The 72089-nt window shown below is 43.6% G+C and overlaps 1 protein-coding gene across 1 annotated transcript; it reads right to left on the minus strand.

The window, feature by feature from the left end:
- Positions 1 to 789: 789 nt before the first annotated feature.
- LOC115363695 (uncharacterized) lies at positions 790 to 20040 on the minus strand. The gene is made up of 6 exons (XM_030057973.1): positions 19902 to 20040; positions 10082 to 10222; positions 9893 to 10039; positions 7557 to 7898; positions 4854 to 5119; positions 790 to 2512 (listed from the first exon to the last, which is right to left on the minus strand). The coding sequence occupies exons 1-6, from the start codon at positions 20038 to 20040 to the stop codon at positions 2261 to 2263; spliced, it is 1287 nt and encodes a 428-aa protein (XP_029913833.1). The 3' UTR covers positions 790 to 2260.
- Positions 20041 to 72089: the final 52049 nt, after the last annotated feature.

The raw sequence follows: 72089 nt of genomic DNA on the forward strand, positions 1-72089 counted from the left end.
AAAAAAAAAAAAAATTGCCTTGTTTTGCTGGGGGAAAACTGGCATCCAGAATTGGCCACTGGTATGTTAGCTGGATAACCTAAAAACAAAAAGGTCCCGGGTTTTGGTGGTGGTTTGTGTCAAATGAGCGCTCTGACTTTGAAATCTCTTTTTCTTCACATCTTTTGTAATAAGCAACACGGTTCCCCGCCAATGTAACAGTCCGTTCCAGCGAAACGATGTGGTTGTGTTTCTGGAGGAGGTATCTGTGTGCGGACATGAGGTTACATGAGGTCAGTTTGCTGAAAGTGAGAGGGGCTCCACGGCGAGTGGATGACAAGAAGAAAGGGAGGAAGGCAGGATGGAAGGAGAGTAGGAAGGTAGAGGAGGAACATTTCATTCGGCGAGTAGATTAAACACCTTCCTCTCCCTTTCCCATTCCATCTGTTTCTTATTTCCATTCGATCATCAGTCCTTTCTGAGAAAAAAAAAACTAGATTTTACATCGATGTAAAAAGAGAAAAAAATTGTGATTCACATTCAACAAGTCCTAACAATGCCACTGATGCACAGATATGATGCACACTTTGCAAGTTTGTTTTTGTTGTTTTGTTGTTTTGTTTTGTTTTTTTGTTTATTTATTTTTTTTTATTTTTTTGTACGGAGACACCGGGTCCAAAAACCCACTGGGTAGTGAAAGAAGGATCTCCCCTTCCATGTTAAGTCTCAAAACAAGCATACGAAGAAGAATCCACTTGAAGAAAATCCAAAAAATGTAAAAACATGAAGAGAAACGCACTAGGCAAAAAATCCAAAAATGTAAAAAAAGACAGTCTATTCATTGAAAAACAAAAAAAGAAAGGGCACTTAAAAATTAACTGGTAGAAAATCAAAGGTCACTTCATTAGTGAGTGACCGTCTCAACTACAATGGAAGGTCCATGCTGTACAGATTTTACACCATAACAGACTAAAAAAAACTACTAATACCACAATCAGGGAGGGAATCTTCCTTTTTCGTCCAATTTCCAAAATGGCTGGTACGTCCACCAGCCACATTCACTGGTTTACCAGCCAAAGAGATTTTTTAATCATCAAGTAGGACATCCAAATGAAGGCTTGGTTACCTGCCAAAACCAAAATTCGTCAGCACGTCGCTGGTGGCTGGTGAAAATTTCCCACTTTTAAAAGGAGTTTTGAGGGACTTTAAAGGATGAAGGGGGTCGATGTACAGCAGGACGGGCAGCACCTGTCCAGCCTCCCCGGAGGAAGGCGGCGCATGCGTGCGTGTGCGTGTTTAGCAGGTCGTGTCGCTCTCCATCGACTGCAACACCGCCCAGAGACCGACCTCAGCTGTGAAGTCAGGTCAGGATGCATTCAAGATCAAGTCCGCCCCCGTTTGGTGCCGCTGGGATCCGATGTATTTGCATTGCTTCCCCCGCTTTGTGCACTTCTGTTGCATATTCTCTTAAGATGCGTCAAGTCTGCTCCAATGTCTAGGACTTCTGCTTGAGTGGTCGTGGAATGGCGATCTGGTCCAGTGGTGTTTTGTATTCTTTGACTCCGTGTTGAGGATCTCATGGGCTGTGGGTAAGGATCAAACCTTTCACTTTTATCCGACTTTGTTCTGGCCTCGTAATCGCACACCTGGTGGGCGCTGTTCTGTCCAGGATCTTCTTCAGTTCCTGTGCTGCTGATTTGTGACGTGTTTGGTTCCTTCTGAGCTCTTGTGTTCGCAGGTGTTTCTACGGTATCTGTGAGTGCTGGACGCCACTCGGACGTAAATGTCTGGTGGACATTATTTAAAATGTTTGACCTCAGCTTCCTGATGCAGGCAGAGGATTTTCAGCGTTGACTTCTGACGTCGCCTTGACGCTGGAACTGCTTCTGGCAGAGGCAAAGAGGGCCAGAGCCTCGACATGCGCTGCCTCCGATCATTTTAAATTATTTGTCATCTCTGGTTCTGATCCTGTTTATTTCTGCTGATCCATCTCTAGAGCTGCCGCCGCACTCTCACCTGTAACCACGTCTGTTTTCATTGGACTGTCTTGCTGAATTCATTTCTTGCTGTTTGGTCCAGTCACATTTCCACTAAAACTCGGTTCAACTCGGTCGATCCACGCGAGGCTCTGACCCGGTCTGCTTCTGTCCCATCCCATCCTGATAATCCCACCTGCCTGTTTTGTCGAATTCAGTTTGTGCTGTTTTTGTTTCCAGTTTTGTCCAGTTGACCCTGTTGCGCCCCATCCCGTCCCGTCCTGTCCTGTCCTGTCCCGTCTGGCTCAGGACCGTTTCCCGGGATGGTGCGTCCGGATGTGAGCTTGGAGTCGTGTCGCCGAGGAAAACCGCTTCCCACACTCCGAACACCAGAGTCCCGGCGACTGGGCGAGCGGCGACGAGGCCTCGGCTGTTGGGGAGGAGGACGTCTCCGTGGCGACGGTGTTGTGCGTGTGCCGGTGGGCCTTCAGCAGCGAGGCTCGGCTGAACCTCCGGCCGCACTCGTCGCACTCCAGCCACACTCTCCTCCTCTTCTTCTGCAGGGGAACAGAGGAACAAAGAGGTGACCTACAGCTTTCTTATCGCTCCTTTAACATCTCTTCCATGGCACTGCTATCAAATGTTTTCTTTGAACTTAAAACGAACATGGCTGCCACTGAAAATTCATTTCATTTATTTATTTTTTTGTACCTCGGCATAAAAGTCTGTGGTCTTTGCTATCCAACACATTTTACATTTACAGTTCCAGGCATTAGCTATTGTAGGATTTAGTTGGCATTAGCTTTGCATGGACTTCTGTCACCTAACACAACAAATTTGTGTTTTTTTCCTCATGGCCTCTGTCTGATCTCTAGCTGATGTTGTGGTTTATAATATAATAGAATTCAAATCCACTGTTTTTCAACTGATACTTGGCTGTGAAAGACAACACTTCCCCAGGGACTATTTTCCCTGGCGGAGGGAGCGTTTCACTCAGCCCCAATTTCAAGTCCTGAAAACCCAACAGTGCTGCTGCTTTTAGGAAAACTAATGTGGAGGACCTTATTTGAGGGATGGAGTACTGGAGTGAAGAAAGTCTGACGTCTCTGAAAGTTCATGTTCATATGGTAGTGGAATGAACGGAGACCAATGGCTGGAGAAAAGGAAGGAGAAATGACATGGCAGTTCTAAAATACCACTGCTCGCTTTGGGAAAAGATTAGCAGAAAACTGAAATTCATACATTTTTTAGTGAGCAGCGCCTTTTTTGTCTTCGTAAACTCTCGAAATTCCAGGTTGATTCTTCCCTGATGCCTATGTTTTATCGTTCTTTTATTGAGTCCGTTATTACATTTTCCTTTATCTGTTGGTTTCAATCCTTGAAGGTTAAAGAGAGAAACATACTTAACAGGGTTGTCAGTGTTAGCAGCAAAATCATTGGGTCTGCGCAACAAACTTTACAAGAGCTCTATAACAAACAACTTACTAAGAAAGCAACCTCCATCCTGTCTGACTGCTCTCATCCTTTACACCAACAGTTCCAGTTTTTTACCATCAGGTTCACTACTCAGACTCCCACTTGCAAAAACGAACAGATATAAGCACTCCTTTGTACCCTCCGCAGTTTCTCTTTTAAAAGCCAGGAGGAAAAGGTAGATGGGTGGAATAGCCTCCCAAATTCGTAATGATGATCTCTCAAATTCAAGTGACCATTTATTTATTCTTTTTTTTTTTTTTTCTATGTCATGCGTGTTTGTATCTTTTGTTGTGTGTGCTCCCTTTGTTGTGGAACTAATTGCCCCATTGGGGACAAATTATTATAAAATTATATATCTTGATATTGATTGATACTGATCCATTTTTTAGATATTACACCTAAACATGCAAAATCAGTGTGACTGTCCTTTAACACATTCCTCTTAAAACCTGTGGAAGACTGATTGGAGTCAGATGTGTATTTCATGTATTTCTTGTTTGTGAAATGCTAGTTTTGCTTGTATGTTCCACACCACACCAAGCTCCTCTGCATACAGCTCTTGTTGAATATTCTGTATAAAGCTGCAAGGCAAGGCAGAACATCTCCTACACAGCGGGAGAGACGACTTTACAGTAAACTTGAACACATCTACAGTAACACCAGCTGTTCCTATTACAGTCATCTGATGCAGAAAGTGACTGCTGACGGGTTTCAGATGGCGTCACTCCGGTCTGATGAAGAGCAGGTGTGGCTGAAACATCACCTCAGTGTATTAAAGCATGTAAACGGAGCCGCGCGGCGTGTCAACTGTGACTTCGCCGATTCTTCCGCGATGAAATGCATCTTTACAGTGGAGCGACGGTTAAATGTAATGTAATGCACACAAAACAAGGGAAGGGCAAAAAAAAAACGTGGCATAACGGAGAGCAAAATCAATCTGTCTGTCGGCTCTGTAACTTCAACCACACGCCCAGTGCAGCAGAGGACTGTGATTGGATGGTGATTACATGCCATTTTAGCTTTTTGCTGCATTGTTTTGTTTGAAATGAAGACTTTACGAGCACAGCTGAGCCGACTTTATTCAATTCTTGTGCGATTTTAGCATTTCAGTCCTTTGAAAGTAAATCCCCACTCGGTGTTTGACAGGATAGAGAATGTGATCACAGTTTTGGTCTTCGTGTTGGACTATTTTCTGCATCTCAATGTGGCACAAATTCCTCTCAGTACCCACCAGATAATGTTACGATCACTATTATGTAATTCTGAATATCAGTCCAGGTAATTTGAGAAAGAAAATGACTCAACTGCATCTCCTTTTCAGTTGCAAAAATACTGTAAATATTCCAAGATCACTGAATGTGGAAACTACAACTTGGCTTCCCTGCCTTCGATAGCACACCCACGCCGACACCGAGCTCTCACCTTCCTCACTCTGTCCTCCTCCTCTTCCTCCCCCTCTTCTCCTTCTTCTTCTTCCTCCGCCTCCTCTTCCTCCTTGGTCGGCAGGTGCGAGGCTCGGGCCTGACCGTGCGCCTCGGCCTCGTCGCGGCGGCCGTTGGTGCCCTCGTTGGCCAAGGCGGCCAGCGTCTCCGAGGCGCTGACGTCCTCGTCGTCGTCCTCCAGCAGCTGAGACGGGAGCGTGAGGAGGCGGTGGAGCATCGAGGCGGAGGAGCGTCGGCCCGCGATTCCTGCAAGAGGAAGAGGAGGGAGAGGGGGGGAATGAGACGGGCGAGATGGCGTGGAAAGGGGCAGGGAAGAGCGTCGCCTGTCATTAGAAAACTATGAAGCATGAAATCAGCGGGGGAAGAGAGGCGGCATTCAAGACAAAATCTGTGGCATCTGTGGCATCAACAAATCCCCAAGAAACTCCCCACTGAGCAGGACAGTGTCCCTCTGAAATATCACCATTTATACGTTTTGAAATTCCCTTTGGATTTTTCCTGTATATTGTGATGCAACCTTCACATTAAACACTGCTCTAAGAGGGAGATGGTTAAAAATACACCATTGTGTCTCTAAGCAGGATAGGCACTGGTGTATTTTTGGACATGCAGCTCTCCAAATATTTTTTTTTTTTTTTTTTACTTTTTGTCACTCACTTAAATGCCAGTGTCGGAATAATTTGTGCCACTTTTTACCCGTTTTTGTGGACCAGCTTTTCTTCTTGGTCGTCATTTCCTTCCCCTGAGCACCAGCAGTTTGGTGGACCACCAGAGGCGTCCTGCTGCCTCCCAGCAACAAATAATGTTCTTCTGATCTTTCTCAATTTTATCACACTACCACAATAATGATCTGAAGATTTCATGTCCAATAACGCCCCAACGCTCCACGCTTCTGCCTCCATCATTGTCATCAAAGGAAGGTTTTCCTGCCATCTTAAGCAGTAAGAGATCTACGGCTCTATAGATCATATTTCTGTCAGCGGCTCTGTCCCGGTACCCTCCTGCCCGTCCGTGAGCTGGCTTGGAAAGCAGCAGGCAGGGCAGGGCGGCAGCAGAGACCCCCACGGGATCCAGAACCGAGCGGGCAGCAACAATGACATGAAAAGATGACACTGATTGAGTCAGACATGGCATGTAAGAGGAGGAGCTGGGCGGCGGAGGCTCTGCAGAGCGGCATGCAGACACAGCAGCTCGGGCAGGACAGGGCGGGCGGTTTGAGCACACCGGTCCAGTTCTGATTAGCCAACTGGCATGCAGGGAATGGGGTCAGCTGACGAGGGCCAGGCTGGAGTCCATGACCTGCCTGACCCAAGGCTCCCTGTTCAGCTGAAACCACGCTGTCCTCTGGCAATATGCTCTGGTGTTCAAGCCGCTGACATGCAGAGCCGAAGGCCCACCAGGCTGAGGCCCCGCCTTCCTCAGTACAGGGGCCCCACAACCCAAAAAATGAGAGGAAAATTAGCAAAAAAATGACCTGAAAATAAGCAAATCATTTTTGCCAAATAGCCAAAATAAATTAAAAATAATGCAATAAAATCTAAAAAAATACAAAACAATTATTAGGTAATTGGCTTACAAAAAAATTACCAGACACTGAGCAAAAAAAATTAGCAGAAAATTACCCAAAAAATAGGTTAAAAATTATCAGCAAATTATATTTATAATCATCCCAATTATATATTTAAGTAGTACAAATTACAAAAAAAAAGTAGTAAACAAAAATCCCAAGAAAATCACCAAATAATTAAATACATATTTTTCCCCCCAAAATGATAGAATAAACCTTTTCAAAATAAAAGCCCTATGAGTGAAACTGCCTACATTAATCTATTTATGGTAAAACACCAGGGCCCCCAGATGTTTTTTTTTTTTGTTTTTGTTTTTTTTTGCCCAAGGTTAGGGTTAGGGTTAGACAGCTGGCAGCTGGATTTCGTCGGGCCGTCTGAGAGCCCATCTCCAGGCCTCATGAGCCTCGTCATCAGCAGCTTCCCAGCAGATCAGACATGTTGGACTGACGGCTCAGGGGCCATCAATGAGACTGAGAGCTTCCCAGCGGTTCTGATATTGTGTGAACGATCTCGTGAGCCAGCTGACCAGAGAGAGCTCGCTGTGGTGAACAGGCCGTCTTCCACATTAAAAGACCTCCAGCCTGATAAAGCCTCATCAGATTCTGAATCCGTGTGATGAAACAGATTCAGAGTGGCACCAGGACCTTCGGGAGCAGCTCACAGCGTGGTGTGTTTAAGGTTCAGGTTAGGATGAGGTGGGCGTTCCCAGAGCTCTGCAGGTCTGTGTGTCCGCCACCGTACCCCTCGCCTTCCTGAGGCTTCCAGTTTACTGCCCCGTCCTGGGATGGAGATTTATTTCCTCTCAGCGGGCCCGGTCTCACCTGTCTCATCTGTCTCACCTGTCTGAGTCAGCGTTTGATCTCTGAAGTGGGCTTTGTGTGTGTCAAGGATGGAATGAGACGTTCACTGACAGGTGAAAGTCATTACCGGTCAGGACAGGTGGAGGAGTGTGTCTGTGTGGAGGGTCAGATCAGCGGCTTGATGAGGTGAGATCTGATTGGTCAGAGTGATCCTTGTGAATCCTTACAGATTCATCACCTCAGGTGGAATGAGAACAGATAACTGCTATAAAAGATTATTAAAATCCTTATCATTATCATTATCATTATCATTACCTGTGGGGCTCAGGGCCTGTGTGGCGGCGGGGCCAACCCCAGCTCCTCCCCCGGCACGCCGCTGGCCCTCGGCGTTGTCGTCATCGTCGGGCGACAGCACCTCCATGTCCTCCAGCGGCGTCCAGCGGGGGTCCTGCTGCGGGGAGGTGGGCGACGGCTCCAGGGCCAGGGAGGCGGCGGACAGAGCGCCGGCCGGCCTCGCCCCCCCCTCCCTGCCGCCGCCGTCGCCGCCGCCGAGCTCTTTGATCTGCCAGACGTCGCTGCACCACTTCTGGCCGAAGACTTTGTCGAGGATGGGAACCCAGTCCTGCGAGACGGAGAGGACCGGAGGCCTGTCCGGGTCTGAGGGAGGACAGGAGACGAGGGAAGGAGGAAGGAGGCCAGAGGAAAGGCATGAAGGGAGTGAAGAGGACAGAGAGGAGGGGAGGAGGGACAAAAGAGAGAAAAATGATTTAGATTTAGTGAAAGTGCATTTAAAATCTTCAGTTACACAAAAAAACTTAAGGGATAATCAATGAAACCAGGATAAGACAATAAAAAAAGAGCAGATGATTTATGTTCTTCACTATAAACGACATGTCACACGTCACTGCTGATGTTGTGGACACCTCCGTACGCAGCAGAAGGTAAAGAAAACAGAGAGGACGGCGGCGAGCGGTGGGCAGAGAGGAAGAGGAAGAGGATGAGGCAGTAAAATCACAATGCAGCCTGCGTCCTGCTGGGCCGGGCCGGGCCGCGTCAACACGCTGGGAAACACACTCAAGACGCGCCTGGAATCCAGGTTTTCCCCGCCTCGGCCCAACAGGAGGCACGGGGGTTAAAAACGAACACGCCGAGAGAAAAACCCTCAAAACAGACCAACGACGGCGGAGGAAAGTCCGGCTTTATTGTCCCATCCTCTGTGAGCTGATGCGTCCCCAACGTGTGTTACAGCCGTCACACGTGTCAGAATGTAGTTAATCTACTGAAGCAGGAACAGCCTCATCTGACCAGAGCTTTTTTTTTTTTTTTTTTTTTTTTGTCCATTTAAATTCACCACATACTTGCATTGGTTCAATCATTCTGTTTGTTTTGGAAAATTGTCTTTTTTTTTTTTTTTTTTTTTTTTAAAAAAAGCTTCCTTAATTCATCACTGCCCAAAACCTCCAGTACATAAAAAAACAGAATATATAATCAATCAATGAGCAGCAGTCACTGAGCAACAGGGGGCGCTGTGCTGCAGGGATTTCTATACCCACTTTAGGTGCTGGTTCTGCAAAAACGTGCACACACCAAGTGGCATGCCTGTGCACGCACACCCACACACCCACACACACACACACTCAAATGGAAAGTGTGTGAAAGTGTGTGAAAGTGTACTGAGTGCAGTGTGTGAGCACATTTTTACCACATTAAACACTTCTCAGTGCTGTTTTCACAACTTCTAGGAGGAGAAACAGGAGCAACTCTGCAGTTTAACCCTTTAAACTCTTTTTTTTTTTTTTTAACTGAAATTTCACTTTAAGTAGCTTCAATGTTGTAAAAAAGTGGAAATAAAAACATTTTTCTGCATGGACTCAATGCTGCATTACATTAAATGGAAATATCTACCTGTCTTATGCATCATTTCATAGACATTTCTTTGTTATTCGGCTGCACATCGAGATCTCCACTGCAATTTCAAATCAGGTTCTGTGGTTTTGAACGGAGCGTGCATTTATAATGACGAATCTACGGAAGAGGTGGGAATATTTCTCCTCATGCACCAAAACAGCATTTTAAGCCTTTACACTGCAAAAACTCAAAATCTTACCAAGATTATTTGTCTTATTCCTCGTCAAAATATCTCATTACACTTAAAATAAGACATGATCACCTCAGAAGTAACTTGTTTCTAGACAATTGTCTCTTGTTTCAAGTGAAAATTTGCTTGAAACAAGTGAAAATTTGCTTGTTTCATTGGAAAAATTTGTTTCTTGTTTCTAGCTAATTTATTATTATTATTTATTTCAAGTGAATTTTCACTTTTTCCACTGGCAAATTTTTCCAATGAAACAAGCAAATTTTCACTTGTTTCAAGTGAATTTTCACTTGAAACAAGTGAAAATTGTCTAAAAACAAGTTACTTCTGAGGTGATCATATCTTATTATAAGTGTAATGAGATATTTTGACTAGAAATAAGACATTTTTGACTTGAAATAAAACAAATAATCTTGGTGAGATTTCGCATTTTTGCAGTGTAAATGCTGATTTCGGGATTCAAAGCAAGATATTCAACTCTTTTTAGACGTTTCCAAAAGGCCGTGAGTGTAAATAATTAAATATAAGTCGTGTTGAGGCTCTTTTCTCCACCCACCGTCTGTCTCGGCCGTCTCCTTGGACTCGGTGATGTCGCCGGGCTCCTCCCTGGCGTCCTCGGAGCCGCTCGGCGACGCAGAGTCGTTCTCCGATCCCCTCCGCCGGCCCCCCGCTCCTCTGCCCTTCTCCCCTCCTCCTCCTCCTCCTCCTCCTCCTCCTCCTCCTCCTCCTCGCTCGGCGCTCCGGCCCAGCCGCTCCTCCAGCAGCTGCTGCTCGCGCTCCATCTTGGTGATCTCCAGCAGCAGGTCGTCGAACGAGGCCTCCACGATCTTGGTGAGCTCGCACAAGGCGAAGTCCAGCACCTGCTGCATCACCGTCTTCAGCTGGCCTGCACGGGACAGAGAGAGAGGGATCATCATCATCATCATCATCATCATCATCATCATCATCATCATCATCATCATCATCATCTGCTCTCGCTGCTGAAGTGTCCCCGAGCAAGACACAGCAAGACCTCTGACCTTCAGGGTTTGTTGCTGTTTTCTACTTAAATGAACGAGAAAAATACACCACCAGAACAGAGAGCTCTCAATAATTTACCTGAATGAATGAATGAATGAATGAATGAATGAATGAATATGTTTATTTCGATCACAGCAGCACAACATATTAAACATAATTAAAGAATTAAAGAGAATGAATATGGCTGGTTGAAAAGGGCTTTCGGCTGAAGCAAAAGCTAATGGCTGCCGAACCTTTTGACCAGGGGAAAAGAAAATCAAAAAATCCGAAAAAAAAAAAAAAAAATCCTAAATAAAGAGGAGGAACGCAGCTCCATCAGTGTTTTTTTTTTTTGTCGTCTTCCTGGTCACAGTGAACCCACGGCAGCAGATTTAAACCACAAACACACATCTGATGCCTTCAGGGAACCCAAATATAAAATGTGCTTTATCACACTTACATTTACTCTATTTATTGAACTTATTACAGCACTGGCTGATTGTTTTTGGCGTAATGCATGACTGATTTTTATTTATTTATTTTTTTAAATCTCACATGTCCCCTGCAGGAGTCCAGCGTGCTCCGTCTGAGAACGTCTGCCGTCGAGCTGGGACCTCGACAGGATCTGCCTCTTCCACCTGTCCGATATTCACCAAGAGCTAAACGCTCACCGCTGCACCTGCCGGCCAGCGGGAAGAGCCAATCAGCTTCCTGCAAACCTGCACCATGTCAAAGGGGGCGGGGTCGGCTATTCTCGTGCGAGGTCTTTCACAAGGATTTCTAAAAGTGGGGTCGGGGGCTTTCACAAGAATTTAGATACAGAAATCTGACATCCATCCAAATATGCCATTTAAATGTATTATTTTAATAATTATACATATAGTTTTCAGGTCATTTTTACAACATGTATTTATTTATTTATTTTTTTTTTTTTTGCTAATTTGCGAATTACTTTCCCCGTGTTTTGGAAAGAAATCAAGTGAATTTGCTCTGGAATTAAAGGCTTAGAGCTTTTTTTTCTTTTTAATCCTGTTGTTTGTCGTTTCATAGGTGAGGGTGAACAGAGTCTGATCTGCCCCCCCTGGTTTGGCCCGTCATAATCCTAACTCTAACCTAAACCTAAACCCTAATCCTAATCCAAAACTACCTAAATGTTTAACACTAATCTGAACCTGTAAGTGTTAAAAAAAAAAAAAAAAACAGGCGGAGACAAGATGTTCCTACTCGGGATGTCGCCATTTTCCTCGCTGCCCTGTCCTTGTGAGAACATCTGATCCCCATAAGTGAAGGAGCACACACACACACACACACACACACACACACACACACACACACACAGACAGCTCACTCCACTCGTAAAGATACAGCTGCTATCTCAGTCATTTCTCCATCCAGCCGTCCACGCCTCCCTCTCTCCCTCTCTCCCTCCTCTCTGTATGAATCCCAGGTCTTTTCCAGGTCTTTCCCTGACCGAGGCCGAGGTCGAGGCCGAGCGTCTCCCTGACCCGGACCGACGCTCCCCGCCGGGTCGCCGACGGTTTTCCAGGTTTATCCTCATAAAGTTTCCTGATATTCCCGGATTTCTAAAGATTCACCAAATCCCCCCGACTTCCCTGGTTTGGAAATGACCAGTGGGACCAGTGCCTCTTTCTCTCTCCCTCTCTCTCTCTCTCTCTCTCTCTCTCTCTCTCTCCCTCTCTCTCTCTCTCTCTCTCTCTCTCTCTCTCTCTCCACAGAAACATGTAATCTCTCTTCATCCTCTGACTAGTTTGGCTCATCAGACTCACAGGATGACCCACTTTCTACTTTTGAACCAGCCAAAAAAAAGCAAACCCTGATTAATTCCCTCTCTCTGTCTCTCTGTCTCTTTCTCTCTCTCTGTCACACACACACGACTACTTACTGATGTGCGTGATGTCACACACACACACACACACACACACACACACACACACACACCTGGGTTCTAGCGAATGCTCTGATTGGCCGACGGGATGCAGAGTTAATGAGGAGCAGCAGCACCTGATGATCTGCTCACCTAGACACCACCTCACACACTCCTCACACACACACACACACACACACACACACACAGCTCACACACTCTCCTCACACTCCTCACACACTCTCCTCACACTCCTCTCACACTCTCCTCACGCTCCTCTCACACACACACAGCTCACACACACACAGTTCATGTTTGGAAACCTTGGGATCGCCACTAGAATTTCAAAATAAAGTTCTCTGGCTTCGAACAAACCTCAGCATGAATTTGTAACGACGAGCATCAAACGTTTCCTGATGAGCTCAAACCACCGGATATTTAAGAAGAAAATGCCCTGATTTTTTTTTTTTTTTTTTTTTTTTTTTTTTACATAAACACATCACCAGTGCAAAAACCTGAAAATTAAAATTAAAAATCAAAAATTGTAATTACTATTAAGTACTCCTTTTTTTTTTTTTTTTAAAGCAACAAAAAGATGAATAAAATTTGGAATTTTTCCAGGAGGGGAGTAAAAGAAGAAATTGTAAAAATTATACAGAAAAAAAACCTCGCCGCGCTTTTAATTCTAATTTCATCTGTGATGTCAAAACAAAGCCGAAGTCCAAAGTGACGTCTTCATCGCCCACACTCTGACCAGCAGCCAGAAAAATACATAAATAATTTTTAAAATTTAATGAACGGAGAAAATAAAGACAATCTGAGAATCACAGTGCAGCGGAATCCGATGATGTTTGGTGTTTTTATTTGAAAAATAACAAATTATTAATTATTATAACATTATTATTATTATAACATTAATTATTGAAATTACAGCTGACTGTTCTGTCAGTTTACACACTGATTAATGGAATAATAATTTACTTTTTTAGATTAGATTTAATTTTATTTAATTTTCAATTTTTTTTTATTATTTTTATTTTATTTTTATTTATATATTTTGCCTCAAATATTTATTATTTATTTATTTATTTATTTTTTATTATTCTATTTATGTATTTATTTATTTATGTAGTTGTTTTGTTTTGTTTTTTCTTTCTTTTTTTGGGATTAGTTAACACCCTGCACGTTGAGTGTGTGACATTACAAATGACCGGTTGCATGCGGCTGTAAATCCAATATAACACACACGCACACACACACACACACACACACACACACACACACACACACACACAAGCACACACACCATCTACCATCTGTCTCTTTCTCACACACACACCATCAGTCTGTCTCTATAAAACCCAAACACTCCGACACAACATCTCTCTTCCACAGGAGCAGACATGCCACACACACACCGACCTTCCCACCTCACACACACACACACACACACACACACACACACACACACACACACACACACACACACACACACACACACTCCATCCCTGCTATATAACATGAGTGCTGCTCCAGCTGCTGTAACGGCTCAGTCACTTAAACGAGAGTCTGCTGCGACGAGCTGCTGTGAGGGGATAAAAAAAAATTTAAAAAAAAAAGAGATAAAAGCTGAAGGAGAGGATCTGGCCGCCGCCCAGCGCGCTGGCAGCTCGCTTCCCGTGTCATCTGGACGCCATGACAGCAGGCGAGCGCCACGCCGAGCGCACCGACCGCGCGTCCTCACTGCCTCTGGGCTCGAGGCTTCGGGCGCTCGGCTCGACCCGCCCGCCTCGGGAGCCCGGGACCAGCTGGGAGACGAAACCCACCGGTGATTTACTTCACTACGGAAGCCCCCTGGGGTCACATGACAGGAAACATAAATCCATGTGCAAATAGGGCCTGGATGAAATCAGATATCGCTCTCCATCGAATATCGATGCTGACGGTTGGTGTGTGTTGAAGAAAAACGCCGCCAAATAACCTCCTGACGTCATCCAGCCTCGTCTCCTGGGCCCAAATCTGTGTTTTTATTCCAGCAAGGAAGGGAAAAAAACAAAAAAAAAAATCCACCAGTGGGATTAGATAATCCCACCTGTTTCCAATGCAGTTTCACCTGTTTCAGGAATTCTGTCTGAGAATAAATGTTAAGACAAGGCAGACGATTTGAGCACCGAGGATGAGACAAAATCACCTGGTGAGATGCAGATTTTTTTTTTTTTTTGCAGTGTATGAAAATGAAACAGGGACTTAAAAAAAAACAGGTAAATCAAAGTTTCAAAAGTTGTAAGCAGGCGTCTGGACGTTTTATTGTAATGTTCACAGAGAAGTTTATGATACTGCTTAAGTTATTTTTATGGAAACGAGTATAAAAGAGGCAGATCAGCCGGTAGGATCAAGAAATTACACCTGATTCAAGAAAAATGGAAATAAATGGGATTATCTCATCTCACTGGCATATTTTTTTTTTTTTTTTTTTTTTTTACGTTGTTGGAAGAAAAACAAGATTTGGACTCTGAAGATGAAACTGGATGGCGTGTTAAAGTGGAGCAGGCGAAACCCAGAGCGGCTACAGAAGTCTTAATAAGTTGAGCAAACAGCCTTTAAAACCAGGACAAGACGTTTTTCCAGAACCTCAGATCAGATCAATATCGACTGAATATCGATTCCAATCTGTACGCCCAGATTAATAAACCCTAACCTCAGATTATCAATCCATGTCCTGCAATTCAGAGTCAGATGTTGCTTTAGCATCACGTCAGGTCAATCTCATTTTTATAGATTTAAAACAAATCTGTGACATTTTACTAGGATTTCAACAAAAACAAAAAATAATAATGATAATCATGCCTATCAAAATAAAAGCTGTGAAAATCCGTGCTGATCGGAACAGATTTTCAGAGGACAGTTTTTCTTTTTTTTTTTCTTTTTTTTGTCATGTATTCATTCACTCAGGTGTTTGAAGAGGATCTTGGGAAATGGAGTCCTGTTGGCCACCTGACAGACAGTTATTAATCATACTACTTTTTTAAATTTCGTTTTTTTTTATATATATATATATAATTACATTGAATTTTTTATGTTCTGCATGTAAAAATGTCTTTTTTTTTTTTTAATGCAATGTGATTTTCCATCCCCATGTTAAACAAAACGATCTCTTGAACATACTGAAGCTAATAAAAATTTAAATATTTACATCTCATGGTTTTGTATGTATTGTGGTTTGGATAGGTTTGAAATAAATGCTGAAATAAATAAATTAAAAAAAAAAAAAAAAGTATCCGGCTGCTGATCTTTTGGTGTTTGAGCAAAATGACCTCATCTCTGGAAAAACAACATAAAAAAAAACAATAATAATTTCTTTGCCAATAGGACCAAACGTCTGTGGACAGCAACAAGTTCAAAGTCATTTTCCTTTTTATGTTTTTCCTTCAACTCTCCATCTTCAGCCTGAGGGCACGGCTGTGGAATCGAAAGCTTTATGAATCTGTGTGAACTGAGAGTCGAGATTTGCAGGTGAATTTATTTTTTCCCAGCCTGTCAGCTCGGTTTATTCCCCCCTCAAATCATCACTTCCAGGATCTCCGCGTTGCAGCCTAAAACAAACGTGCCTCTTTCACTCGCGGCCTCGATAAATCCTGCAGAGCCGCCGAGCCACATTACCAGCAGAACAAGTCTAAATCCGTGCGTTTTGCACCACTTCTAAATTTATTTCCAGCTCCCGCCTCGAGTCCCACCATGTCAGTGAACCGTTTAACCCTTAATTAGCCCAAATCGCACGGCGGGGGCCCCCGGTCGCCGCTTCCTCCCGGTGGCGTCCCGATGGAAACCGGGCGGCGGCGTGTTTTCGGGGCGGCGGGCCGGAGCTTGGGAAGCGGCGCGGGCTGCAGCGCAGTAATGACACGGCTGCTGTCGTGCAAATCACAGGCCTGAGCGACGTGAAAATAAACCAGAGCTTCTTCCCCCGAGCCGGAGATGCCACAGAGTCTGGAGCGTAATTACTGCACACACACTGTTTCTGTTTTCCTGCTGTGTGTGTGTGTGTGTGTGAGGGTGTGTGTGTGTGTGTGTGTGCATTGTGTCTCTCCTGGCAGTGTTTTTATGATGCGTGTCATTCAGCATGGACATGTACAGTAAATCCTCTGCAGGCCTCGGTGACGACTCGCTGCAATTAAGATTTCTTCTTCACCAGGAGAAGAAGACGACGCTTCACATGGTTCAGGGCATTTCCACGCTGTCGGTGCAATGCATTCTGGTCGCTTTTTCGAGAGACACATTGCCGAGTCCTCATTTGCATAAAATCGTCGAGGCTGCTTTATGCAAATGAGCGGCCGTCCAGCGTGACTCGCCGCCTCTGGAAAGTCCCGACAAGCCTCCAAACAAACCGTCGACGTGAGAGCGAGGCAGACGGAGCGGCTGCAGGGTTTTAGTTCTCGCCTCACACACACACACACACACACACATTTTGGTGAACCGTGGTCGTGATGCGCAAGACGGTTTTCCAAAGACAGAAATCCAAAGAAAGTAATTATTAATAACCACAGTCGCATGACACAAGCAGCCAAAGCTTTCTGCTCCACCTGTGAGCCACAAGCAGTGTGTGTTGGTGTATGTGTGTGTGTGTTAGTGTGTGTGTCAGCAGTGACCCTGCCCTCTGCCATCTGGCTTTTCCTGTTTTGCTGAGCTCGGGACTCTTTTTTCCCAGCCAATCAGAGCGCAGCACGACAGCTGATCGAAAGCGCCACATCCAATAGGAAGCTACGAAAATCGCAGGAAAAAAGCGAGAAGAAACACCAAGTGGACACAGCGAGAATGGATCTGGGGGAGGGAGAGGAGGAGGATGAAGGACAGGAAGGTGCTGGTGGAACTTTTTTCCCTAGGATGGTGAAGGAATGTAACGACCATTGCCATCCTAGGAAAGCAAAACACTGCCAGCGGTTTCCTCAGCCACGACGGAGGTGCCAACTTTGACTGACAGCAAAGCAAATAAAGTTCATGCGTCTTGTTTAGGTTCCATCTGTCTCTTCCACGTCTCCGCTCGTCCTCTGCAGCTTCACACGTCAGAGTTTAGTGTTTTAGAGGTTTACTGGTTTTATGAATATGGTTTTGTTTTTTTAACTCTTTGTTTTGTTGAAGCCGGTCGCTGCAATGTGTCGTCAGCGAGCGTGAAAAACATCCTCCACACATTTTGAAAAAACGCCGAGTCAGTTAATGCATCACAGCAAACATGCCGACTTAATTACCCTGTCAAAAAAAAAAAAAAAAAAAATTCTTTGCTTCACTGTCGTGTCACTTTTCCTCGAGCGCAACTGAAGTGGAAGTGACAGCGAGTTCCTCTACGCACGCCAAACTTTCTGCCGCATCAATGATTTTTTTTTTTTTTTTTTTTTTTATTACTCATGGGAGAATTGCTATGAGGCAGCGGTTCTGTTCTGTTTGAGCTACAGTTTGTCACTGAGATGTTTATAGATTTCTAATGACGAGGAAATCAGTTCGATATGGCTCGTGAAATTAAAACAAAAAAAAAAAACAGTGATGAAAACTTGCTGTTAAAAACGGGTCAGAAGTGTTTAACAAGAGCGCGGCTCGATCCCCACAAACCCCAAACCAGCAGAAACAACAACAACCGTCACGCTGACATGAAGAGGAAGAAAGAAAAACGATATCACTTTATGATTCTGCTCGTCTGTAAGCGTTTCATTCACCGCGCTTTATTTCGCTCTTTCTAAGAACCAACGAGCTCACGATTACTTTGTCAGAGGATCGTCTTCTTATGGAAAACTTCAAAACGCTGATTTTTATTTATCTTTTTTAAAATGCTGTTTTGTTTTTTTTTTTGTTAAGGCCGCAAACCTGACACAAAAGGATGAGCAACGCTTCAACAGGATGCAAAAGTGACCAAAGTGCCAAATTAAAAAAAAGCAACAGAGCATGAAAAAGGTGCAAAAGTGGAAAAATAAATCCTAAGGCAACAAATTTTCCAAACTGATAAACACTATAAACTATAAACACTTGTTTTGCATTATGTGGCGTCTGTAAGATTTCTTCCAAGTGCTGTTGTTTTTTTTTTGTTTGTTTGTTTTTTGTCTTTTTTTCTACATTTAAAAATAAATTAAATTCAATTAAATTGAAATAATAGAATAAAATAAAATAAAATAAATAGCAATGTTTCAACAAGGTGCAAAAAGTGTCCAAAAGTGCAAAATTTAAAAAACAAGAGCATGAATAAATAAAAAATATTAAAATAAATAAATAAATAAATAAATAAATTTAATTTATGCAATAAAATAATTAATAATTAAAATATTATTTTATTATTTTATTTTTTTTTTAAAGAAAATCACATTTTCCACCAACTTCACCAGCCTGAGAGTTGTTGGTTTTTTATATACATTAAAAAAAATAATAAAATAAAAAAACTTTATATTTGCTGTTAGATTTTTCTGTCTCACTGCATGAATCTCCACAACAAATAAGCATTTCTCCTCTTCTGTCTGCTGAGCAGAGTTTTGGAAAACGGTGCAGTTTTTTGGTTTTTTGCTCGCCGTCCCGTCCCGAGGCGGTAGCGGCGGCGGTCAGCTGTGACCCAGCGTCAGGCCTGCCTGCTTTCTGCACGCTGAGTTACGGCCGCGCCCCGAGCCGCCGCCTCCTGGTCGCAGCGGTGAGGATTTAGGAGGTGAAAATGCTGCGGGATCAGAGCGCTCAGCTGGACGCGGCGCTCGGCCCCGCAGCTGCTCCCGCTTAACGAAGTGAGGCGACGAGCCGGGATTTCCTGTTTCCGCCGGCCAGGTCACAGGGAGGAACCAGGTTTATTCACACACACAAAAAAAAAAAAAAAAAAAAAAAAAAGAAAAAGGTCAGGAAGCTCACCTGTCTGCCTGGAGGGGCTGCACTTTAATCCAAAAAAAAAAAAAAAAGAAAGAAAAATACGATTTCTAGCCGATTTCTGTTTCTAAGTGAAATTGCATGAGTAAAAAAGATTAACAAAAAAAAAAAAAAAACTCACTTAGACTAAGAAAAATCTTAAGCAAAATATTTTTTCTGTAATTAAAAATATTTAAGATTTTAAAATTTATTTTATTTCTGTGTCTGTATAGTGTATTGCAATTTATCTTGCAAAAATAATGTTTTTTTTTGTTTTTGTTTTTTTTTTTATCTTATTGCCTCTGTCTGGTTCTGTTTTCCTGTCACATCTTTTCCATCTTAAAGAGGCTCATTAAATTCACATTATTCTGAAGCTGCTTATTATGAAGTGAGCCTTTAATTTACATCTAAAAGCTGTCACGTCCTGGTTAATTCATCAAGTCACTTTCAAACTTGATTCCTTTTCTAACTTTAACTTTAACTGTATGTTATTATGACGTACATGTTTTACTGTGCTGCATCTCACAGTCCTGAATTTACCATAAATAATACAGAAATAAAAAATGTGTGTAATCTGGGTTCACACTAGATCTGCATGATTATTTTTCAACTTTTCATCTTCAGATTTCTTCCTCGCTCTGACCCGCAGCCGAAAAAACCCCTCAAAGGATTCATTTTTTAAAGACATGAACGGACAAAAAGAAGCGAGTCTCATGTCAGTGACCACGTGTGGGGGGATTTTCAGCTGATCAGCGACTAAAAAGTGGAGCTAAAACGGACTCAGGTGACCGCTGATTTGTTTCATCGCGAGTTAATATACGTCCGCCCGCGTTCCTGCACACGTCCTCCTCCTCCTGCGTCAGCTCCCATCTGGCTTTCCGACCCGTCCCGTCTCTCTGCAGCTTTTCATCTTCCTGAGGCCTTTCATCTGCCTCTTTGTCTGTCTTCTCTCTGTCCATCTCCATCCCTTCCTCCTCCTCCTCCTCCTCCTCCTCGTCTCTGTCAGATGTCCTTTCTTCATTCATAATTTAACTCGTCTTCCATGTGACAGCCAGACGGACAAGGCTCCATGTGTGCTGACGGGGGTGGGGGGGGCTCCTCTACATACAAACCGCACTGTGTGTTCAAAGCTCCAATCTGACCTCTGATCTGAGTGATTACAGATAAGCGTGGGTGATGAAAATGGGGTGGAATTTCCCCTTATTAAACAAGCCGTGACAGGAACTCTCTGTTAATTTGAGCCTAAAAATCGAGATAGTAAATCGTTTGATATATCGCTGTGAGCGGCGCGCGCGAGGAGCCGCTCGTTAAATCCCGACGAATCCATCAGCGTCTCCGGGCCGCGGGGGGCCGGGACGCCTCGGCTTCCACCGGACGCTTGAGGTTTTCGCAGCCGGCGACATTTTTCAAAATAGAAAAAGGACCTCCAAGCAACAAGCTGGTCATCTGCCAGACAGGCTGCCAGCACAACTTTGCAAAAATTTGTCAGCATTTTGCTCTTGGCCGGTGTTGGCTCCCAGCTCTGTGTGTGTGTGTGTATGTGTGTGTCGGTGCGGCGCTGAGTGTGTGTATTGAAACACCGCAGGCCTTCAGTTTGTCGTGGCGGGCCCGTGCAGTCGGAGGGCGCGGGCAGCCGTCCCAGCAACAAGCAGCTCATCTGTTCAAGCGGCTCCTGGCGACAACGGCGAGGAAACCGCTGCCAAGCACAGCCGCACAACAAGCGAACCTGCAGCGCCACGGGCTTTTATTGTGAAAACGCAGCAGCGTTTCACACATTAAAATAAATGATTTTACTACACGGCTCTGCGGAGTACTCACCTCTGATTGATCAATAGAGGCGATCTGATATTTCTGATCGTTTATAACTGAGCGGCCGCTTCATGCAGGTTTGATCCATCACTTCGAAACCTTGTCCTCTAAAAAAAATATGTTTTTATAAAACCAAACTGCATTCTTAGTTACGTTTAGGGGTAAATGTTTTTTGTCGCAGATTACGCTTCGTTTCTAAAGTGTCACAAATGCGTCTTGTATATTGTGTCGAGCTGCAGGATCTGGAGAAATACTCATGGGGGCGCCAAAGGGTAGCATGGACATTTTATGAGGTGGCAGAGAGAGAGAAAGAAAGAAAGAAATTAATTCACGTTTTGTGCTGATGGTCAAGCAGCACACAGCGTTTGACTCCAGGGCCTCCACCTTGACTCGGTTCTAATTTCTTGAGAGTTGAAAAATAAATCTGATCTTATTCTGGTCGTGTCGGTGGTTTTCTTTCTGTCTCTGCTGAAATCCAGACAGAAAAATTTTATGACACATTCAACTGCACTAAGACATCGGATTTTCAGTCTTGTAAATTTCCGACAAGCGACAGCATTTAATTTTTTTTTTTTTTTCTTTTAGACTGGGGTGGCAAGATCTGATTTTAGGGTGGCAGCTGCCGGCCCAGGCCACCCTGGTAGATCCGCCCCTGAAAGGTACTTGGGCTAAGGTTCAGGAAAGGTTAGGTTGGGCAAAATAAACCCTAAATTAACACAACATCTGCAAAAACACTACCATCGCTTCGGTCAGGAAAAGAGACCGTGAACGCGAGGTCGGAGGTCATAACAATGGTGGATACTAGTTTTGAAGAGAGCCTGTCAGACCTCGTCCACAACTACCGGCACCAGTACCAAACGTTTTCGCCGATGCATAGTGACGAGCGTGCATTGTTTAACAGTTGGTGACGGATCAGAGGAGTTTTGGGATCGATGGAGAGATTTGCCAGAAGAAATGGAAGTCAGTCTGCAAACGGTATGTTCGTGCCAGGCGGAAAATGCTCGAGAAGCGAAGCGCGACAGGGCAGAGGATATCTTTATATTATACATATATATATATATTTATATCTTATCACTCACTTTCTGTGTTTACTTTATCCGGAAATACGTCACCGCCTTCTTCACTTTTCACGACTCACGAAGTGCTGGCCATGCAGCGAGTACACTTCGGCCCTATGAGATTACGATGCATGACCAAGAAACTTAATCCATGAAAAAATCTACAAAATGTAACTGAGACTGCAGTTTATTTGTACGAGAGCGTAGTTTTCAGGAGACAGGGCTCCACTCTGCCGTCCAGTCTGTTCCTTACTGCTGATCGAGCTCGTTCAGGACAGCGACACCTGCTGGAGCCTGACAGTCATCACAACGTGGATCTTGCTTTGTTTGGGGAAGCTGAAACGTCTGATTCACAGGAACTATCAGCAGGAAAGAAAAGAAAACCAAGAGAAAACAGGAAGGAAGATGGTCGACTTTAACGGGCACACTGCAAAAACGCAAAATCTTACCAAGATTATTTGTCTTATTTCAAGTCAAAAATGTCTTATTTCAAGTCAAAATATCTCATTACACTTAAAATAAGACATGATCACCTCAGAAGTAACTTGTTTTTAGACAATTTTCACTTGTTTCAAGTTAAAATTTACTTGAAACAAGTGAAAATTTGCTTTTTTCATTGGCAAAATTTGCCAGTGGAAAAAGTGAAAATTCATGTGAATTTGAAGTGAAAATTAGCTGGAAACAAGAAACAAATTTTGCCAATGAAACAAGCAAATTTTCACTTGAAACAAGAGACAGTTGTCTAAAAACAAGTTACTTCTGAGGTGATCATGTCTTATTTTAAGTGTAATGAGATATTTTGACTAGTAATAAGACATTTTTGACTTGAAATAAGACAAATAATCTTGGTAAGATTTTGAGTTTTTGCAGTGCAGCTGGATAACGGAGAGGAGAAATGTCGCTTACACGTCCGGCCACTCGGGTCTAGTTGTTATGGACGCAAACAGAATCTATAAACTGATTATTTTGACTCAATCCTGAAGGCTAAAATCATTTCAAAATGTACAAAATAAACCGCTTCAGGCCATTCAGCTTGTTGGGTTTCATTTTACAACAACAACTGTCTGGCTGTATGTCACCTAACATGTTTAACAAAAGAATACGTAGTGTAAGTTCATTATGTCCTGAGTAAATTCCCGTAGAGTTTTCTTTTAAAAGGACAAAATTAAAAAAGTTGATGTTTTACCTTTTTCACAGTTTCGGTGTAAATCTTCCACCTTCATCAGAAGCGTCACCAGAATGTCGGGTGGTGACGTGTTGATAACCCGACCACCCGAATATTGTCCTTTAAAAGAAAACTCTACGGGAATTTAACAAAACAACTTTTTAAATGGATTTTGGCTCCAGTAAAGAATGCAGACCGTCAGTGAGCAGCCTCGTCTTGACTTTCTTCACAGTTTATCCGCGGGAAAGCTTGTGTCGCTTTACTGCACAAAACAGGAGGGGGGCGCTGTTTTCCAGAGCAAACAGTAGTTATATTAAGTTGATCTACAAAGCATCACTCGATAAACGACCTGATGACCTAACCAGACTTTTGAAACAGAAGTCATTGACGCACCAAACTATATTGATCTGGTTTTACACACAGAATTACACAGACTCGTCCTTTAATTTTTTACGCCCCACAAACTACAGAAGCAAATAAACCCACTGATCCACTGAAAGACAGAGAGCTCGTGATGGGGCTGATGGGAAATGAGATCTTAAAACACAAACAAATCCACTGCTGCGAGGCTGACAGTCCCTGTTTTGTATTATAATGTCACATATTACATATTTATTACGCTGGGCTGTAAAATCAAAACAACACGAGCTTCACCAGGCGTGATTCACTGACTGCACCTTCACTCCAGGTGGTAGATTTTAACACCTGACGCTATTACAACAACTATTTGACTTTGACTTTTAGATTATTTAGTAGATTTTTATATATTTTAGACACATTTACAGTACATTTTAATAGTTTTTAGCACTTTATCGTTGTTTTTAAGGCTGTCACAACAACTTAATGAGACAAATTCCTAATAAATGTCAGTGTTCATAGAGAATAAAGTGATTCTGACTCTAATTATTGTGATATCGTGATATTTAAAATGCAACATATAGCACCTTTAACATGAGCGACTTCATCTCTTCCTTCTGTTTTTTTTTTGTTTTTTTTCCAGTTGTGACATTTTATCAGCCTGACTCTGCTTTACATCTCACTGTGCAAATCAACAAAACATCAACCAGGCTTTTTTTTTTCTCTCTCTCTCTCTTTCAGAAAGCAGGTTTACTGATTAATCCCAGCTTGTTAACCCCGAGTTAAGGAAAAACCAAGAAGCGAGATTAGATGTAACTGCAGGTCAGTCACCGTGGTAACTTGGGCTTTGAAGCTGACCCGCTCGGCTGCAGGTTCACTTGAAGTGAGCGTTTCACCTGGGAGGCTGCTGTCAAGGACATGGCGCGCTCTTATTTTGGCGATCCGACCACTTTGAAGTCTGAATTATTCATCACAGTCGCAGTGAACAGTTTCTTAGTTGGAAATTAGGACAACTCTGACAACTTACGATAACTCTGACTCTGACTTCTCTCCTCGTAAATACTGAACCTTTAGATTTGCTTCAGTGTTAAAATTGAAAATCTTATATTTGACACCTGTTTGATTAGTATCAGCTGTTATTTTGTTTCTTCCTCTTGCATGTTAGACTAGTCTACATCACTCTGCTTGTGAAAAAAGGAGACACACACACACACACACACACCACCCCTCAGCCACACCTCCATCAGTCACACAGCATGAAACACAATCTAAATATTTAACCACAGTGACATTTGTTCTTGTATATTTCCAACCGCTGCCAAGTTTGTCAGCCACATCAACAGAAAAGGGCCGTGAGATACATAAAATGCTGAAACAAATCTTGTGATAAACTGTTAAACCTTGTGAACTGAACCTGGTGCACATTTTGCTTTTATTCCACACTGATTTGCGTTAAAGACCCCGTGAAATCGACTCTACACTTTCTCGATTCGGTGCATTTCCTGTTGAAACCGGAAGTTTGGGCGGGACCGGGGAGCGATCATTCACAGGACAGAACACACCGGAACACAACAGGACGTCAATTTGGGAGAGAAACACAATTACACACTCAGTGGCCACTTCCTCAGCTCCACCTGCACAATCTAATCCCGTCTAATCCAGTCTAATCCAGCTGTTGTGCCATGAAGTTTCCTCTCCTGCTGCCTATGATGCTCAGCTTTTCTTGTTGTCACGGTAACAGAGGTGTTCACTCACTTCTATGTTTGGCATTGAGCTCACAGTTGGTGCTGCTTTTGGACTACTATAATGTAGACCTCTGCAAACTACAACCTCAATAATAAACACAGAATTAAATTTACACATTCTCCACAACGTCTGAACATTATAAACTTTGTTAAAAGGTAGAATTTATGTTGCACTGAGCTGCATTAGACTGTACAGGCGGAGCTGAGTGGATATGATGAGGATGTTTAAAAATGTTATTTTAATTGGTCGAAATTTTCATTAAACACCCACTAGTGCATCATGACGTCGCCGTTTGAGATGCTGCAGGAAGTCGAGGTCACGCGAGGACGTTTCAGGAGGAATCTGAAATCATCTGATTCAGGGGGCGAGGAATATGAGCCTCTGGTTTCCTGGCTGTCGGTTGCCATGGTGAATCCCTTTATGTGCGCTCCATTCACTTTGGCTTTGTGAGTTCACAGTTTGGTTTGAGCTCATTGTGAGCAGCTGGTTTTTTTTCTGTGGGCGCTCACGGCCGAGGACGCCGCCACCGCCGCCGCCGCTGGTTTCACCCCGGCCTCGGCTCGGCCTTTCTGCTCGGGGGAGTTTGTGGAAATCGGGATGAAAACAGCGAGGGGGGCCGATCTGCCGCCTGACGCAGATCTGACACCCAAAACAGGCTGCCGGTTTATTATTTCAACAAGCTCCCATGTTCAAACAATGATGTCAGCTCAACACGCCGACCGCACCAGCAAACCGTCGCTCTGCCAGCTCCATGTGACGAGTTATTTCGACAATTAATCTGGTTTAGAGAAAAAAAAGAAAAAAAAAAAAAACACCATCTACTCGATTTTTACATCTTTTTTTTTTTGCTGCTTTTGAGCCAAGATGATTTTTTACAAGCCCCTTGTTTGTGTCTTAATCCCAGATTTTCACTGCAGCGCCGGCTCGTGTGCTGCATCGAGTAAACACATTAATAAGGTGTGATGATTTTTACACGACACGCGGAGCTGAGCTTTATGGGAATTCTTCAGCGTGGCAGAAAACGTCCGAAAACAGTGTGATCTGATTAAAAAAAAAAAAAGAGAGTGAGTGAAGGTAAATTTTGAGTTTCACTTCACTTTACTAAAACAATCAGAGAAGGCAACAAAAAAAGAAAAAAAACAGATTTTAGCGCTGGAAATGGACAGGAGGGGATTTTCATCAAAGAAATCCAAACAATTAAAAATAAAAATAAAAAACCAAACAGCCTTGACTGAAGCTCCTTTCTGTCTCACTTTTTCACTTCAGGCTCTCAAGTCAACAAGCTCGGGCAGGGTCGGCTTCTCCGTCTCCCTTGGCGACACTTTGACCTTTCACCCCGACCCCGTTTGGAGACGAGCTCCCCCACCCCCCTCCGCCACGCCTCCGTGAGGAGGGGAGGGGCGGGGCTTCAAACCCACTGCTGCATGCCGAATCGGGCCGGCGCTCCATGTGTCCACATGGTATGAGGGGCCTCGGGTTCACAGGTCAGGCAGCATGTGTGCGAGCCGAGCAGCTTCAGGCTGTAAAAGCCGCAGGCAGACCTGTAAAACATTTTTGGCTGCGGGAAGGAAAGTGGAAACCCTAAAGCGCTCCTATAGATTTTTTTTTCTCTCCTGTACAGTTTCAGACACTTTCAGCTGCGCCAACTTGACGCCGAGTGCCAGAATAAAAATGAAAAGCCTCATTTCTGAGATGACCCCGTTTTCGTTTTTTTTTTTTTTGTTTTTTTTTTGTTTTGTTTTTTTTTTTTTGCAGGAGAGGAGTGTGACGGGTTAAAGTGGCAGCTCAGACGCCACCTGCTGAACACCAGAACCAATTAAAACTCACACAAAGACGCTCTATTCGCCAGCACAACAGACGCCGACAGCAACACAGAGACGGTTACAGCAGCAGGCTGGACTCGTTACGTAAGAGCCGACCGCGCAACAACAACAACAAACAAACAAAAAAACAAAAAAACAAAAAAACAAAAAAAAAAAAGAGATGCACATCCAAGGTCAGTGCAGGTGCTGCAACAACTGAGGTGCTGCTGGAACCACACAGGGTTCTGCAGAGCCGTGCAAAGAACCCTTTAAGCAGCAAGTTCTTTACAGAATGGTGCCTTTAACAACCATCGGACCTTTCAGAATAAAAGCTTCTCTGAGCATTTTAAAATCAGATGAGTGTGTTTGGGTTGAAAACCAACATGAACGTGTTTGTTGGCCGGTTCTCTGCGTTCCTTGTTCCTTCATTGGGTTCCGGACGAGGAATTATAAATGTTTTCTGATGGTTTATAGAGCGAGACGTTAATCCACTCACTGAGGAAATAATCTGCACATTAATCCACAAGGAGAAGAATTGTTAGCTGCTGCCACCAGATAACTCCAATAAACATGAAGAACCTTTAGGACTTTGAAGAAGCACAGAAAGTGAAGAACCAGCCGCTAAATAAAGAGGTTCTTCAGCTGCTGATGGTTCCTTGTAGAACCACAGAAAATTTTGCAGAACCATTAAAGAACCGGTGTTTTTCTGAGTGTGGTCACTGGTTTGGTTTTGGGAGCTCGTCTGCAGAGTTAAACAATAATTTGAGCATCTCTCATGTCGTCATCTCACTGAAAAACGTTTAATGATTAACACGAAAAAAAAGAAAAATCCTCATTCCGTCTCGTTTCCAGCGCTCACGTCTCGTTTTTCTCCCAAAAAGGTGAAAAATCTGACAGTGGGATGAGATAATCCCACTTGTTTCCAGAATATTCTCCAATCAAGTGTCATTTTCAGAGGCGTTCTGCTCCGATTCAGCTGATTTTTTTTCTTATAAACTCCTGAAACAAGTGAAACTTCGTTGGAAATGAGTGGGATTATCTCATCCCACTGGTGGATTTTCAGATTAAAAGACTTTTGCAGTGAAAAATGTCATTCGCTCCAAATAATGCACGTTTTCTGTGTGTTTGTGTGTTTTAAAGGATATTTTCTGTGCTCGGCTCCGGCTCGCCCTGCGGAGCTGCGTGCGGCTGCAGAGGCAACTGCATGTTTTTTTTCTGGATATTAAATTTATGTCTCTGTCAGGACCTTTGACCTTTTAAAGCGCACCGTTCTCACACTCGGCCTCCTGATGACATTTCCACCTCCGCCGCTTCGCAAAAAAAACTTGGGGGGCGCCCCGTTTTCCCAGCAGGGTGACGGCGGCTCACACACACACACACACACACACACACACACACACACACACACACACACACACCTGCTGGACTGCGCTGGTGAGCGGGAGGCCGGCCGGCGAGGGCGGGACTCAGGATTCACTTCCTGTCTTAAGACCAAAAGCTGCATGTTGTGGGTTTAAAGGGACATTACGCCAAAAAATGCACCGAGGTTTCCCGTTAATTGACGAGCTCACACTTCTCCAAGCCGACTTCCATCTGGTTTCTGCTCCGAATTTCTTATTTCATTATTTTATTTATGTTTTATTACGTCTTAAGTGGTCGCACTGTTTGATCGCGCATTTGCTTACAAGTTCCTTATTCACCTCGTGTTGATCTTGTTTATATTTGATTTGATTTATTTTGCACTTGTCCATGTTGTGGACCTGTGTTCTGGTGAGTGCTACACCAATCAAATTAGGATTATTTCACTATTTTGAGTCTATAAACAGTCCTGACTTTAGTTTGGTATCATACACCTTAAACTTGATCTAAGGCTCATTTTCATCGTCTATTATTCTCTTCTTTCGACTAATTACTTTTTCTATATTTTGATTTGTGTTGAAAATAATTACAAATGGCTGAGCTAAAAGACTCAGACTGATAATTTAATCTGACCAGGAGACAAATTAAGCAGGAAAACTCTTTATTTTGTGCAGAAACAGAGAAACAGAGAGATCTTGTGAAGCTTTGGCCGCCCAGCGTTCTGTTTTCCTAGTGAAACGACTGATTGATTGACTGATTGATCACAAACTGATCACCTCGGGCACCTCGGCGTGGCGCTCCTCCTCAGAGGTCACTGACACAGCGGCTCTCCGGTCAAAATATTAAGGGCGCAGTAAAAATTTACGAACAGGGTCAAAGTGAGTCGGACACTCAGGTTTTCTTCCCAGGACCGACGAACGAACGCCGCCGCGCTCTGAGGCTCTCACCTGCCGTAAATCTGAGCGCCGAGCCACAGACGGCGTTTTGGGGGACGGGCAGCTGGCCGCCTGTAAATTACGCCTCCATAATCCCGAGCGGCGAGGAGGGCCGACTCCCACAGCGAGAAACAGAGAGGAGGATCGAGTTTCTGCTCACGACTTTGTGCCAGACGAGACGCAAGAACAGCCTCGCAGATAATCTGGAATAATAAAATAACACCTGTCCGTCTCGTGCCCACATGTCCTTTGATTGTTTTTTTTGTTTTTTTTTTCATCTGCTGGTCTAAAAATATAAGAAACAGCTGATTTTATTCATATTTGGTTCAGATTCTCCACACCACAAACAACATGTAAGGGATTACGCCTGCAGAAACCTGCAGTGCACACCTTCCGGCTTGTCTCCAGAGCTCAAATCTTGTGTTTCTTCCAAAAAGGTGACAAATCTGGAATTAGGATGAGATAATCCCACTTCCTGCCGGTGCAGTTTCACTTGCTTAAGGAATTTTTTTTGGAAAAGATGTGTTGAAGCACGGCAGGATAAGGTGCCAGGATCGAGAAAATGATGCTCGATTCGAGAAAAATTAATTTAATCTAATAAATTGACAAGAAAATAATAAAGAGGGATTATCTAATCCAACCGGCAGAGTTTTTTTTTACCTTGTTTGAAGAAAAAAAAGGGGCCTCAACACTCTTATGAAGATCTGAAGATGATAACCTGGAGATTGTTGCAGCGAACTTCAAAATCAGAGGAACTAACGTCAACGCTTCTCGATTAGCAGCTTTTTAATCAGAGAACGAGTGTCTTGATCTTATCTGCTTTTTTTTTTTTTTTTGTCTTTTCCATCAGCCGGCGCTCTTTGAAGGACAGGAACTGAAACCACCAAACCTGTTTCCCGTACGGCGCGTTCTGCTGCGGCACCGCTTCCTCTGCAGCGGCACGGCACCAACCACAGGACGGTTTAAAGAGGCGGCGGGGGGGAATCACAAACAAACAGGTTCCCCCGAGCTTTACCGAGGATTCACTCACTCACTCATTCATTCATTCATTCATTCATTCATTCAAACCTCAGAAAACACTGATGGAGAAGCCGCATTTTCAATGGTGCCGCGTTTCGTACAAAAAATAGAAACAAAAACTGCAATAAAAGAAGAAAACGAGGCGATATCAACTAAAAACGAGGTAAAATGATCAAAGTTAAAAAGATAATGTGAAGAAAGTGACATAGTAAAATGAATAAAATAATAAAAATAATTAGAAAAAGAAATTAAAAAAAAAAAAATTGAGAATATTGCCTCATCAAAAATCAGCCAATCATTTTTGCATCTTGATTAGCATCAGCCCGCCTCCTGCTGTGGCAGCCATTATTAATGCAGGAGGGGAGGGCGGGGCCACCGATACCAGCCAATCAGCAGCCAGCAGCTCATGAATAATGAATGAACCAGAGCGTGAATTATCTAAATTATACCCTCACATTTTATTTCTTCACGTTTTTTTTGTTTTGGTTTGTTTGTTTTTTTTTTAATTTAAACGTGACAGCTGTGTTTTTAGACAACAGTTCATCATCTAAAACTCCCAAAAAATAAAAATCCAACACAAAGTCATCAGGAGGCGCTGACAGAGCTGCTCCCCATCAGAAACCCCCCCAAAAAAAAAAAAAAAAGCTTCACTGTTATGAGAGTGAACTGAACGCAAAGACGCGCAAAAAACTTTTCATTTCTCAAACTCGTCAAACAAGACACTGCTGTACTTTTTTTTTTTTTCTTTTTTCCAAAAACAGAACTAAACAGAAAAATAACCCAGACGTAGCCGACCTGTGTAATATGTTACACGCTGTGGCGAGGTTTTGCACGGCGCCGCTTTAAATCCGAGCTGCCGCTTAGCGCCGAAGATAAAACATCTTCCTCCGCAGCAGCTTGAAGACGCACAATCAATCACGTCTTATTTCTGCAATTAAGAGGAGGACACCTCAGCCACACACACACACACACACACACACACACACACGTTGTTGCAGAGGTGATATGGTTTTCTGTCCCAAATCAAAATCTTGTTTTTTCAAAGTCGACTGAAGACAAACAGAGTGAGACGCCTCGGAACGAGCAGCATCAGCACAGTGAAACCATCTGTAAATAATAGATTAGGAGTGCTGAGGAAGGGAGGGGGGGTAATAATTAACAGCTTGTAGTTCAAGGGGACCACACCTGCCACCCCGCCCACTCTCACACACACTCTCACACACACACACACACACACACCGGCTCCTCTGCGATGCGTCCCTCGAGCGTTCCGGCACGTCAGCCTCGGCCGCGTCTTCGCTTGTCATCCTGATTTACGTTTCGCCTGTTTGCTTCTTTGTCCGAGACAAGTTTTTTTTCTTTTTCACACCTTCCACACCTCCTCCTCCTCCTCCTCCTCCTCCTCCACCCCGGATCTGCTTCTGCTTCCCCGCCTTCGCCTCCATCGCATCGCTTCATGACCTAATTCGCTGAAATCTCCGTTTTCCCGAATGCAAATAATAATAATAATAATAATAATAATAATATTAACAAAGCTGCAATTTTACAGTTTGTAAAAGCAAAAACAACAAAAAAAAATTCCCTCTCCTGCAGATTCCACCTCGGAGCAAAACCTTAAAAAGCAAGCCGAGACAAAACACCTCCGCACGCTAGCTAACACGTGGACACAGCCATCCTCTCATGCATGCACGCACACACACACAGACACACACACATTATTAATGCAAAAAACACACAGCTGACACGCAAAGCCTCTCACAACTAGGCCACAGCCCTGCAACTTTTAGCAGGCTTTTCAGGTCAGATGTGTATTAAAGCCCTCCGGCTACGGACTCCATGTTTTAGTTTATTAGTGTCTGTGTGCACAAACTCCACACTGGAATCCACCTCTGACTGTCCACACACACACACACACACACGCTCACACACACACACGCTCACACAAAGCCCTCAAAAGATAATCAGGTCACAGCTCCGACACACAAAGGTCAAGGGTCGGGCTGCTCTTAGGGGCCTCTCCATGCTGGAAAGTAGGCTAGCCTTTCACTGCAGCGTCTAACCTACTGTAGGAGAAAAGAATAGTGTGAAGGGGGGGGGGGCGCTGTAAGTGGGATGAAGAGGGGGTGGAGTCCCCCCTTTTGTGTGGTGTGAGGTATTAAATGAACCCCCATTGATATGTGCAGATTTTGCAGAGGAGAAGCTGCGAGGGGAAGGAGCAGCTGGATCTGGACTCTCGGTGTTTCCACTGAAAACACGAGGAGCCGCGAAAGGTGATTTAGTGTTTTTTTTTTTTTTTTTTTTTTTTTTTGTGACGGCCCGAGCGGCGTAAATCCACCTCAGACTCGCCAGCAGCTTGCCATTAAATCTGCGGCGTCAAGATCCCCTCCAATGAAAATCGAGTTTTGCACCTTGTTAACACGTGCAGGTGTTTTTTTTTTTTTTTTTTTTTTTTTTTTTTTTAATTTCATGCTACGAGACATATGAGAAGTAAAATACCACTTTGAAACTGCAGGGCGCCAAAGACGAGACCCAAAAGAGCAAAAAGACGGATTCAGAAAAGTCAGACTCATGACGTCAAAAATCAACGAGAGCCACTGAAACTGGGTCCTGAACATGAACAATATTTATGTTTCAATTTAATAAATTTATAGATTATCTAATGCAAGTACAGCCCCGGTGTGCCGGCAGACAGGGACTACCTGCATATTCATATATCTGTGCATCCTTAAGAGTGCAAATATGTGACTAAATCTGTAATATTAATGAACAGAAATGATTTTTTTTAAGGGTTTCATCAGTGGCTGCAGGGCAACTTTAAGTTTAATCACCTGTTTGTTTCCAGCTACAGTCACCGCAAACTAGAGGGGGGAAATAAACTCTAGCAAACACTGACTCTGGATTTTTGAGGCTGAATTTAAAAGGCAAAGTTGAAAAATTTATGCAAAACCACTTCCCACAGTCTAAACCGTTAAATTCATCAGATATATGACGGCTCGCTTTATCAAATGCAAACTATCAAATCAAGAGTGAAAAGCAAGGAAAAGTCCAAATCTACCTGCGTCCCGTCCAGTGAAGGTAGGATAAAGGTAAAGGTAAAGGTAAAAGTAAAAAACAAATGGCAGAGCATCAGTGATGATGTGCACCTGCTGCTCCGACACTTTTACTACTAATTTCAGGGAAATACTGAGGAGGAAATGGAAAACCCATCGACTCAAACTGAAGGGAAGACACATGAAAAAGTGAAGATTTGAAAAAACTGAGCAGGTCACGAGCAGGAAGGAAAGAAAGGAAGAAAGAAGAGTGCTTTTCGTCAGTCTACATACAAAACTGTTGATTTAAGACAAAAAAACAGGAAAAAGACTAAGGCAAGGTAATGCGCTGCTGCCCCTTCAGTTTGTTAACAAAAAAAATGAAGGGAAGCATCAAGCAGCCGTTTACATCCACTTCTCCTTTCCCTCAGTCGCCCCGCCGCTCCGGATTATTATTATTAGTTTGTTTTTACATTTATCTGTTTTTATTTCATCCCTTCTAATTTCATCACCCTGAACACACAGACGGTTTGTGGCGTTAAATTTGAAAGAAAATGGCCAGTGAAGTGAAAAAGACGCAGGTGAACACATGTCAACGTGTGAATGCCAAGGTAAAGAAAGACGTATCATTGAACTGTCAAACACTTAATGATGAAATGTGAAGGAAAATGCCAAAAAATTTAAATGTGCAGATGCTCATTTTCCTGCTTGGCTGTAAACTTTAAAGGTACAATGCAGAGAAAATGCATGAAGAATGTAAAACTTGAGGAAATTCATCAAAGATTTAAAAAGTGACAAACCTAAGAGCTACCAAACATTTATGAGGAATTCAGAGGAGATGATATTCTGCACGGTGTGTTCACGTTCCTGCACGTTAAAGGGGAAAAACGAGGGGGTGGATGTTTTTTTGTTTGTTTTTTTGTTTGTTTGTTTGTTTTTAATAATTGACGTTTCCACATTAACGTCATGATTTAAGAAGAATGAGAAGCGTGTCAGGATGAGGGCAGACCTCCTGCTCCATCCATCTGTCTGGCTGCCGCCGCCGCCGCCCGTCAGCCTGGGCGGGGCTTACAGGCCGCGCTCCCATTGGACCACAGCAACGAGCCTTTGAACTGCCTCAGCCAATCAGGGGGGCAGCGACACAACAACAATAGCATCACTTCCACCTGGCCTACTGCCAGGCTGCATTATCAGTGTGTGTGTGTGTGTGTGTGTGTGTGTGTGTGTGTGTGTGTGTGTGCGTGTGTGTGTTGCAGACAAAAACAGATAGAAAAGGAGGAAATATCCCTGCTGTGTTTAGATAAGCAGATAAAAACAAGAAGAGAATGATAAATAAAAACAGTGAGAAATATGAATGAAGAGTGGATTAACACTGAAATGTTGTTTTGGTGATAACCGGTTACGTTTGGGGAAAATTTCTGACATTTTAACATGGAAACTTTAGATTTAAAGGGGAAATCTGCACAAAAACAGCCTCAGTGAGCGGCGGCGGGGCGGAGCGACGGGACGGGAGCTTCTCAAAACATTTCAGAGGAATCAGGAGGAAAACAACTGAAGCTCCGGCTCCTTTCCTTTAAATCACAAATATCTACAGATTTAAAGGGGAAGTGTAACGTCTCCAGACTGAACTGTGAGCCTCGTTCGTCACGTCACATTCCTCTTCAGAGCGACAGATTTCACACAGCGTCCCACTTTATCTCATTTTTAATTATTTGCTTCCAACATGTTACAGTACTGATACTTATTTCCCTGTTTTTATTCCTCCTTTAAGGGATAATTTAAGTATTTTTCTCTACTTTGATGCTGTATTTTGATGCATTCCTCCCATGTAAATCATAATACATTGCATTTTAAGGTCACAAATGTCCTGTATCAATGGAATCTGACTTTATTTGACCTAACAAGAGACTTTCAAATTAATTATCAAACATTTAAGGGGAAATTTCACATAATGTAATGCTTCTCCCTACAGCTATGGATTTAAGGGGGAAACTAAAACAAAAACGATATAAAATGTGGAGAAGTGCAAATCTAGGAAATTAGAAAAAAACTGAAATAGAGTAAAATTAAATTAAATTAAATAAAAAAGAAGCAGCTCACGTTTCTGCAGGAAATCAAAAACCTATCATGTTCACTTTACATTTTGAGGTGGAAGCTTTTCAAATTAAAATCCCCTGCGAGTTACAGTGAGGACACGTTTAAAGGGAGCGGAGACGCAAAGGGGACAAAAGACGACTGTGGCGTTTACGAGGACGAGGATGTTCACTGTGACATCGGGAGGATGAAGATGTGGAGGCGTCAGAGCGCTGAACCTCCGACCTGCGGGACAGATTTAAGGGGGAAATGATGAATCTAAGAGCCGCCGCCGGCTGCTGCCGACTGGAGGAGGGAAAGAAAAAAGAAAAACTTATGATGAGGAAACGAGGAGGAGAATGAAAGAGAGGAGACGAGCTCGGCTGCTTCGCTTTAAGGGAAGTGTGAGCGTCTGTCCGCCGTGTGGAGGGCGAGGAAGACAAGACGATTCAGTCGGTCCAGTCTGACTCGTGTAGCAGGAAACGACAAGACTGAACCGCCGAGTGACAGCGGCGACAGCCAATCAGAGCTCAGACACACGGCAACAGAGAAAAATCACACTGAACATTTCAACATGTCGTTTGAATCAGACCCAGTGTGGAGAAACTGCTGTGTGACTATGTTTGGATCAAGCTGTGTGTGTGAGTGTGTGTGTGTGTGTGTGTGTGTGTGTGTGTGTGTGTGTGTGTGTGAGACAGAGGCCTCATTCCATATTTCCTTGTAAAAATGTCGGTTCGAGCTACACCTCATCTGAGCGCCTCAGCGGGACAGAAACAGGAAGTGTGACGGCCATCTTTGTCCCGGCCGCTCGTCCGAGCAGCCTCGCCTGCCGATCGCTCGTCGATCGTTTATCAATCGGTCGGTGTGAGCGGCCCAGACGGGGCGAGTCGTGCCGTGTGACCCTCGGCTCGGCGCTAAAAAAAAAAAAAAAAAAAAAAACGGGCCTCGGACCGGAGAGCTTGTAAAAAAACAAAAAAAAACTGCCATATGTTCTGCGCTCATGGCACATGTGTGGACCAGTCGCCACTTTTTTGCAGTTTCCAATTTCTCATCAATGCATCATCTTTTTTTTTTTTTTTTTTTTTTTTTTAAATCAACTTTTTTTTTTTTCCCCAATCAATAATCACACAACATCACCCGGATGGATTCATGCCAACATGCGGTTCGTCTGATCCACAGGTGAAGTGTGGCGGTGGAGGTCAGCGACCTTCGTGTCGGAGCGGCGATGCGTTCGGGTACAACCTCGTGCGCCTGCATCCCGCTCGTTTACGCCACGTCACTTCCTTCAGCCAAAAAAAAAAAAAAACCCCCTCCCAAAAAAGAAAACGGCAAAGCGTGCCAACAGCAAGACCAGACAAGACAAAAAACAAAAAGGCCTCACAGCGACCGGCCGCCCCGAGGCTGCATCCTGACCCAAATTAACATTTCGACATCGAATAAAAACCGCTTGCAGGAAAAAAAACCACCCGCTGGCTCGAGTTTACCCGGGTGGCTCCTGAAGGCATCGCGGCCTCACATCTCAGATTCCGGCCTCGTGGCTTCAAGTTTTGTGGCGTGTTTGTCTCTGCTGGTGTGATTAATCTGAGTCCACTGTGCCGCCGCCTGACGGATCTGATTTGACAGCCGTAAATATTGGAGGACACTTGCTGAATATTCACCAGGTCTGGCAGCAGCTTTGTCCTGGCTTTTTTTTCTTTCTTTCTTTCTGTCTTTCCACGCCTCGCCCCCGCCATCCCCTCTTTCCCTCTCTCTCTCTCTCTCTCTCTCCTCCCATTAAAAAAAAACACCAATTAAAACTTGATGCGGCCCATTCCTGAGAAATTTCCCAACCTTGGGACGCCTGCTTGTCACCCGCGAGGCCGTTCTTCCCCCTCCTGTCTTCAGTGTGTTGCTTCTTTGTCCCGCTCCTAACATCCTCCCCCCCACCACCACCCCCCACCCTCCACCCCTTCATGCTTCGAGGGGACGTGTCAAGAAAGCCTGTAAATCTTATTTTATGACCTATAGGCCCTCTCCGGTCCTGGCTTCCCATCTTTAAATTTCACTCTCCCCTCTCTCGTTTGGAGTCCTCCTGCCCCGGCAAAGCCACACTTTTTTTCTTTTTTGGGCACTAACCTGTCCCGTCCGAAGCTCAATAAACCAAATCTGATCTGCCACGGCCCCCAGACGTATTATTTATGTCCAAGCGGGCCCTGCTCGGGGCTCGGGCCGCTGGAGCGTGGTGCCTCTCTGTCCCGCCACACCCCAATTCTCCTCCAATTAAACCCCAATTAAAAGTTGCTGGTGACCCATTTCAGGGAAAATATCTCCATGATGCATTCAGGGCTGTCGTTTTTTTTTTTGTTTTTTTTTTTTTCCCCCTCACCACTCATGACGCCAGGTTTTTGAGCTATTTTTTTTCTTTCTTTTTTCAGTCTCTCCCCTGTGTCCCCGCACTGTTGCTCCTTTGTGCTGCCTCTTCGCACCCTGCCTCAGCTCCATGTGTCAGTGGCGGCCATAAATCACGTTTTTATCATTTACAGGCTTCTCTGCCCCTCTCTCTCTCTCTCTATCTCTATCTCCCTCCATATCTCTGCCTAATCTCTCTCTCTTTCTCTCTCTCTTTCTCTGCAGCACAAAAAACGCGCACTCTCAACCTTTAAAGCGACTTTAAAGCGGTCTGGAGAAATTACGCAATGGGTAATAACGTGCAATGTTGTGTGGCAGAGGGGGGAGTGCCTCGGAAGGGAAGACTGGCTGCGTGCGTGCTTGTGTTTGTGTGCGAGTGTGTGTGTTTGTGCGTGCGTGTGTCTCCGTGCAAATGTGTGTGTGTGTGTGATTGTATGTGTTGTATAAGCTGGTGCGTAAACGGCTGCGTAATCCTACCCACGACGCGTCCCCGCTGCTCCAGCCGGCGTGTGTCAGCGGGCACGCCGGGCTCCGTGCCCTGCTGGCCGGGGGCGTGTGTCTGCTGCGGCTCGGGCTTTGTCCTGCTCGCCTTGTCGGCCGCCTTGCCAGCCTTGCTGGGCACCGTGGAGCCATCGTCGTTGGCTCTTCTGCCTCCTCCACCTCCACCTCCACCTCCTTTTCCTCCTCCTCCTCCTCCTGCCGCCGCCGCTCCTCCTGCGCTCTCCTTCGACTGCAGCCGCAGGCGGAGCCGCTGGTTCTCCTGGTCCTTGGCGGCCGTCTCCAGCAGCAGGGAGTTCAGGCTGGAGCCGACGGTCTTGCTGATTTCCTGCACGGCGAGCTGCACCACTTGCTCCAGCACGGACTCCAGCTGGCCCTGGAAAAACGAAATGTACACGGCCCCGTTCATGTTCTCGGCCCCCTCCTCCGGTGTGACGGCTCGCTCATGTTCTTCCTGCTCGGCCACGGCCACCACCGCAACCGCCCCCCCCACCCCGCCCCCTGTCCCGTGCCCCCTGACCCCCTGCCGCCCCGGACGGGACAAAAAATGAGATAAAGTGGGCCCAGTTCGGCGCTCCGCTGGCTGCACGGCACGGCGGACTGGCTGCTCTGCCACCGCGCATCGTGCGCTCAGCCCTGCGGATGCTACCGTAAAGCACGCGGTAGAGGCGCACGAGGCCTTTCACGCCCCCGTCGGCTCGGCAGCTCGCTCCGTGCCCGGCGCGCGCGCGCGAGCACAGCCACGCCATTTTGCCTTTCATAACTAACATCAGTCATTTGCCAAAAAAAAAAAAAAAGAAAAAGAAAAAGTGCTGATGTGAAGCTGGCACGTGCTGTCCGCTCCTTATTAAATAACCGCGGACGCGCCGCTCATCACGTCCGATCAACGAGACGCCGTTTATTCCCTCGAGTGTCCGGATGAGACACCATGAGGTGATACTGCCGTTAGAAAATATCCACAATTCGATTGGATTCGATTCAAATCAAATCTTTATTTAGACAGGAAACACCCACAGAGAACAAGAGCTCTTTTTCATAAGAGCCGGTTCACAGAGGTTACATAAGAGCAAGAACGCAGCGAAACCGCCGCAAAAAATCCAACGATTCGATCCCACTCACACACACATTATTTGTACATTCACCGCGTGCACGTTAGCTCTTCATGACACACTTTAATGAGAGGTAACATTTATTTATTCATTCATTTCCAGATCTGCAGGATGTGACTCACAGGGAAATATATAGACACCATCTGCACACTGACTCTTCATTACGGGCCAGAAATAACATCAGGCATCACAAAATATCATAATCACAATATTTAGAGATTGCTGTGAGCATTAGTTGTAATGATCTTAATATTGAGGACATGATTCGATGATCAGGCCTGGCTGTTCTGCTGTGCCGCTCATAAAACAGCAGAATTTATTCCCAATTACACCCAAACATGTTTTCACTTTGTAAATCAGTCACTTTCTGTCGTTTATTGTTGTTATTTACTGGATGTATGATCTGATCATCACCAGCAACTCCGATTTTATGGTCTGATGAGCCTCTGATGTGTAATTCGTTCATTTTTTTACTATCGATCAAATTAATTAAAATAATTAAAATGACCTTTTTTGTAGCTTTTTTATGGTGAAGGTCACTTTTTTTGACTTGGGCTAAAATTTCATGTCATGTTATTTGTAGCATCGTTCCAAGTTTTTAAAGAAACCCAACGTCTCCGGTGATACATCAGGATGAAACGCTTTTTAGAGTTTTAGTGTTTTTTCTCTTTTCCTCAGGTAAAAGAAGAGCCGTCCCTCAGCCTGAGGGAGGAGTGTTTTTATGGTTGTTTTGGTGAAATGATAAGAAAAAAAAAAACGCGGTGTGTTCACAGCGCGGCGGCGGCTGGGAGGTTGTTTGTTTTGGTTTTGCGGCGGAGTTCGTCGCACGGCGTCGACGGAGCCGCCGGCGTCGCCGAACCCCTCCGCTCCGACCGTCGGCGACGAAGGAAGGGATCATAAATCATGCGAGGCCTCAGTGATCCCTGCCGTTAAACTGTCTTTTGTCTCGACCTTCCCCCCGCCCCCTCCCTCTGCGGGGAGGTCAGGGGTCAGAGGTCAGACGCAGAGCAGCGACCCATGCCGCTGGAATTCAGCGTCTTGCTTGAGGAAACTTCAGCAGGATGGATGGGCGGTTTGAAGCCGAGTCAGGAGAGCGACCTGAGCATTCAGACACTCAGCAGGGGCTCTGATGCGCACACACACACACACACACACACACACACACACACACACACACACATTTGTTTGGTCACCGACTTCAGCAGATACTAAAATCCTCTGCAAGCCGATAACCAGGATTCCTCTTTTTTTTTTAGCTCCTTGATACTGAAATATAAAAGTCCCTTCCAGCGCCGAGTCGGCTATTTTGAACATTTGACCCGTTTACCACAATTTATCCACGTTTTGAAAATCATGCACGGTTAGTCAAGATTTCACAATGTGTAATCAAAACCCCTTTTTCAATTTTTGGTTGAAGCAGCCGCCTTATCATGTTCTGCAAAGTCCTCAACGTGCAGAAACCACACGGCTGATAATCGGCTGTGGAGAGCAGAACGTTTCCCAGCTTAGGGACTATTTTCCCTGCATCACTCCATCGAATCTCATTAAAAAAATCAAAAAATCTCATTAAAACCCAACAGTGCTGCTGCTTTCAGGAAAACTCATGCGGAGGACTTTATTCTGGAGTGAAGAAAGTGTGAAGGCTCTGGAAGTTCATGTTCATATGGTCGTGGAATGACTGGAGGAAAGGGAGGAGGAGTGATGTGGCAGGAACATGGAGTTTATATATTTTGTAGAAAACACACTAAACATGCAGAGCTCGATGGTCCGTTCCACATGCATGTTGCTCTCAGCAGAGCCCGTCAGAGGTCATGTTTTTCTGACACGACCTCGCCGTCATCGACTCGGATCTGTCCGACACCGCGGTGCCGCCGAACCGCCGTCGAGGAGCTCCAGAAGACGGTGAAAGCCTCCGCCGTGATTACAGGTTGTCGCTCTGCTTCATTAGAGACAGTTTAGAGCGGACGGATCAAAGCGGGAGCCGGCGCTGCCACACCTGACTCCCCCCGCCGCGCCTCAGCGCAAGATTTACGGCTCCTGAGACACAAACACGGCGTCGCGGCCCACAGGCGCTCCCGGCACTCAGCTCTGAGTTTAATCCCAAACCTGAGCGCCGCTCTCCTCACGATCCAGACGCTCCGATTTCTAATGTGGACCATTTTGTCCCTTTAAAGACATTTTTTTATTTATCTGCTTTAGTTTTGTAAAGTAAATATCTTTTACATGGAGTCCTGTGTGGATCTGGAAGCACATTCCCAACATCTTTGTGTTGGTGCAGCAATAAAGATTTTGCATTTTGAATCCTCTCATGCACGCAAAAATGTTTTTTTTTTTAAATGGCAAAGACGTCGTCGGTTCTTATTTGCTGTCTTCGGTAAAACTTGTTTCGTCGGTTGTTTGCGGGCCGGAGCGTCCCGTCACTTCTGTCAGACCTGTCAGTATCATCTTGTATCAACACACCCCTGCATGTGTGTGTGTGTGTGTGTGTGTGCGCAGGCCGCTCAGCAGGCCGCCGTGGCTGCAGACAGCAGGACGTGCTGCAGTGTAAGCGAGCCGCCTCGCCTGCTCCGCTGGGCCCGGCGGCTCGGAGCCGAGCGGCTGCAGGTCCAGTTACAGCCGCTGATGGATTTATCACCGCGCTGCGTCTCTGGTTACCTGCAGGGATGCACCTCCAGATACAGCCGTCTAACACGAGCTGACACCCCGGCAGATGGCTTTTATCATCACTATTATTGTTATTATCATCAGCAGAATAGAGTTTACTCACCTTTTCATTCGCAGAATCGACCTTTTAATTTGTGGAACAGACATTTTCATTTGCAGACGACAGTTTAACTCCAATTTTTCCTCAGGGGATGCACATTTTTTATTCACAGAATAGACCTTTTTTATGTCAAGAATACAGTTTTCACCTCTTTTCTTTGCAGTGCAGAGCGTTTAACTTGCAGAATAGATCTTTGTATTTGTGGAATAGACCTTTAAATTTGCAGGATACAGCTCGACTCCTCTTTTTCCTTTTCGAGATACACCTTTTTTTTTGTGGAGTAGACTTTTTTAAAATTACAGAATAAACCTTTTTCTGTGAGGAGTGCAGTTTACACCCCTTTTTTTTTTTTGCCATGCAGAGCTTTTAACTTGCAGAATAGATCTTTTTTTATTTGTGGAAAAGACCTTTAAATGTGCGGGAAACAATTTACTTCCCGTTTTCTTTTACAGGATTCACCTTTTTACTTGCAGCACAGACTTTTTTATTTACAGAATAAAGTTTACTCATCTTTCGGCTTTTAATTTGCAGAATAGATCTCTTTTTTGTTAAATACACCTTTAAATTTGCTGAAAAATTCTTAACTCCTCTTTTTCTTTACAGTATTCACCTTTTTATTTGTGGCACAGACTTTTTTTTATCTACAGAATAGTTTACTCCTCTTTTCTTTGCAGTGCAGGGCTTTTAATTTGCAGGATGGATGTTTTTATTTAGGGTCTAAACCCTTTTTTATTCGCAGATTAGAGTTTTCTCTCCTTTGTAATCTGATAAAAAATCCTTTACGATATAAATTTGTAAAGTGCAAATGGTGGTAGTGGCAGAACAAGTAGATTTAGGGACTGAATAAGAGCTCAGTGGTTCATGCGTGCAGATTGAAGAATGCTTTTTTTATGCAAATATAACTGAATTTTGTTCATACCGGTGGGAATTTGCATTAAAATAATGCGAGGAGGCCACATCTGAAGGCACAGCTCTCTCTCTCTCTCTCTCTCTCTCTCTCTCTCTCTCTCTCTCTCTCTCTCTCACAGGAAACGGCAACATCACTGAATAAACTTTATTTTTGGATACTTGTCTTTTTTTCTGTCTTTTTTTTTCCCTCACTAAAAGAGATTAAAAGTCCCAGCGAGGCGACATGTTGGCAGCCTCCCTGCACCTTGTTGTGTTTACAGCTGAAACAGGAGAGAGGGGCTGGTCGGCTGTCGGCCAATGGGAGAGCAGGGAGCGTGGGAGGGGGCGGGACCTTCCTCAGATCTGTGGAGTTTGTATTGACTGGAGTTTTTTCATTAATTCCCTTTTTAATGTTCTCGTTTTATTTATTTAAACTTTATTTATTTGAACTTTTATTGTTATTTTTATCTGTTTAAATCATCATCCACCCACGGCACACACACACACACACACACACACACTGATTGGGCACTTAAGCTGGTGATGTTATGGAATAAAACTTTATTGACTTAAAACAACTGCATCCGTGTTTTTTTTAATTTTTTTTTTTTTTTTTTTTAATGTTGTGGCACTTTTGAGGAAAAATGTCTTTCCTGTGGCACTCAGTGAACGTCCTCCTGATGAAGAACGTCTGGTGAAAAAAAAAGTTTAAATAGTACATTTAATAAAAACACAGAGGGGAAACTAGTTAAGAAAGTGGAAAAAGTAGTCCTTCCCTTCACGGTGAAGGAAACGAACCCGTAATTAAAAGCCAAAGCGCTGCGTCGCTGTTACATCATCACCGCCCCGCTGAGCTGAGTGGCAGGGAAAGAAAAAACAAAATAAAAAACTCTCAGTTATTGCCCCTTTAACTCTGTTTTTTTTTTTTTTTTAACCTAGCATGACATCACCGGTCGCATCACAGCGTGTCAGTGCAGCTTTTGTCTGTGCACACTCACTCCTGCTCCTAATTAAATGGGTGCCGCAGCGGCCGGACACTCCCCCTAAATATTGCTGCGCGTCCACAGCGTGCGGTACGGTAAAAAAAAAAAAAAAAAAAAAAAAAAAAACAGAGAGAAACAACCCGGAAGGCGGAGCTGGGATCATGGTCGATCATCGCAGTGCTCTGTCTTTGTTGTGAGCGGATGGAGGCTGAGCTGAACACACACACACACACCAAACACACACACACACCAAACACACGCATGGAGCGGCTCACTGACGGACGGACCGACGCAGCACCGACGGCCCGGCGGCGGCTGAGGCCGGCAGAGAGGCGTTCCGAGCCGGGGAGAAGCCCCAGGAGCTGCCGCGGTGCTGGTTCTTATTTCCGCGTTGGCCCGCAGCGGGGAACGTGTGAATGCAACTCAATTATGTCATCAAACAAGCGCTATTTAAATAACCCAACCACCCCCCCCAACACACACACACACACACACACTCAGAGAGAGAGAGAGAGAGAGAGAGAGGGAAAATGGAGGGGAAGTGGTTTGGCTTTGTTTGTCCTCTCTCACATTGTCATTTCCCTCCCATTTCTTATATAAGCCTGTTACATGTACAGATGCTTTTCCAGCTTATTCAGTTCTGCACGTCGTCCCGTCGTCACCGCTGGCATTCTCGTCTTCCTCCATCCTCCTTTTTTTTTTTCTTTTGTTGTTGTTTGTTGTTTGCCTTCATTTCCTGCACACCTTCACCCCGCCTCACGCTCCTCTGCCCAGCATGCTTTCCCGCTGAAATCATGTTTTTTCCATGTGCACGCCGCGCGGCTCGGCTCGGCACGGCACGGCTCGGCTTGGCATGGCACGCCCCCCTCCTCCTCCTCCTCGCCGTTTTGCTCTATTCTTGTTTATATTCTGTTTTTTTTTTTTTTTTTGCCTCATCCTGTTTCCGTGCGCCGCCGCCGCAGCAGCAGCAGCACCCGGGCCTTCCCCCGCAGGGATTATTAAAGCAAGAAAGATGGAGATGGATAAGAAAGAGAGGGAAAAAAGAGGCAGAAATATGTGAAGAAGAAAAAACAAGAAAAGGAGGGAGAGATGTTTGACGTTTTGTTGGTGGGCCGGGCGGGGGCTTGTGCCGAGGCGGAGGGGCCCTCGGATGGTTTTACGAGGCATGTGTGCCCGTATGGGCCCGTATACACGCTGCTGCGGCTCATTCTATAGGCTGCTCTTACAGGGATTTTATTGTCTGCGCCTTGGATACGGGCCCTTCCCTGGGAACGCTTGTTTTTCAGAGGCCGGGCGGGTTGATGGGTTCAGAAATGATCCCGCAGCAGCAGCAGCAGCGGCAGCAGCAGCGGCGGCGGCGCTTTGACTGCAAAATTATAAATGTGGATCAAAGCCGCCGGCTGAGAGGCTTCGGTCTGACACGGGGAGGGGAGTCGCCGAAAGAGCGGCTTTCATTTCGCCCGACGCCGCTCTTAAGACTCGGCGTTTGAGTTCGGAAGGTGTGTGTGTGTGTGTGCTGAGTGACGCTCGTGTCAGCCTGCGAGTCAGGACTCAGTCAGCGAGTTTGTTTTGTTTGACTCGACGTCGCTCGGGCGGTTTTTTGTCGACAGATTCCCGTTCGCGCCGTGACGCCGCAGAGAAATCTGCATCTGAAGTCCGATTGAGTCTCGGCTTCATTCAGATCCTGTTTTTATTCAAACAGGGTTGAAATAAAAAAATAAAATCCAACCGTGGGATGAGAGAGACTCTTGTTTCCATGGAGTTTCACTTGTTTCTGAGTGTTTTTTTTTTTCTTCTTCTTTTTTTTCTGGGAACAAGAAAAGGAACGGAGGCCAAATCCAGACGCTGCATCTGATTAGTGGCCAAACAGTCAAACACTCAACTTCCGGCTGTTTTTGTAAATTTAATTTTCAACAGTCGCCGTTACAAGTTTAGTAAAGTTCAACGACACCTGTGTGAGAAGAATAAACACAAAGTTTCATTAAGATATTTTGATATTTGTGCACACACACGGTTATCGTAGCAGCTCAGGTAGGAAGACGCCGTCAGCCTGTAAAGATCTGACTCGACGGTTCGATGCTGAGCTCGCTCTGTCGTCTGTCCTCCGTCAGTCGGAGACGCTGCAAACCGGCCAGAGAGAAGCTGTGGCTCTGTGGAGGCACACAAAGGGTTAATGTCAGCGACCCAACGCCAAACCCAAAACAACAACAACAACAACGACGTCCAGAACCGGATCCGGTGTCTGACTGGAGACAAACGGCAGCGCGGGGTGAAACACACAGATACACACAACTCAGAGTAAAAACAGCAACCGATCAAATGAATGAGACCGAACATCAGGATATAAGGTGGAGCTCTATAGAGCGGTGAAGTCCCGCCCCTTCCGGTGGACCCCCGTGGGACCTTTCGGAGAATGAATGGTGTTCAATGGACAGAAAATAATTATTTTCTGATCCCGCCGTCGTTAAGCTACAAATGTTGTTTATCGGCTTAAATGATCATTTTTCATGTCAAGAGTTTGACCGTTTATTTCGCCGTTGTTCAGTTAAATGCTGCTGAGAAAACACAATTAGAAAGACTACATGCTGCGTCGCGTGTGTCATCACAGTGGTGTAGTTCAGTTTATTCTAGGGGGTATACGCGCACGCACACATGCACGCACGAACACACACACAGGCAGTCTCCCTTTCTGAAATGTTAACGTTAGCTCCAGCTGTAGTGTCCCCCGAAATATGGTCAAAAAGAGCCGCTTCGTAACACAGAGAAGGCGACTTTATGAACGGGAAAGTGAACGTTATGCTAAAAAAAAACACACTGATACGTATCTTTGCACATTTTTAAGTGGTTATACGGAAATTCGGGACCTTTTCTCGTGGGTATACGGCGTATACCTGCCTATCACGTAGACTACACCACTGGTTCTGCTCTTGAGATTGTGTCACTACTGCCCTTTTGTTTTTGTTTCTTGTCTGTCGTTTGTTTGTTTCGTTTTTGGTATCTGTTTCCTGTCTCTGTCATGTTAAAAGTGTTGAATCTGTTGAATCTGTTTTAATTTCTGTAATGTATCTTGTTTTGGCTGTTGCCTGTAAAAATGAAAATCTTCAATAAACAGATGTTTAGAAAAAAAAAAAAAAAAAGACTACACCACTGCGTCATCGCCCTTTCCCTCCATCCAGATTCAAGTCAAGATGCTGGTGTGTTTTGTTCCCGATTAGCCACATTCCAGCAGGAACGGCAGTAATTTCTATCGTTTCCCGTCTGATAAGAGGACTAGGAATCGCTGGCTCCAACCTAACATTATCATCAAAATTCTTCACGCTAAATTGTAGTCTTCTTTGCGTGGAAAATTATCTTTAAATATCACAAACAACATATGTGAAATCCATGGCACAATTCAAACGGGACCAGAAAATAATTTTTATCTACCCGTTGAATCACACTGATCATTTTTTGCTTTTGAGGACCCATGTACCGGAAGTGGAACATGGGTCCACTACGACCATTTGCACTTTACAAATTTATATCATAAAGGATTTTTATCAGGTTTTTATCAGATTACACAGGAGAGAAAAATCTAATCTGTGAATAAAAAAGGGTTTAGACCCTAAATAAAAACATCTATCCTGCAAATCCAGCCCTGCACTGCAAAGAAAACAGGAGTAAACTCTATTCTGTAGATAAAAAAAAGTCTGTGCCACAAATAAAAAAGTGAATCCTGTAAAGAAAAAGAGGAGTTAAGATTTTTTTCAGCAAATTTAAAGGACTATTCAAAAAAAAAAAAGAGATCTATTCTGCAAAAAAAAAAAAAATCTTCATAGCGTTGGGATCAGGTGGATTATCTCATCCCACCGGCAGATTTCTGACCTTTTTTTTTTTTGAATAAAAACAAGATTTGAGCCCTGAAGATGAGACTGGATGGTTTGATGACACTGAGATTTTTGTCTGTTTGAGTCGATTTTGTGACGTAACTCATCTGTGGCACCAGTTTGTCGCTGAATCCAGATCAGAGAAACATGAAGAAACCCTCTCATCCGTTTCTGCTTGTTTTCAGCTGCAGCTTTAGTCGACTTTATCACCTTTAAGAGAGCCTTTTCTTTATTTGTGTCACTTTATTTTTTGTGTTTCTCACAGTTTAGTCCTTGTTTGATCTTGTTTTTGAACAGGTTTACTTGTTGCTGTTGTTTCTTCTTTTCTGTTTTATCCTGCTGATGTGAAGCACTTTGTAATGGTTTTAAATTGCCATATCAATAAATCTTTTTCATTGTTAGTGTTATGAGTCGTAATAGTTTTAGTGTTTTCTCTCTGTTCTCATGTGTCACGTTCTGTGCAAAAGCAGTGGAAATTAAACCTGAGAAAGTCCAGGTCTGGTTTTGTGGCGCATGTCAATAAAATCCAGATCAGAGCTGCAAAAACGGGATTCCCTGCAGCTTTTATTTATTTAATTTAATTTAATTTTATGTATTTATTCGGCTGATGTGGTTAGAAATGAGCAGAGAGCGCGGTGCAGACACACACACACACCCTGACTTTATTCTACTTTTCTTTTATTCCCGTCGTCTCTCCTCCTCCTCCGCCGGCTGGATCGAACACGCTGCCGCTTTAAAAACAACAGCAGCTTCACACAAACACGATGAATCAGCGAAAAGGACGTCGGTTGTCGGTTCGAATCCTCAGACGGGCTGGAAAACGTGGCAGGCAGAAGTTCCTGAGCCAGGCGACGAGCAACTGAAGGCAGCATGAACGTACGAGGCATTCACAGTTTGAGCTGCTGCTGAAAAAGAGTGTGTGTGTGTGTGTGTGTGTGTGTGTGTGTGTGTGTGTGTGTGTGTGTGTGTGTGTAAAATAAAACGTTTTAGCTGTGTTTCTATAAACCATGTCAATTAATTGCGAATGAGAAGTTAAATGCTGCAAAAAAAAAAATCAAGTGAATTTATGTGTATTTACATAATACCTGTTCACCTGGATCATCATTATCATCATCACCATCTGACGGTTGCCATGGTAGCACCCGGACCTGTTGATGTTGCCGCCGTCCGCCATGACAGCAACCGGTCATGGGATTAAATCCTGTGTGCATTTCCTTTTTTATCAACTTAATAGATTATCCACCTCAAGTGAGACGATAAACTTTTATGATAAATTTTTATTCTGAAACAAAGCTGACAGTCTCTGCCACATGGAAATTACACTTAAAATTAAACATTATAAATATAAATCTATTCTATATATACATATGGTATTCTATGGATATTTTGCAGATATATTTTTATTATACATGTCGTCTGTGCAAAAGTTAAAGGTCTATCGATATTCCTCTTTAGATATATTTTAGTGTATTTTTCTTTTCTTTTTTGCTCCTATAGCGTCTGCAGAAGTTTTTTTCTTTCTTATATTCTTTATATTGATCCATTTTATTTATTTTGCGACTTAATTTTTCTAAAGATATGTATTTCTCTCTCCTGGTGTTGACAGCTGTGTCGACTGTGCAGCGTCAGTTTCCCAGTTTGGGATCAATAAAGTACATCTGTCTGTCTGTATCTGTCCTGTATTATGAACCTTTATGATAAACATTTAGTCACATTATTGAGATTTTATCAAAGATTTATCTTGTCTACCAAGGATGTCTTAAAGTGTGAATAAAAGCTGTTGATGGGAATGCAACTTCAGATTTTGTCCCGTTTTTGCCAATTGTTTTTTGTTTTTGTTTTGTTTTTTTTTCAAATTGCAAAGCTGTGTTTTTAGGCAGACTTCAGTTTTGGCGGCAAATTAAGACCAGATTCATTTTCCTCTGGCGTCTCGCTCAGGGTGTGAAGCTCAAACGCTTTAATTAAATTGTCCTGCTCCAGGTTTTGTCTTTGTTAATCGCAGGGAATCTGACAAAACATTATCATTTCCACCGCGAAAACAATAGATGGTAAAAATCCAGACAGACATAGTGTATGTGTGGGTAAAACAACATTTTTGATCACCTAGCTCCGTTAGACAACAGCTAACGTTAGCATCCAGCTGCTATCTAGCTAACGTTACCGTTTCATAGAAGGGTGTGAATGAATTATGAAAAATCAATAAACACCTTGGACTCATTTCTTCTTAAGTCAAGCAGCAAAAGTCTGGATGTGAAACCCTCTGGCTGTGCTGAGTAACATTAGCAGAGTAACGTTTGCAGAGTAACGTTAGCTGTATAACATTAGCAGAGTAACGTTAGCTGTGTAACGTCAGCAGTGTAACGTCAGCAGAGTAACGTCAGCAGAGTAATGTTAGAGTAACGTTAGCAGTGTAACGTTAGCAGAGTAATGTTAGCTGCTGTGTTTTGATGTTCTGCTGAACTCAGGAACGTTCTGTGACGTTCTCACTGGAACACAGAGTTTAACTCCAAACTTTAGCGAGTGGACTTTAAAAAAATGTGTCCAAGATGTTTGTTCATGTTTCATAATAATTTATATCACATCATATCATGTAATACTATCATACAGTAACGTTAGCTGTCATCTAACTGTAGCTAACAGGTGATCAAATATGTTGTTTTACCCTGAAATATGAACCAATATCCCTCCAGATTTTTGCTATAAAATGATCAACATGTCGCCTGTCTGAGTCTGAGCACAGTCAAGTCCCGTCCACAAAACAATACGTCGCTCTCCAATGACTTTGTATTGTGTTAATTTGCCTCCATGACTTCTGACGGTCGTTACATCAAAAGTCCCATCACTTTGCTTCACCTTTGTTGTGTTTAGATTCAGCAGAAAGACGCTGAACGTTGTGGTGGTGCACACGTGTGTTTCTGGTTCAAATTACAGGCAGGAATAACCAAAAACAACCTTGTTTTTAATTAAAATTCTGCCCCAATAACTGACAGCTCCTATAGTAATTCTCTGAAAGGGGTTTCAAACTTTAGGGAATACTCCAACGTTTTGAGCAAAATCCCCCTTTTTCCGACTTCCCCAGCCTGAGACCAGATGCTGGACACCATTTCCACCTCTGGACGTCCACTGGTTCAGTTCCTGTGGGTAGCATTTCCTGTTAGCTTAGCATAAAGACTTGAAGTCTATGGGAGTCGTTAGCCTAGTTTCGTCAAAATGAAAAAATAAACCTTACAGCAGCTCTGAACCTGTGATATTTACACAGTGGATCATGAGGATTTCAAATGCACGCTTTATGATTTTAAAAAAGAACAAGAGTCACTTTAGCAGATCATCATTTTGGATCACTGCGATTACAGCGCCACCATCTGACTTCTCCTGAAACCAAACTTGTTTTTTTAACCACACTTGTATTTCAAATCCACTTGATCCGCTGTGTAAATAAAACAGTTTCAGAGTCCCTGTAAGGTTTATTTTTTCACTGTCACAGAGCCAGGCTAACGACTCCTATAGACTTCAAGTCTTTATGCTAAGCTAACATGAAATTCTACCCACAGGAACTGAACCAGAGGACGTTCAGAAGTGGAAAAGGTGTCCAACATCTGGTCTCAGGCTGGGGAAAAAAATGGAAAAAGGTGTAATTTGCCCAAAAAGTATTCCTTCCTTCCACCAGCTGCACACGTAAAGCACCTTTACGTTGTCAGACGGCAGCGAGCAGCAAACAGAAATCCTCTGATCTTGACCTGTGACCTACTTTACTTCGTCCTACTGGCAAAACAGGCAGCCTATAGGAGCTATAGTACGTGTACAGCAGCGAGTCGCTTTAATGGAAAGGTGTGTGTGTGTGTGTGTGTGTGTGTGTGTGTGTGTGTGTGTGTGTGGGTGTTTCAGGTGCACTGCTCCAGGGTTAATTCTATATTCTAAATCCCTCTCTGAGAAAGGCTCTTCCCGCCTTGCCAGCATGTCTGTGCCTGACTCTCCTGTTTACAGTACATTCACACCTTGAGAAACACAGATGCTCTCAAAGAGGCAATTTGGACGGCAGTGAGTTTATGTAACATGATGCAAAAAAAACAAAACAAAACAAAACAAAAAAAAAAAAAACCCAGATAAAGCCCTGTCTGAGGTCTGCAGGGGCTTTTCGCTGCGCCCTTGCATTGTTTGCCCTGTAATGTAATGCAGCAGCGGTGGCCGGGAATATTTCTGGGCTCCACATCTGTCCCTGTTTTGGTCACGGTTCTCGTTCCAGCGAAGTCTACACCGCGGAGGGTGTTGTTCTTTTTCGGATACTTTAACATTTTATCCCACACGCCGGTGTTTTCGCTGCTTTTTGTTTTCAGGGGGAATATGTCGTCAGCACGATCTCCTTCCACATTCAGGAGACATGGAAGTCAGGTGGAGCGGAGACTTTTATTTATTTATTTATTTATTTATTTATTTATTTTTTTTTTTTATTTATTATTTTATATTTAAGGGGAAAAAAGACATAACAGTAACATCAACAATAACAACACCCCAGCTCAGACATGTAAAATGAAATTAGAAAAAAATACCCGTGACACTGGTTTAGGGGAAAAATAAATAAATAAATAAATAAAATAATATTGATGATAACAATGATGAAATAGAACAAAAAAAGTAAAAAGTAAATAAATAATAAATAATAAAATAAATAATAAAAATAGAGTAAATAAATAGATAAATTAAGTACACAGGTACATAAATGAATGGATAAACCCATAAACAATAAAGCTAGGTGGAGCGGAGACTTTAACCAGCAGTGGGAAACGCCCACAAATCCTGTACTTCAGAAGAACCATCAACACAATAATCGAAAAAATACATTTAAAGTCCTGCTTTCCTTCACTTTCCCTCAGTGGAAGCATAGCAGTGTTCTCAGTACGTTGTGAAAAGCAAGAAAAAGTATTTTTAAATTGCAGCTCCATATCCTGCCAGCTGGTTTACACCCTCATGATGCATCATATGTAATGTTTAGCAAATTAACTAGCAAGCCCAGCCATCAGATAAATGTAGAAATCTCTTTGAAATGTAGAGCAAGAGAGAGTAGAAAGTCTCGATGAATTCTAAATAAATAAAAATACTCAAGTTGAACTGGACTGAGATACAGAGAAAACCCCTGTTTGTGTTTATGCAGCCGTGCGTGTTGAAATTCAAAATTTACAGGTTGGACTTGAGCATGCAGACATCTGCTGCTGTTGATTTCAGTTGCACACACGCAAACACACACACACACACATACACACACACACACCAGCCACCTTGTCACACTGTCAGCTGTGGTTTCCCTGAGTGTTTTCGTGATGGTATTTACGGCACGCCGGTCATGCAGCCTCTTGGTGTGTCACTGCTCTCTTCTTCCTGTCGTGTTTATGTGTCTCTTCTTGCTGCTGCTGCTGCTGCTGCTGCTGCTGTGTGTGTGTGTGTGTGAGTGTGTGTGTGTGAGATGTCAAACACAAGTTGGCACGAAGACAGAAATGAGCAAGTGTGAGCTGTGCTTCAGCTGCTTTTTGTGTCACCAACAATTAAGATTTCACTCCAAACACGACAAGCAGCAGGAGGAGGTGGATAGATACAGTTTGTTATGGTGTTCCACGGCAGGAAATAGTTCCAAACTCGGCTCTGTGGCCCCGCGGGCTGTGGATTATGCCAGGAATTTGTGTCATTGGTTTTGAGAGGAGCTGGTTGTGTTGTTGTTGTTTTTTTTATGTGTATGTTATGCAGTGTTTTTTATATGCATTGTGTTCTTCACATGTTTTTAGCTCTTGCACTTTTTATTCGAACCTCAGGCCCTTTTTTTTTTTTTTTTTTTTTTAAATATTCTCTCTGTATGTTGTGTAATGTTGTAACTGTAACACACTTTGTGACCCATGTCTGTGAAAAGTGCCATATAAAAATAGATTTCCATTTTTTCAGTTTCACATAGAGACAGTCTGGATGGACTTTTTTTTTGTTTATTTTAGGTGAACTGTTCCTTTAAGTTTGGGGGGGTGGATTCTGTGTGTAAAGAGAAAAAACACCCATGTCTTATCAGATATGCAAAACAAAAAAAGGCAGTGTTCATTGCAGAGCATGCTGGGAGAGGCTCCGGCTCCCCGTCACCCCGTGGAGAAAATGAGTGAATGAACAAATGAACGAATGAATGCCGCTATTATTTTTAATGTTGTTCCTCCGGCCGGCAGCGGTGGCAGGGCTCCTGCCGGGGAGCTTCGTTTTCCACGAGGCCTTGGCTGTTGTAAAGCCGCATTCCTGTCAGGAGGGGAAATCCCGCCGAGATGACGGGCGTGACGTGATTTGGGCGCCGGGCCGCAGCGCGACCGCAGCCCGGCGGCGGCGCGGCGTTGCATCACCTCTGATCGTGCGACGGCCCGAAAGCTCCCTGACATGCAAAAGTAGAAGTCGTGTGTGTGTCTCTGAAGTGTGTGTGTGTAGCACGTCAGGAAAAGTAAGAGGAAGGAAGTGCGTGATGGTGTGTGTGTGTTTCGAGATCCAGATAGAAGACCGCGGGCGGCTTGATAAAGACTGAAACCGCAGCCAGGCACTCAGGCACGCAAGCCTCGTGGTCTCCAGACCTGCAGGATGATAGTGAGCCTCTGCAGTGGCACAGCTGCAGACAGATGTTCGTACAGTGAGAGCCAACGTGACGATCAATAAAAAAAAAAAAAATAACATGCATGAATGTGCACGGTGAGGGGAAAGCAGAAAGGTGTGCAGGGGGAGCGAGGCACACACGAATGCAGCGGAACACGTCGGGGCAGCCGTGCTCGGCGGAGTCAAACCCACATGTCTGTATTCTCTTGCACATTCCTCGTTTTACAGTTCGTCCCCCGAGGGCATTTGGACGACTCGCAGTCTGTTTGCTTTATGCTCTCGCCAGGGGAATGAAAGAAAGCTGAGCCAGGCTCGGGAATGCTGGGAAAGCTTTTTGGCCGGGACGTCGTCTCATCGATAGATTAACTCGAGAGGTTTGGATGGGAGTTAACCTGCCGGCTGCGGCTCAGCAGGTAGAGCCAGGCGCTGACAGACACCGCAGCGGGTTAAAGGTTCAGCTCACCTGTTTGGAGAATAATGTCGAGAGGTAAAGGGCAAAGAGCTGAAGCCTCTGAGCTAAAACACCCCGCTTTTTTTTTTTTTTTTTTTTTTCCAGACTGCAGGCAGATCAGATTCTCAGATCAGATCTTTGCAAGATGTGTCACCAGCCTATCTGCACAGGTTGCTATGGTGACAACGTTGGTGTCAGTAACTTCACACGCTGGTGACACGGCTTTCAGACACTTCCAGAAGCCCCTCCCCCTCAAAGCGCCGGCAGACAATTTATTTCTGCGACGCTCCTCCCTCGCTCGGGATTCGCCGTCGATGTTGGCGTCGTGTGTTGCGTTGTGAGCGACATGGAAGATGAATCTGTAGAAACCCCACTGGAATCACATTTCACACCACAAACTAAATGTAGTTTGGATTTTGGTTGCAAAATTCCAGGAATTTTTAAAGTTGGATAAGATATTCCTTTATTAGTCCCACAGTGGGGAAATTTCCAGCATTACAGCAACAAAGTGGATAGCAAAATACGAAGCATCAGTAAAAACAGGCAATAAATAGCAAGCAAGCAGTATAAACAGTTAACATGAATATATGGGAATTACTTCTCCAGGAGAAACTGACCACCATGGCTGTTGACCCCCATCTCGTCACCTGGATTACCAGCTACCTGACAGACAGACCCCAGTTTGTTAGAATGGGTGACTGTTTGTCGTCAGTGGTGACCAGCAGCACGGGGGCTCCACAGGGGACCGTGCTCTCGCCTCTCCTCTTCACCCTCTACACCACGGACTTTCACTACAACTCGGATACATGCCACATGCAGAAGTTCTCTGACGACACTGCGATTGTGGCATGTATCAGGGAGGGTGAGGAGGGGGAGTATAGGAGCCTGGTGACGGACTTTGTGGCGTGGTGTCACCAGAATGAGCTCCAGCTAAACATCACCAAGACCAAGGAGATGGTGCTGGACTTCCGACGGGCACCCCCTTCTCCGCTGCCGGTGGTCATCGAAGGCAGGGAGGTGGAGGTGGTCAGCAACTACAAGTACCTGGGACTGCAGCTGGACAACAAGCTGGACTGGTCGACCAACATGGACTGTGTATACAAGAAGGGGCAGAGCAGGATGTACTTTCTAAGGCGGCTGGCCTCCTTCAATATCTGCTCTAAGCTCCTTCATATGTTTTATCAATCCATCGTGTCCAGTGTGCTGTTCTATGCTGTCGTGTGCTGGGGAGGCGGGGCAAGGAAAAAGGACAAGAAGAGACTGGACAGAATTATCCGCAGAGCTGGTTCTGTGGTCGGACGGAGCCTGGACTCTGTGGAGACAGTACTGGAGCAGAGGACCATGTCCAGGCTCCAAGCAATCCTGGAGAACACCAGCCACCCCCTGCACACAGCCTTCTCCCAGCAGAGGAGCTCCTTCAGTGGCAGATTGCTGTCACTGAGCTCCTCCACCGAGAGATTCAGGTCCTCCTTTGTGCCCCGTGCCATCAGGAGGTACAATGAAGCACTTGGGAGGGGAGGGAGGGCGGTGGTGAGGAGGGTGGAGAGGTGATGGAGATGGCAGTTCTGATGACTGCACTGGCTGGTGACTCTAGTGGCTCTGGTCTGACTGACTATCTGTTTTTATTCTATTTTATAGGCCAGCTATTTATTTTTCTGAACATGCCACTTTATTATGTTATTATATTATTTTATTTTATGTAGCACACTATTGTACATATGTTTGTTCTCTGTGTCATTGTGTGGATGTATGTATGCAGGCAACAGAGTCCACAGAATTTCCCTCGGGATCAATAAAGTACATATCTATCTATCTATCTATCTACTGGGAATAGCTTGGAATTAATGGGAATAAACTGGAATTTGCAAAATTGCACGTTAGCCTGTAACAGGGAACTGAAATGTAGTTTAAATAAATAAATAAATCTTGCAGCAAAATCTGAGTGCTTTCATTTTACATTTTGAATGGGACATTTTGGGGGTGGGGGTGGGGGTTGTGTCAGAAATATATTAATTTTATTCAACATACATGTTTTTTGTTGTTGAATGAAAATGTTCTGCTCTCGAATAAATCAAAGTCAAAAGTGTCATTTTGTAAATTTGTACTTGTGTTAGACACACACGTCTGCTTACGACAAAACAAAATGTTTACATTTCTGTTTGTATATGATACAGTTTGTATAAAGTACAGCTTGGAACATTTCCAATATTCCCCAGCTTAACTTCCCCTTTCCAGAAATTAAATCCATACATCTTCTGGCCCTTTGCAACCCTCGATCTGCAGATTGTGTTTTTTTTTTTTTTTTCTTCTCTCCAGACTTTGTTAAATGAATCTGAATACGATCTGGATGGAACGAGGCCTTGAAAACCATCAGTCCTGGTCCAAACCCAACTGGCACCTCCCATCCACCAGATACGGAGAGGAAAGTCTTTATTTACATATATTATATAAGTGAAAAACAAAATGAAATCAGTTTAACTCAGCAAGAGGAGAGAAATATCCATCAGCCAACAAAATACAAAAATCCTTTTCAAGAAATGTTTTGTAATTGAACTTTAACTGGAAATACAGATGATGACCATCATCACCTGCTGAGGTAAAGACACTATTTCAGACAAATCAAGTAAGAAAAAGGTGAGTTAATTAAGTGCAAACTCTGGAAATGAAAAACAATGTATTTTTTTTTTTTTAAACCAATAGAATGTGTTAGTCTGTCTTTGTTGCATTTAACAAATATTAGCTTCATGTTGTGTGAGAAACTGGCATTAAACTAACTGCATGTACTGAACTGGTGTGGTGGTGTCAGATGTATCAGAGCTGCTACACGAGGTAAATAACATAAATATTTAACAGAAAACGATCATTAAAATGTGTGGAGTGACAGCGGGGGAGTCAGTCTGTCCCGTCACCACAGTTTTACCAAGGGTGAAAAAAAAAATCTCTAAAATGTCAAGGAGCTGAGGGAAACACAGCTTCATTTTTAGCTCGGCCTACTGTGTTAACTAGGTCCATAAATCTAAGGTTTGCTTACGTTTCCCAACCCAGAGTGGAGGTCGTCTGGAAAACAGGAATAAAATACAATGAAATCAAAAAACACTTAGATTAAAAAAAAAAAAAAAAAAAAAAACATAGCAAGAAACAGCAAAAAGATTATGAGCCATTAAAGCCACTGAAACCACCCAATCACCTGAAAAAAATGCGACTCTTACAGAAATCTCCAAATGTCAAAAGTTTTTGACACCAAATCAAAGCATGAATTTTTCTGTGGCGTTCCTCAAGTTCCCGGTGTCCTAATGTGGCATTCTGGAGGGATTTTCAACCAATTTTAGTAATTTTCAAGTGGTCAAAAAATGGTTAAATTTTATGTGTGACAATTGGTATTAATATAATAATTGCTGCAACAACTTAAGACACATAATTTAACATGGGAATGGCCACCAACATGCTCCCATCACAATGTTCTACACCTTACACACTCCAAATAAATACATTTTAAAATATATATATATATATGACTAGAATAACTTGACCCAAATCAAATGAATCTTCAGACTCCCAGCTTTCAGATGATGTTCACCTCTTCTATTTGACATCTATGGTTGATCTTTTATTTTCCACTGAAGATCTGCAGAGCACAAATTATACAAAACCCAATAACAAGTTCATTAATTTGAGAGGTTGAGATGGCAATTTCAAAGCAAAAAAATGTGCATGAAAAACAAAAATTGTGTATATAAGTCTGTGTAGTTTACACTGGGATTTTACACCCATTAGCTTGACTTCAACATTAGTGCCACCAACGTCCGGCCATCAGTGCAAATTTATATCGTCCCTCCTTTACGGGCTCCTCGACGAGGTAACAAGGTGACATGGAGCTGCTTTTCAAAAAGAACCATCTTGTACTTGAAGTTATTCTGTCAGAGTCGATGTGCTTTTTTTTTTTTTTTTTTATATGCTTGATGCATTTTTTAATCGTTTTGGAACCAGTTGCAGATGCCGTATCTGGAACATGTTATATAGGTTGATTTGGTATTCATACAGAGCAGAAATCACTTAAAGCTGAATGGAAATGAAGCTGATGGCAGCAGGTTGAAAGCCGCCGCCTGTCATCAGAGACAAAGATGGAAAAACAAAAAAAGAGAATAAATAAAAGAAATTGACAACATTTGTGCAGTCCTGATAGACACAGTCTGGATCTGGACTTCCCGTGTTTTCAGAAACTTCATGCAGACTCTTGACGCGACGGAAAAGAAGCTTTTTGCATTTCAGCCGCTCAAAAATATCAAAACTCAGACAGATCCAGCCGAGCCGTGGCGGTGTCTCAGCAATTCAGAAATTAGGCCAAATTTAAAAAAAAAAAAAAAAAAAATCTGGTTTAGTCTGATTTTGTTGGTAAATGTAGAGCATACACTAAAAATTATGAAATTAAAATATAAAAAAAAAAAAAATGCAGTTTTTCTGGAAAACACATACTGAGGAACACGTTACATATCTGCATTTCTTTTTGTTGGTCACTGCTTTCTAATATGTATTTATTCAATTTATTAATTTATTACTTTAGTTTATGATGTTCTGAGCCTCTTAAGAGATTTATAAGTTTGTTTTTGTCACTGTTTTTTTTTTTTTTATATATATTTTGTGATATAAGATGTGAACACTGACAGAACAATACACTTTGTTTCTATATGTATATTTATATGGCATTTGAATTTTTTTGCAGTTTGCAGACAAAATGAAGGAATGAGACCAAAGGACATGAGCACAGAGAAAGTAAAAAAAATGAAATGAGTTAAATCAAATAAAAAAGGAGAAAAGCAAAGTCAGATAATTAGTGAACTTTTTTTGTGGTGAACTTTGTGCGTGTTAACATAAATTTCCTTCTGTCAGCCCAAGACAAAAAACAGAAAAACAGAAAATGGACCTCTGTTCTGTGTTTTTAATGCTCTTTATTGCCTTTTCTCATATAACCAGAAAGGAATTTGTGTATTGTGAAGTCTGCCATGTTTTTGATTCATTACAGAGAACATTACCTGGCAGGGCCCGCTGTAACGCACTGCAGTATTCAAAAGCATGTATTATGTCATGTATTGTATATCATGTATTGTATTTGTCAGCCATTTGATGCCGCTGCATTCCCCAGAGTGAAATATGCAGCGAGCGTTGACAAGAACTCATTGTCATCAAACGCTGCAGAGCATTGAGGAAGGGAGGTAACTAAGAGGCTGAACGTTTTGTCACCGCAGAAAGAGAGCAAGACGGAGATGTAAAGGGGCTTTTGTCTTTCACCGCGCCAGATATTATTGGGGTTTCCACTCCCTGTGACGGTCAAAAGGCCGAGCGAGGCCGTAACACTGCCAGGATGATGCGTTCATGGTCCCCCGGTGCCCGTTGCCCACGCTAAACCCGCCAGGAGCGTCGGTGCCGCACGGCCGGATGAGAGTGTTCTCCACATGGCCACAGCTGAGGCAGACACCAGGACCGACATGTGGAGACGGAGAGATGAAGACAGGAAGAGAGGGAGAGAGCGACAGGAAGCGCCGCAGAGAAAGAGGAATGAGGTAATTTTTCTGCGGGTTTGGAGGATGGGAAGAGGAGCTTAGCATAAATGAATAAAGACACATGTCTGTCCGAGATCCTGCAGCGGTTTGTGCACATTTGAAAAACACAAAGAGCTGAAGGGGCTGAAGGGCTTCCTGTCTGTTTTCAACATGGAGTGCCAAATTCAGGGCAGAAATTTCCAAGAATTCCTGTGAACCCCCGACTTCTGATGTTTGCATATCTTCTGGCAACATCTGGATTCCCTCAGGGAGGCGGCCGATCTCCATATCTGTTCCCTCGTGATGAGTTCTAGGAACACGCGCTTTGATGACACACTTTCAGCTGGTGATGCACATGACATCAGCCGCTCGGGACGCCTCTCCTGCCAGAGAAAACCAGGCAACTGGAGGCCCGGCATCTGAGCAACTGGGCTCTGCCAAACAGTGTGATCTCAAATGAGGAGAAGGGTCATGAGGTACGGATCGCTCATGTAAAAAATCCCACAGCGATGACTCCGAGATCGCAGTAATCTCAGCTGCTCGCTACCTGGGACGGCAACGAGACTCCTCTCTTTCTCAAACCTACCGCTGTTTAAAAGAGTACTCTAACATTTTGGGGCTAAATCCCCTTTTTCTGACTTAATCAGACTGAGACCAGATGTTGGATAACGTTTTCACGAGGGTTGGGAACGATAAACCGATAAGACCGGATAACCGCTTTTAACAGGCGAGGGATATGGCTGTGTCGGTAGCAGACTCCTCAATCCATACGGATCAGCCATGAATCCTCAGATGAATCGATTGTGGAGTTTTGGATCGGAGACTAGGAGTCGGCTGCCTGAGGCTTTACAGTTTTCATCTCTAAAATGGCGTGAGAGCTCACAAAACGACTCTCACACTCCGTAACGTTACGTTCCCAACCCGAAACTTACAGTATAACTACAGTAACATGACTGACAATGACAATGAAAAACAAAAAAGGGGAGAGTGGGGTAATTTGTGCCAAGGGGCAAGTAGTGCCACCCCTTTTATCTAGAAAACCATAGAAGAAGTTGGTCATGTGACCACATATTTTTGAAGATGCATCCATTTCACTCATCTTATAAAGAAGGGAGACACATGGCTTGAGAGGTAAGCACATTTAAGTTCAAAAAACCTTTTTTGCCCTCCAAAGTAAAATTTCCATGATCAAGGTTTTTTGATTGCTTTGTTTGAACAATTATAGAAAACTTTGAAAACAGTTCACACAGGTTTTAGTACTTTAGTAAGCTACACCATGAGTCTATACAGTTAGCATGATGTTAGCTCAAAACAGCTGGGGGAGGCATTTTTTTCAAAATGGTGGGCTTGGGGTAATTTGTGCCAAAGGGCCTTGGGGTAATTTGTGCCAGTAGCACAACTTGTGATTATATACTATATATTACTTTATTGTATTTTATTGTTATTGTACATTATTTTCTTACCTTTGATCACTAAAACTATTCAGATTCAGATGAAGATGATTTTTAGGTGCTCATTTTGGAGTTTTTATTTTGTTCTGGGTATGTGTTCATGTGGCGCTCAGCCTTGTTATAGAAAAGTGGCCTGTGATCTTGTTAAAATAATAAATAAATGTTAAATAAATAATTTTGTATTGAATTTGCTTTACTTTAATATAGCATTATCATTTGTGAGATTAAAATGATCTGTTTTACTTCAATTATCAATGGCACAATTTACCCCAGTGTATTCTCTCTAATGGCACAATTTACCCCGCACCGGGGGCAAGTTGTGCCACAAAACCACTTTTTTTTTTCAAAAGCTATATTTTTCAAACAGTTTTTATAAGATCCAAAGTGATTGTTCCCAGGGATGCACAACATCCTAAACTATATGTGCATATTTTAGTTGGAGGCATTATTGTAATCCCCTCGCTTTAAAGTCACTTTAAGTAAAAATTGGCACTACTTACCCCACTCTCCCCTAAATATTTTTGCCAACAGCACCGACGCCAGCGGCAGCTTGAGCGGTGAAAATAGTGTTTTATGTTTGCTTCTCTTTTCCTGGACTAATATTTGCCACTATTGACAATTTAAGCCACAGGATATTTGTCATTTCTGGAGCAGTTTTGCACTATTTATTTATTGCTATAGTGAATTATGTTCTGTTTTTATATATAAACATTTTATTTTCTGATCCCATCCAGCAAAATGATGTTCATTCAGCAAGTCTGTTTTGTCCATGTCTAAAAATCAATACACTGACATGGGATTTTGTTGTTGTTTATTTTTGACAGTGCCATAAAGCAGCAGTGGTCAGGGATATGTGGTTTTTTACATGTTTGAAAATACTGTAAGAATGTCATTTTATAGAACTGGCCTCTTTATGATTAACGTCGACATCAACAAATGTTAACTATCATATTGATTTTACACCCTATCAAATCGTATCTCTCTTAAACCATATCAAATCGTTCTGTATTAAAAATATATCGTTTTTGAATCGAATCATAACCCATGTGTCTAGATATGTATCAAATCCGCCTCATTCCAGAGATTCCCAACCCTAGTCTTTTCACCTCTGCACGTCCACTGGTTCAGCCTAGCTTCGTGAAAGTGAAAAAATAAACCATACATAGGGGAGAGTGGGGTAATTTGTGCCAAGGGGCAAGTAGTGCCACCCCTGTTATCTAGAAAACCATAGAAGAAGTTGGTCATGTGACCACATATTTTTGAAGAGGCATCCATTTCACTCATCCTGCAAAGAAGGGAGACACATGGCTTGAGAGGTAAGCACATTTCAGTTCAAAAAAACATTTTTTTGCCCTCCAAAGTAAAATTTCTATGATCAAGGTTTTTTGATTGCTGTGTTTGAACAATTATAGAAAACTTTGAAAACAGTTCACACAGGTTTTAGTACTTTAGTAAGCTACACCATGAGTCTATACAGTTAGCATGATTTGCTTTTATATAGCATTATCATTTGTGAGATTAAAATGATCTGTTTTACTTCAATTATCAATGGCACAATTTACCCCAGTGTATTCTCTCTAATGGCACAATTTACCCCGCACCGGGGGCAAGTTGTGCCACAAAACCACTTTTTTTCGAAAGCTATATTTCTCAAACAATTTATATGAGATCCAAAGTGATTGTTCCCAGGGATGCACAACATCTTAAACTATATGTGCATATTTTAGTTGGAGGCATTACTGTAATCCCCTCGCTTTAAAGGCACTTTAAGTAAAAATTGGCACTATTTACCCCACTCTCCCCTACCGTATTTTTTGACTTTTGTTTTTGGCTCTTTTTGTAGACGTAGAAAAGGATTTCTTTTCCTTGCTGATTAGTTTCGGCGTCTCTCTTCCGCCTTCCTCAGAGCCGTCACCAGATGTAAGGCGGTGTCGTGCGTTATCAGCCGGTGTTATGAAGGCGTGATCCTCCTGTCAGGTTTGACAGGTCGATCACGCCTCCTGCTGTCAGGTCGCTCCTCCAGGACGGCGCTCCAGGTGTGTGACGGCATGTAAGCCCACTCATCCCGGTCCATCGTCCTGTGCGCACGTTTCCTTATTTCCACTGCCTCCATAATCCACCATTGGTGACAATTTTCTTCGGTGACATCTGGTGACGTTTCTGAGGAAGGCGGAAGAGATACACCGAAACTAGTCAGGAAGGTAAAGAAATCCTTTTCTATGTCTACAAAAAGAACCAAAAACAAAAAAATATTCAGTAGACATGATGAATTTTTATAACATATTTTTTCGACTTTGTCAGAGCCAGGCTAATGACTCCTATAGACTTCAAGTCTTTATGCTAAGCTAACACAGAACAGGAACTGAACTGCTGGAGGTACAGAGGTGGAAATGGCATCTCAGTCTGGGGAAAAGCGGATTTTGCCCAAAATGTTGGCGTATTCGTTAAAGGCATCAAAACGTCCTCACACACCATGGTACCTTCAGTAGATCCGTGCTTGAGTTTGCAGACGTTCCTCTGGCTGGATGCACCAAAGGGCAGGAGCATTAAAAATCATCCTGGGCACCACCCCACCCATCCGTCTGTAAAGGAATGAGGACAGGAAGCAGATGTTTTCCTCGCTCAGAGAGACGATGAATCCATGATCTTCTCCCTCCAAACAGGCCATAATGCACCGGCAGGCGAATGAGGAACAGTACAGCTCGGTCCATTCCCTCTAATTGCCAGGACCAAGCACCTCCAGGAGTCCTTTCTACAACGCAAGAAGAAAAGTATACAGAAAAGTATACACTCGTTTATCGCGGGAGTTACGTTCTAAAAATAACCCGCAATAGGCGAAATCCGCGAAGTAGTCAGCTTTATTTTTTACAATTATTCTAGATGTTTTAAGGCTGTAAAACCCCTCACTACACACTTTATACACTTTTCTCAGACAGGCGTTAACATTTTCTCTCTTGCTTAAACTCTCAAAGTTCAAACCTTCGTAGAAAAATAAGTCCAGTATTATAGAATGAACGCATTCTGTACTGTACAGGAGACACGGCACGGAGGAGATTGATTGACAATGGTCTACAGTCCCTTAGCCAATCAGGACACAGAACTAAATGCGCTGTAAAAAAAAAAAAAAAAAAAAAAAAAAAAAAAAAACAAAGCATGCAAAATTGCACTAAAAAAATCCACGAAACTGCGAGGCCGCGAAAGGTGAACCGCGTTATAGCGAGGGACAACTGTATTTCAGACCTCAGGCAATTGTTTTATTTCTGTCACAGATACCCCACTGTGCCTGTTGGTGGCGCTAGAGCGAATGTCACCAAAGTGGACAGATTTCATGTTCTCGCCCCTGTGGACCTTCAGTGCTGACCGACGGACTCTCTGACATCCAGACCGCCAACCTCCAGCAGCAAAACGTCAAACACAGGCTGATGGTGTGTGTGTGGTGGGGGTGGGTGTATGTGGTGGCTGCTCCTGGTGGTGGCACTGTCTTTTTGTGGTGGGTGGGGGGCTGGAAGAACACTGGGGGAACAGTAGGTTTGTCAAAGCAGATTTGTCTTCAGCTAGCTTTTTACAGAGGCTGAGAAATCATGGAAAACAGATCAAGTTCAGCGGTAAACATATTTTTCTGATCGCAGACTCAGTCATTCATTGACGCAGCGGCAGCCGCGACCGTCGCTCCCGGTAACGTGGTTTGTACGTTGGAGTGTGCGGGCAGAAGCTTCTTGACCGAGGTCCAGTTCATGACGAGAGAGGACTTCCTTTCCGCCGGCGTCTTGCTGTAGCTTCGCCGTGCAGAAACAAGCGCCCGGCTCCTTCAGTTTGTGGACTCCACCAGTTTCCATTTGTTTCCAAGTTCTCTGCCAACTATGACGTCTTCGTTAGGGTTTCATGAATCTGTTTTCCATTTTGAGCCGACCGTATCATGCAAACACGATCTGTTGCCAAGACCCGCCCTACTCTGCTTCTGATTGGCGACTAAAGTTGGTTTGGTTGAGAGCGAGAGCTGTGTTTCTCGCATGCCATTGGTGGGTGAACTCCACTGACTCAAACATGATAAACCTCATCCACAACAAACTCCCATGTGTGTTTATTTTTAGTTTTGTTTTTTTTTTTATTGCCGGATGTCACAGCCCCACGCTGGACATCTGAGTCCTCTCAGCCCTGAGAGAGCGTGCGTGGAAGACGCCAGCCCACGGCCGGGTCACAGCCGAGGAGAGGGAGGAGGCCGAGGAGCCACGAGGGAGGAGGCGGGGCGCGGCGCCCGGGGCAGGGACACGCCTCGTGGGGAAGCAGAGGGGAGGACGACGCCTCACCCGTCCTTCATCAGAGACGCCAGGAGGCCACCTGACGTCCTGCGGCCAAACCAAAACAGAGGGACTGCCATTAAACCGGGCTGTGCTTAATGATTATTGGGGCATTTGATTTATTTTATTGATTTTATTTCATGTTTTATCCAATAAAAAAGTATTTGCCTGCATGCTGATTTCCCCAGCAGAGAAATGAAGGATTTTTCCTCACGGTCACCCCCGACACCCGTGACACAAATACATGAATAAACCCAACGTCTTGGTCATTTCTTGGTGTCACTTCTTTGTGTTGCTTGTCTTTGGACCCAACAGGAGGGCGTTTGCCCCTCTGGCCTACTTTCTCCTCCTTCTGCTCCTCCGCTCGCTTGTATTGAACGGCCATATTGATCCAAGGTGACAGTGACATCAGCAGCTTTAACTGGAGGTCACACACTTTCTGCAAACACACACACACGCACACACACACTCAGCAGAAGACACTCATCTTGATTTCTTTGTCTAAGATTTATTTGTCCCTGGACGAGTTCCCACCTTGAAGTTTGCTTTTTTTTCAGCAGTGACCAGCAGCAGTTTCCCCACCCTTTGGCAGCCACACTGAGATTTGGCATGGAGGTCAAGTGTGTGTGTGTGTGTGTGTGTGGGCGTGGCAGTGGGATGGGCCTATCGCAGAAAAGGCACATAACTTCCAAATGGATTCACAGATTTGCAGATTTTGTGGAAAGGTTGGTCAGGACAGAACAGCTGACTGACCATTCATGCCAGCTGGCAAAAGTGGGTGTGGCCTCTAACATAAGTGGGAGTGGCCTATAAATAAAGTGGGCGTGGCAGCGGGAGTGGCCATATGGCTAAACGTTGTTTCACCACTTCCCCTTTGAGAGCTCATGAACTTCCTGCTTCAGACACTTGGAGGCGCCACTGAACTCAGCGCAGCTCCTTTTTCACCGGTGAAGGAGAGCCTACACTTTAGCCCCGCCCCCTTTCACAACTCGTGAACTGAGCTTTGCGGAAGGCCGTGGCGGTCGAGTGCTTGCGTGCAGCTGTTGCAAATTTCTGCTTTTTCTAAGGTTTATTTTTCCAATTTTGCGATGATGGCATCTCATAAATTTATTTATTTAATTTAAAGCGGTGGTTCTTTCTTGCAAACATTTCACTGGCGACCGTACGCCAAGGAGAACAAAATTTGCTGATGTAATGGTGCGGTAAAGTAAAAATGTAATTTAAAACAACCTTTCAAACTGGTTTGGTGTGAGCCGCGGCCTTGGAGCCTTTTTATTATTTTTTTAAATTTATTCTGTGGTGTCTTTAATTTAAAACTGTGACGTTTGCGTTCAGCACCGAAGTGGAAATGGCTTTGTGGTGACAGAGCTAATCCAGCCTTCAGGGCAGCGACTGCAACATGAAGTCTCTCGGCCCTCACCTCTGTCAATGGAAGCTAATCAGCTAATCAGTGAAGTCATTGATTAATACATTAGTGTTTGACGAGGGTGGGGGGGGGCAGGTCAGTCAGGTGAGCCGGTGGTCAGACGTGCACCGTGCAAGCTTGACGCACATCAACAAGGAGATTATTACAAAATTACAGTTTAAAAAAAAATCAACTTTTTTTTTTTACTCCAGCATCTTTGTTTTATTATGTTTTTATTGACGCGAGTGGAAACCCAGAAGCAGAAGCTGACACTCTGCTCTTTTTTTTTTTTTGTTTTGTTTTGTTTAATTACCAAAATCCTGCAGAAACAGCAGCTGTTTGTGCTCCGTCGCTGCAGAATCGGTGCCAACATCAGTTCATTAAGAGCCTGGAAGTGATTTACTCAGTGTGAACGTTTCTGACCACCTGCAGGTGTGACGTCAGTCTCCCCGTGTTCAGTGTTTTTTTCATTTGCATGCCTAGAAAACTCACGCAAATTCACAACAAACACAGTTTTAATCCTGTGAATTCAAGGAGCCTGCGGGCGGGCTTTTATTTTGAAAAGTGTTAGACTATGTGTGTGTGTGTGTGTGTGTTGTGTAATTTTGAGTATAGTAAATTTTTACTGCTCATGTTCTAGTAATGCTTACCTAATTTTCTAATTTTCTAGTAATTTTCTAAATTAATACTAATTTTTTTTTTTTTTTTTTTTTTTTTTGCTATTTTTCCAATAATTTTCTTCAATATTTTCACCATTTTTTTAAACTAATTTTCTGAAAACTTTCTTGATTTTTTTTTTTTTTTTTTTTTTTTTTTTTTTTTTTTTGCTAATTTCCTGGCTGCCTCTTAGTAATTTCTTGCTGAACTTCCTGTTATTTCGTGTTAATTAGATAATCCCTTGTTGTTTCAGAGGTCAGGATTATTTAATGAAAAACGAGATACATACATCATCACCCTGTGCGCTCACGGCTAAATTTACCTTTTCCGTGATGTTTGGGGATGTTTTGGCTTGACCATATCCAGTGGGTACGGCCAGATCACGGAGTCACAACAACAACAACAACAACAACAACCACAACAACAACAGAGGAAAGCAGAGAGAAGACACAGTGAACATTAGCATTATTATTTTTTATTTTTGTCTTTGTTTTAAGACTGCTGACGGTGCCTCAGGTGAGATGATGTCAAGATGACTGACAGGTGCTGAGGAGGGAGCTGCGGCGGCGGGGCGGGAGGTGGGCGGGGCCAGCTGTAAACTTGCTGCCCCCAAGGTGAAAAGTTGCATATTGAAGCTTTAAATCCAGTAATTATAGGACCAAATTACAGGAGTGGTTAGGCTTAAACACACACGGAGCCTTTGGAAAGACCGGTTTCTGCCTCCCTGCACCTTAAAATGGAACAGCGTGGAGAAACACTGGGACCTATGGATTTCTCAAAGCTGTGATATCTTACATTTTATACCATTTTTTAATTGTTTTTTTTATTGTTTTTCTTTGTTTCTGACTGTCTGATCGCTGCAGGACGTCTTCTTTCTGTCTTTCTTTGTTCTCTCAGACATTTGCAAGATCTTCCAAACAGATCTTGATCTTGATGAAAAACTTTAAAATCAAATGAGGCTAAAACGCCGGCAGGAAGATCAACTGTAAAAAAAAAAAAAAAAAAAAAAAAGATGAATAACCTTTTCATTAAATTGATGGCTCAGTATCTGATGCTGATACTGCATGTAAAGTGATTTAGTGTTTCATAAGCAGAGGCTGCGGCTTGGCCCGAAACTTTACTATTGTGTAAAAGCCTGAATAAAAAGCCCCCAGCGCGCACACACACACACACACACACACACACACACTCACTCACACACACACACACACACACTCACACTCTCTCCCGCTCTTTCTCCTTATATGTCGCTTTCATATATAACCCCTCCCAGCACACACACACATACACACACACAGTTTTTTGAGCCATTCATTTGTTCACGTACACTGTCACACCCACACACACACACAAACACACAAACACACACACACACACACTCACTCATACTTTCTATGTGCAATTCTCTCTGTCTCTCTCTCTCTCACACACATGCACACACACACACTTGGATTGATCTAGTTGTTCTGGTCGTTGTGTGTGTGTGTGTGTGTGTGTGTGTGCTATAATAAGCAGCTTGGATATAAATGTTGCAGGGGCAGGAAGCCCTCAAGGTAAAGCGGCGCTGCAGATCAGCGTCCGTCCTGCCACAGTGCCCTTGAGCAGCACAGACCTCTGACCCGCTGTTTCATTAAGAGGATCAATGAATTAGTGTGGAAGTGCAGTGCGGTTTAACGGGCGTGGCAGTGAAGGCAGCAGCAGCAGAAGCAGCCTGAGGTGGAAGCGACGAATTACATTTACTCACGTTACTGCAACTGAACAGCTTTTTTGTGTACTTGTACTTTTTTTGAGAATTTTTTTAAATCAGTAAGCGAGTTTTTTTCTTCACTACTTTTTAAATCAGATCCATTACAGAGAACAAATGACCATAAATATCATATTTTAACACGGGAACCTAAAGTAACCCAACAGTGGTAACAGTAGTAGTAGAAATAGTAATACTAGTAGTAATAGTAGTTGTAATAGTAGTAGTAGTAGTAGTAGTAGTAGTAGTATAAGTAGTAGTGGTAAAAGTGGTAATAGTTGTAACAGTAGCTATACTACTGGCAGCAGTAGTAGTTGTAATAGTAGCAGTAATAGTACAGGATGTCCACAAAGTCTCTTTACAGTTTAAAAAATCTTTTACAAAAGCAACTGATGAGATATGTTAGTCAGATATGTTTTATGTACTCAGTGTTTGTCAAAATTCTTAATCACATTGCATTTGTGTATTTCAGGTGCCCTGTTGATGAAATATGTTCTGTTAAATAAACCCCTAAAAAATGGCTACTCCTCAAGAAAAGGCACAGTGTGTATCGTGGTTTATTGAAACAAAATTGGATACGCAGACTCAGCGAAACTACAGGGTTCTGTTAAAGATATTAAATATGGAACAAAGATACGGGACATCAACGACCTGAAGCTAAAGATCACTGATCCCGTTGCCACCATTGATGAGGCTCTGCTGCTGTGAACATGGCAAGAAACCGGAGTACCGTCTTGATGTGCTTCGTGCAACTAATGGTGCCCATATAGAGCCGTATTAAATGAGGCCAAAATAAACTTCAATATCTACTCCTCATTTTGTAATAATTTCCACAGATTTGTCTATTCATTTGCTTTTGTAATAAATTTGTTAATTTGTTAACTTTACGGACACCCTGTGGTAGAAGCAGGAATAGTAGCTGTATTACCTTTATTATTACTATTTGTAACAGTAGCAGTATTAGTAATAGCAGTAGTAGTAGCAGCAGTACTAACAGTAGTAGTAATAGTAAAAGTAACAGCAGCAGAAGTAGTAGTAGTAGTAGTAACAGTACTTGAAATAGTAGTTGTCATAGTAGTGATAATTAATTAGTAATTAGTAATAGCAGTAGTAGTAGTGGCAGCAGCAGTAGTACCAGTAGTATTAGTGGTAGCAGCAGTATTAGTAGCAGTAGTATTAATAGTAGCAGTAACAGTAGTTGTAATAGAAGCAGTAATAGTAATAGTAGTAGCAGTAGTAGAAGTAGTAATAGTCATATAGTATTAGTAATAGCAGTAGTAGTATTAATAGTCGCAACACAGTTAGTAGCAGTAGTAGTAATAATTGTAATTGTAGTTGTAGTAGTAGTAGTATAGTAATGGTATTAGTGCCAGTATTAGTACTAGTTAATAGTATTAGTAGTATTAGAGTTAGTAGTATTTCCCTCACTGGTTTGTCCTGATCGATCTCAGCTCTGCGGATGGAAACCAAAACACTTCACCCTGTTTTTTTTTTTTTCTTTCTCTTTTTTGCAGTCTCCCTGTGATGTCATCATGATGTCACAGTGCTGTGATTGGTCACCAGGTGATCAGTGTGATCTCTGCAGGTCGTGCCGCAGCAGCTCTGCGGCCCGTTTGCAGATCTGAATGCATCAGGCAGCGCCGCGCCTCTCTGCTGGAGCAGGAAACTCGGCCTGATGTGGGACGCACTGGGCTGAATATTGATCGCTGGAGAGGGGTGTGTGTGTGTGTGTGTGTGTGTGTGTGTGTGTGTGTGTGTGTATGCTGTCACCAGGGTCCCTCGGTGGAATAATTGATCCCCTCTCTCAGCTGGATGTTGCAGGACGGGTCACGAACCCGTTCATTCATTACCACGTTAGCTGCAAAGAAATGCTGCATTCAGGGCGGATGGGAAATGGGGAAACTCTTGGCGTGTATCTCAACAGCTCTCTGACTCATGATTCCTCTTGGGAAACGGCTGCTCTCTGAGTTCCCCAACGTGATGTTGCAAAACCAAAAACAGCAGCACATTTTA

The sequence above is a fragment of the Myripristis murdjan genome, chromosome 8 (genome assembly GCF_902150065.1).
Source record: "Myripristis murdjan chromosome 8, fMyrMur1.1, whole genome shotgun sequence".
Taxonomy (NCBI): Eukaryota; Metazoa; Chordata; class Actinopteri; order Holocentriformes; family Holocentridae; genus Myripristis; species Myripristis murdjan.

What these genes read in the sequence shown, in the direction of transcription:
- LOC115363695 (XM_030057973.1), bottom strand. Translation starts at nt 20,040, where the DNA reads ATGGACAGAGAGAAGACAGACAAAGAGGCAGATGAAAGGCCTCAGGAA. An exon ending in ACAGGCCCTGAGCCCCACAG is followed by an intron (nt 5,120 to 7,556) that starts GTAATGATAATG and finishes TTCCTCTTGCAG; the next exon opens with GAATCGCGGGCCGACGCTCC. An exon ending in AGGAGGACAGAGTGAGGAAG is followed by an intron (nt 2,513 to 4,853) that starts GTGAGAGCTCGG and finishes GTTCCCCTGCAG; the next exon opens with AAGAAGAGGAGGAGAGTGTG.